The sequence below is a fragment of the Carex rostrata genome, chromosome 4 (assembly GCF_964058835.1).
Source record: "Carex rostrata chromosome 4, lpCarRost1.2, whole genome shotgun sequence".
Classification (NCBI taxonomy): domain Eukaryota; kingdom Viridiplantae; phylum Streptophyta; class Magnoliopsida; order Poales; family Cyperaceae; genus Carex; species Carex rostrata.
Genome location: NC_135921.1, coordinates 11,699,697 through 11,771,785, shown reverse-complemented (window position 1 = coordinate 11,771,785; position 72,089 = coordinate 11,699,697). Strand labels below are relative to the sequence as shown.

At 35.8% G+C, this 72,089-nt stretch overlaps 3 protein-coding genes and 1 pseudogene across 7 annotated transcripts; 3 read left to right on the top strand and 1 right to left on the bottom strand.

Annotated features, from left to right (window-relative positions):
• Positions 1-22,450: 22,450 nt before the first annotated feature.
• On the bottom strand, positions 22,451-28,907 carry LOC144553371 (uncharacterized; annotated as a pseudogene). Its single transcript, XR_013511361.1, has 12 exons — positions 28,765-28,907; positions 28,501-28,624; positions 27,494-28,142; positions 27,356-27,423; positions 26,882-26,964; positions 26,489-26,608; positions 26,024-26,089; positions 24,725-24,808; positions 24,190-24,326; positions 24,006-24,107; positions 23,391-23,684; positions 22,451-23,056 (listed from the first exon to the last, which is right to left on the bottom strand). The product of XR_013511361.1 is annotated as an uncharacterized LOC144553371 (transcript).
• Positions 28,908-33,857: 4,950 nt separating this feature from the next.
• Positions 33,858-37,454, top strand: FAP2 (Chalcone-flavanone isomerase family protein). 4 transcript variants are annotated; one of them, XM_078301513.1, is made up of 11 exons: positions 33,858-34,063; positions 34,456-34,959; positions 35,087-35,258; positions 35,343-35,418; positions 35,506-35,608; positions 35,773-35,841; positions 36,005-36,041; positions 36,120-36,194; positions 36,282-36,333; positions 36,506-36,550; positions 37,022-37,454. In XM_078301513.1, the coding sequence occupies exons 2-11, from the start codon at positions 34,502-34,504 to the stop codon at positions 37,117-37,119; spliced, it is 1,185 nt and encodes a 394-aa protein (XP_078157639.1). In that variant the 5' UTR covers positions 33,858-34,063; positions 34,456-34,501; the 3' UTR covers positions 37,120-37,454. The 4 variants fall into 4 exon arrangements, with proteins under 4 accessions (XP_078157639.1, XP_078157640.1, XP_078157637.1 ...); XM_078301514.1 differs by having other exon boundaries at positions 33,861-34,057; XM_078301511.1 differs by having other exon boundaries at positions 33,863-34,063; positions 35,087-35,261.
• A 14,920-nt stretch (positions 37,455-52,374) lies between these two features.
• On the top strand, positions 52,375-57,332 carry GH9A4 (glycosyl hydrolase 9A4). Its single transcript, XM_078301509.1, has 8 exons — positions 52,375-52,622; positions 53,802-54,014; positions 54,570-54,770; positions 55,404-55,481; positions 55,606-55,755; positions 55,881-55,989; positions 56,172-56,335; positions 56,764-57,332. The coding sequence occupies exons 1-8, from the start codon at positions 52,419-52,421 to the stop codon at positions 57,088-57,090; spliced, it is 1,446 nt and encodes a 481-aa protein (XP_078157635.1). The 5' UTR covers positions 52,375-52,418; the 3' UTR covers positions 57,091-57,332.
• A 9,902-nt stretch (positions 57,333-67,234) lies between these two features.
• LOC144553375 (protein OXIDATIVE STRESS 3 LIKE 1-like) lies at positions 67,235-69,632 on the top strand. Its single transcript, XM_078301507.1, has 2 exons — positions 67,235-67,613; positions 68,926-69,632. Exons 1-2 carry the CDS (start codon positions 67,396-67,398, stop codon positions 69,389-69,391), a joined length of 684 nt encoding a protein of 227 aa, XP_078157633.1. The 5' UTR covers positions 67,235-67,395; the 3' UTR covers positions 69,392-69,632.
• The last annotated feature ends 2,457 nt before the right edge of the window (positions 69,633-72,089 follow it).

Genomic DNA, 72,089 nt, shown 5'->3' with positions numbered 1-72,089 from the left:
TCCAATTGAAGGTGTTTGGAGCACTCTAGTAGTGTCTCTATATGGCATGATAATAAGGCATTATAACCCTAATACAACACTCCTATTGAAATTGTTTGGATCTCTCTAGTAGTGTCTCCAGATGCAAGATAATAGGGCATTTACAACCCAAATACAGCACTCTAATTGAAAGTAATTGGAGCTCTCTAATAGTCTCCAGATGGGAAGATACTAGGCCATTTACAATCCAGAAACAACACCCCAATTGAAGGAGTTTTGAGCACCCTAGTAGTGTCTCTAAATGGCAATATAATAGGGCATTTACAACCGTAATACGACACTCCAATTGAAGGTGTTTGGAGCAATCTAGGAGTGTCTCTATATGGCATGATAATAGGGCATTTACAACCCTAATACAACACTCTAATTGAAGGAGTTTGGAGCACTCTAGTAATGTCTCTAAATGGCAAGATAATAGGGCATTTACAACCGTAATGCTACACTCCAAATGAAGTTGTTTGGATCTCTCTAGTAGTGTCTCCAGATGGCAAGATAAAAGGGCATTTACAATCGTAATACAACAGTCCAATTCAAAGTGTTTGCAGCATTCTAGTAGTGTCTCTATATGGCATGCTAATAGGGCATTTACAACCCTAATATAATACTCCAATTGAAGTTGTTTGGATCTCTCTAGTAGTGTCTCCATAGAGCCAGATAATAAGGCATTTACAGCCATAATACAGTACTTTATTTGAAGGTGTTTGGAACACTGATAATAGGGCATTTACAACCCTAACACAACACTCTAATTGAAGTTGTTTGGATCTTTCTAGTAGTCTCACCAGATGGCAAGTAATAGGGCATTTACAACCACATACAACACTCCAATGGAAGGTGATTGGAGCACTCAAGTTGTGTCTATATATGGCAAGATTATAGGGCATTTACAGCCCTAATAGCAATTGAAATTGTTTGGAGCACTACAGTAGTGTCTCTAAATGGCAAGATAATAGGACATTTACAACCGAAATACAATACTCCAATTGAAGGTGTTTGGAGCACTCTAGTAGTGTCTCTATATGGCATGATAATAAGGCATTATAACCCTAATACAACACTCCTATTGAAATTGTTTGGATCTCTCTAGTAGTGTCTCCAGATGCAAGATAATAGGGCATTTACAACCCAAATACAGCACTCTAATTGAAAGTAATTGGAGCTCTCTAATAGTCTCCAGATGGGAAGATACTAGGCCATTTACAATCCAGAAACAACACCCCAATTGAAGGAGTTTTGAGCACCCTAGTAGTGTCTCTAAATGGCAATATAATAGGGCATTTACAACCGTAATACGACACTCCAATTGAAGGTGTTTGGAGCAATCTAGGAGTGTCTCTATATGGCATGATAATAGGGCATTTACAACCCTAATACAACACTCTAATTGAAGGAGTTTGGAGCACTCTAGTAATGTCTCTAAATGGCAAGATAATAGGGCATTTACAACCGTAATGCTACACTCCAAATGAAGTTGTTTGGATCTCTCTAGTAGTGTCTCCAGATGGCAAGATAAAAGGGCATTTACAATCGTAATACAACAGTCCAATTCAAAGTGTTTGCAGCATTCTAGTAGTGTCTCTATATGGCATGCTAATAGGGCATTTACAACCCTAATATAATACTCCAATTGAAGTTGTTTGGATCTCTCTAGTAGTGTCTCCATAGAGCCAGATAATAAGGCATTTACAGCCATAATACAGTACTTTATTTGAAGGTGTTTGGAACACTGATAATAGGGCATTTACAACCCTAACACAACACTCTAATTGAAGTTGTTTGGATCTTTCTAGTAGTCTCACCAGATGGCAAGTAATAGGGCATTTACAACCACATACAACACTCCAATGGAAGGTGATTGGAGCACTCAAGTTGTGTCTATATATGGCAAGATTATAGGGCATTTACAGCCCTAATAGCAATTGAAATTGTTTGGAGCACTACAGTAGTGTCTCTAAATGGCAAGATAATAGGACATTTACAACCGAAATACAATACTCCAATTGAAGGTGTTTGGAGCACTCTAGTAGTATCTCTATATGGCATGATAATAAGGCATTATAACCCTAATACAACACTCCTATTGAAATTGTTTGGATCTCTCTAGTAGTGTCTCCAGATGCAAGATAATAGGGCATTTACAACCCAAATACAGCACTCTAATTGAAAGTAATTGGAGCTCTCTAATAGTCTCCAGATGGGAAGATACTAGGCCATTTACAATCCAGAAACAACACCCCAATTGAAGGAGTTTTGAGCACCCTAGTAGTGTCTCTAAATGGCAATATAATAGGGCATTTACAACCGTAATACGACACTCCAATTGAAGGTGTTTGGAGCACTCTAGTAGTGTCTCTATATGGCATGATAATAGGGCATTTACAACCCTAATACAACACTCTAATTGAAGGAGTTTGGAGCACTCTAGTAGTGTCTCTAAATGGCAAGATAATAGGGCATTTACAACCGTAATGCAACACTCCAATGGAAGGTGTTTCGAGCACTAAAGTTGTGTCTATATATGTAAAGATAGTAAAGCATTTACAACCGTAATACTACATTCTAATTGAAGGTGTTTCAAGCACTCAGTAGTGTCTCTATATGGCATGATAATAGACCCTTTACAACCCTAATACAACACTATAATTGAAGGTGTTTGGAGCTCTCTAGTAGTGTCACCAGATGATAAGATAATATGACATTTACAATCCTAATAGAGTACTCCAATTGAAAATGTTTGGAGCACTCTAGTAGTGTCTCTATATGGCATGATAATGAGGCATTTACAACCCTAATACAACACTCATTTGAAGTTGTTTGGATCTCTCTAGCAGTGTCTCCAGATGGCAAGATAATAGGACATTTACAAACCAAATACAACACTCTAATTGAAAGTGTTTGGAGCTCTCTAATAGTCTCAACATGGGAAGATAACATGGTATTTACCATCCAGATACAACACCGCAATTGAAGGAGTTTGGAGCACTCTAGTAGTGTCTTTAAATTGCAAGATAATAGGGCATTTAAAACTGTAATACAACACTCCAATTGAAGGTAATTGGAGCAGTTTAGTAGCCTTTATATGGCATGATAATAGGACATTTACAATCCTATTACAACACTCCAATTGAAGTTGTTTGGATCTCTTCTCAGTAGTGTCTCCAGATGGGAAGATAATAGAGCATTTACAACCCTAATACCACACTCCAATTGATGGTGTTTGGAGCACCCTAGTAGCGCCTCTATATGGCAAGATAATAGGGCATTTACAACCCTAATACAATACTCCAATTGATGGTTTTTGCCGCACTCTTGTAGTTTCTCTATATGTAAAGATAATAAGGCATTTACAACCGAAATACTTACATTCTAATTGAAGGTCTTTGGAGCACTATAGTAGTGTCTCTATATGGCATGATAATAGGGCATTTACAACACTAATAGAGCACACCAATTGAAAGTGTTTGGAGCATTCTAGTAGTGTCTCTAAATGGCAAGATAATAGGGCATTTACAACCATTATACAACACTCCAATTTAAGATGTTTGGAGCACTCTAGTAGTGTCTCTATACGGCATGATAATTAGGCATTTACAATCATAATACAACACTCCTATTGAAGTTGTTTGGATCTCTCTAGTAGTGTCTCCAGATGGCAAGATAATAGGGCATTTGCAACCCAAATACAGCACTCTAATTGAAAGTGTATGGAGCTCTCTAATAGTCTCCAGGTGGGAAGATAATAGGGCATTTACAGTAAAGATACAACACCTCAAATGAAGGAGTTTGGAACACTCTAGTAGTGTCTGTAAATGGCAAGATAATAGGGCAGTTACAACCGTAATACAACACTCCAATTGATGGTGTTTGGAGCACTCTAGTAGTGTCTCTATATGGCATGATAATAGGGCATTTACAACCCTAATACAAGTTGTGTTTATATATGGCAAGATAATAGAGCATTTACTACCCTAATACAACACTTCAATTAAAGGTGTTCGGAGCACTCTAGTAGTGTCTCTATATGACAAGATAATAGGGCATTTACAACCCTAATACAACACTCCAATTGATGGTGTTTGCAGCTCTCTTGTAGTGTCTCAATATGTAAAGATAATATGGCATTTACAACCGTAATACTGCATTCTAACTGAATGTGTATGAAGCTCTCTAATAGTGTCTCTATATGGCAATAAATAGGGCATTTACAACCCTAATACAACAATATAATTGAAGGTGTTTGGTGCTCTCTAATTTTGTCACCAGATGACAAGATAATAGGGCATTTACAACCCTAATAGAGCACTCCAATTGAAGGTGTTTGGAGCACTCTAGTAGTGTCTCTATATGGCATGATAATAAGGCATTTACAACCCTAATAAAACACACCTATTGAAGTTGTTTGGATCTCTCTAGTAGTGTCTCTAGATGGGAAGATAATAAGGATCTACAACCCAGATACAACACCGTAATTGAATGTGTTTGGAGCACTCTAGCAGTGTCTCTATATGGCAAGATAATAGAGCATATACAATCCTAATACAACACTCCAATTAATGGTGTTTGGAGAACCCTAGTAGTGTCTCTATATGGCAAGATAATAGGGCATTTACAACCCTAATACAACACTTCAATTGAAGGTGTTTGGAGCACGCTAGTAGTGTCTCTATATGGCATGATAATATGGCATATACAACCCCAATACAACACCGCAATTGAAGGAGTTTCGAGCACTCTAGTAGTCTCTATATGGCATGATAATAGAGCACATACAACCCTAATACAACACTCGAATTGAAGTTGTTTGGAGATCTCTAGTAGTGTCTTCAGAAGGCAAGATAATAGGACATTTACAACCGTAATACAACACTGCAATTGAAGGTATTTGGAACACACTAGTAGTGTCTCTATATGGCAAGATAATAGGGCATTTACAACCCTAATACAGCACTCTAATTGATAGTGTTTGGAGCTCTCTAATAGTGTCTCCAGATGGCAAGAAAATAGGGCATTTACAATCCAAATACAACACCCCAACTGAAGATGTTCGGATCACTCTAGTAGTGTCTATATATGGCAAGATAATGAAGCATTTACAACCCTAATACAACACTATAATTGAAGGTGTTTGGAGCTGTCTAGTAGTGTCACCAGATGACAAGATAATAGGGCATTTACAACCCTAATACAACACTCTAATTGAAGGAGTTTGGAGCATTCTAGTAGTGTCTCTATATGGCCTGATAATAGTGCATTTACAACCCTAATATAATACTCCAATTGAAGTTGTTTGGATCTCTCTAGTAGTGTCTCCAGAGAGCCAGATAATAAGGCATTTACAATTATTTGAAGGTGTTTGGAACACTGATAATAGGGCATTTACAACCCTAATACAACACTCCAATTGATGGTGTTTGCGGCACTCTTGTAGTGTCTCTATTTCTAAAGGTTATAAGGCATTTACAACCGTAATACTACAGTCTAATTGAAGTAGATTGGAGCTCTCTAGTAGTGTCTCCATATGGCAAGATAAAATGGCATTTACAAAATACAACACTCCAATTGAAGGTGTTCGGATCTCTCTTTTAGTGTGTCCAGATGGCAAGATAATAGGGCATTTACAAACCAAATACAGCACTCTAATTGAAACTGTTTGGAGCTCTCTAATAGTCTCCAGAAGGGAAGATAATAAGGTATTTACAATCCAGATAAAACACCGCAATTGATGGTGATCGGAGCACTCTTGTAGTGTCTCTATATGTAAAGATCATAAGGCATTTACAACCGTAATACTACATTCTAATTGAAGGTGTTTCGAGCTCCGTAGTAGTGTCTCTATATGGCATGATAATAGGGCATTTACAACCATAATACAACACTCCAATTGAAGGTGTTTGAAGAACTCTAGTAGTATCTATTATATGGCATGATAATAAGGAATTTACAACCCTAATAAAACACACCTATTGAAGTTGTTTGGATCTCTCTAGTAGTGTCTCCAGATGGGAAGATAATAGGGATTTACAATCCAGATACAACACCGTAATTGAATGCGTTCGGAGCACTATAGCAGTGTCTCTATATGGCAAAATAATAGAGCATATAGAACCCTAATACAACACTCCAATTGATGGTGTTTGGAGCAACCTAGTAGTGTCTCTATATGGCAATATAATAGGGCATTTACAACCCTAATACAACACTCCAATTGAAGGTGTTTGGAGCACTCTTGTAGTGTCTCTATATGGCATGATAATAGGACATTTACAATCCCAATACAACACCGGAATTGAAGGAGTTTCGAGCACTCTAGTAGTGTCTCTATATTGCAATATAATAGAGCATATACAACCCTAATACAACACTCCAATTGATGGTGTTGGGAGCACCCTAGTAGTCTCTCTATATGGCAAGATAATAGGGCATTTTCAACCCTAATACAGCACTCTAATTGATAGTGTTTGGAGTTCTCTAATAGTGTCTCCAGATGGCAAGAAAATAGGGCATTTACAATCCAAATACAACACCCCAACTGAAGGTGTTCAGAGCACTCTAGTAGTGTCTATATATGGCAAGATAATAGAGCATTTACAACCCTAATACAACACTCCAATTGAAGGTGTTTGAAGCACTCTTGTAGTGTCTCTATATGGCATGATAATAGGGCATTTACAACCCCAATACAACACCGGAATTGAAGGAGTTTCGAGCACTCTAGTAGTGTCTCTATTTTGCAATATAATAGAGCATATACAACCCTAATACAACACTCCAATTGATGGTGTTGGGAGCACCCTAGTAGTCTCTCTATATGGCAAGATAATAGGGCATTTTCAACCCTAATACAGCACTCTAATTGATAGTGTTTGGAGTTCTCTAATAGTGTCTCCAGATGGCAAGAAAATAGGGCATTTACAATCCAAATACAACACCCCAACTGAAGATGTTCGGATCACTCTAGTAGTGTCTATATATGGCAAGATAATGAAACATTTACAACCCTAATACAACACTATAATTGAAGGTGTTTGGAGCTGTCTAGTAGTGTCACCAGATGACAAGATAATAGGGCATTTACAACCCTAATACAACACTCTAATTGAAGGAGTTTGGAGCATTCTAGTAGTGTCTCTATATGGCCTGATAATAGTGCATTTACAACCCTAATATAATACTCCAATTGAAGTTGTTTGGATCTCTCTAGTAGTGTCTCCAGAGAGCCAGATAATAAGGCATTTACAATTATTTGAAGGTGTTTGGAACACTGATAATAGGGCATTTACAACCCTAATACAACACTCCAATTGATGGTGTTTGCGGCACTCTTGTAGTGTCTCTATTTCTAAAGGTTATAAGGCATTTACAACCGTAATACTACAGTCTAATTGAAGTAGATTGGAGCTCTCTAGTAGTGTCTCCATATGGCAAGATAAAATGGCATTTACAAAATACAACACTCCAATTGAAGGTGTTCGGATCTCTCTTTTAGTGTGTCCAGATGGCAAGATAATAGGGCATTTACAAACCAAATACAGCACTCTAATTGAAACTGTTTGGAGCTCTCTAATAGTCTCCAGAAGGGAAGATAATAAGGTATTTACAATCCAGATAAAACACCGCAATTGAAGGTGATCGGAGCACTCTTGTAGTGTCTCTATATGGCAAGATAATAAGGCATTTACAACTTTAATACAACACTCCAATTGATGGTGTTTGCGGCACTCTTGTAGTGTCTCTATATGTAAAGATCATAAGGCATTTACAACCGTAATACTACATTCTAATTGAAGGTGTTTCGAGCTCCGTAGTAGTGTCTCTATATGGCATGATAATAGGGCATTTACAACCATAATACAACACTCCAATTGAAGGTGTTTGAAGAACTCTAGTAGTATCTATTATATGGCATGATAATAAGGAATTTACAACCCTAATAAAACACACCTATTGAAGTTGTTTGGATCTCTCTAGTAGTGTCTCCAGATGGGAAGATAATAGGGATTTACAATCCAGATACAACACCGTAATTGAATGCGTTCGGAGCACTATAGCAGTGTCTCTATATGGCAAAATAATAGAGCATATAGAACCCTAATACAACACTCCAATTGATGGTGTTTGGAGCAACCTAGTAGTGTCTCTATATGGCAATATAATAGGGCATTTACAACCCTAATACAACACTCCAATTGAAGGTGTTTGGAGCACTCTTGTAGTGTCTCTATATGGCATGATAATAGGACATTTACAATCCCAATACAACACCGGAATTGAAGGAGTTTCGAGCACTCTAGTAGTGTCTCTATATTGCAATATAATAGAGCATATACAACCCTAATACAACACTCCAATTGATGGTGTTGGGAGCACCCTAGTAGTCTCTCTATATGGCAAGATAATAGGGCATTTTCAACCCTAATACAGCACTCTAATTGATAGTGTTTGGAGTTCTCTAATAGTGTCTCCAGATGGCAAGAAAATAGGGCATTTACAATCCAAATACAACACCCCAACTGAAGGTGTTCAGAGCACTCTAGTAGTGTCTATATATGGCAAGATAATAGAGCATTTACAACCCTAATACAACACTCCAATTGAAGGTGTTTGAAGCACTCTTGTAGTGTCTCTATATGGCATGATAATAGGGCATTTACAACCCCAATACAACACCGGAATTGAAGGAGTTTCGAGCACTCTAGTAGTGTCTCTATTTTGCAATATAATAGAGCATATACAACCCTAATACAACACTCCAATTGATGGTGTTGGGAGCACCCTAGTAGTCTCTCTATATGGCAAGATAATAGGGCATTTTCAACCCTAATACAGCACTCTAATTGATAGTGTTTGGAGTTCTCTAATAGTGTCTCCAGATGGCAAGAAAATAGGGCATTTACAATCCAAATACAACACCCCAACTGAAGGTGTTCAGAGCACTCTAGTAGTGTCTATATATGGCAAGATAATAGAGCATTTACAACCCTAATACAACACTCCAATTGAAGGTGTTTGAAGCACTCTTGTAGTGTCTCTATATGGCATGATAATAGGGCATTTACAACCCCAATACAACACCGGAATTGAAGGAGTTTCGAGCACTCTAGTAGTGTCTCTATTTTGCAATATAATAGAGCATATACAACCCTAATACAACACTCCAATTGATGGTGTTGGGAGCACCCTAGTAGTCTCTCTATATGGCAAGATAATAGGGCATTTTCAACCCTAATACAGCACTCTAATTGATAGTGTTTGGAGTTCTCTAATAGTGTCTCCAGATGGCAAGAAAATAGGGCATTTACAATCCAAATACAACACCCCAACTGAAGATGTTCGGATCACTCTAGTAGTGTCTATATATGGCAAGATAATGAAACATTTACAACCCTAATACAACACTATAATTGAAGGTGTTTGGAGCTGTCTAGTAGTGTCACCAGATGACAAGATAATAGGGCATTTACAACCCTAATACAACACTCTAATTGAAGGAGTTTGGAGCATTCTAGTAGTGTCTCTATATGGCCTGATAATAGTGCATTTACAACCCTAATATAATACTCCAATTGAAGTTGTTTGGATCTCTCTAGTAGTGTCTCCAGAGAGCCAGATAATAAGGCATTTACAATTATTTGAAGGTGTTTGGAACACTGATAATAGGGCATTTACAACCCTAATACAACACTCCAATTGATGGTGTTTGCGGCACTCTTGTAGTGTCTCTATTTCTAAAGGTTATAAGGCATTTACAACCGTAATACTACAGTCTAATTGAAGTAGATTGGAGCTCTCTAGTAGTGTCTCCATATGGCAAGATAAAATGGCATTTACAAAATACAACACTCCAATTGAAGGTGTTCGGATCTCTCTTTTAGTGTGTCCAGATGGCAAGATAATAGGGCATTTACAAACCAAATACAGCACTCTAATTGAAACTGTTTGGAGCTCTCTAATAGTCTCCAGAAGGGAAGATAATAAGGTATTTACAATCCAGATAAAACACCGCAATTGAAGGTGATCGGAGCACTCTTGTAGTGTCTCTATATGGCAAGATAATAAGGCATTTACAACTTTAATACAACACTCCAATTGATGGTGTTTGCGGCACTCTTGTAGTGTCTCTATATGTAAAGATCATAAGGCATTTACAACCGTAATACTACATTCTAATTGAAGGTGTTTCGAGCTCCGTAGTAGTGTCTCTATATGGCATGATAATAGGGCATTTACAACCATAATACAACACTCCAATTGAAGGTGTTTGAAGAACTCTAGTAGTATCTATTATATGGCATGATAATAAGGAATTTACAACCCTAATAAAACACACCTATTGAAGTTGTTTGGATCTCTCTAGTAGTGTCTCCAGATGGGAAGATAATAGGGATTTACAATCCAGATACAACACCGTAATTGAATGCGTTCGGAGCACTATAGCAGTGTCTCTATATGGCAAAATAATAGAGCATATAGAACCCTAATACAACACTCCAATTGATGGTGTTTGGAGCAACCTAGTAGTGTCTCTATATGGCAATATAATAGGGCATTTACAACCCTAATACAACACTCCAATTGAAGGTGTTTGGAGCACTCTTGTAGTGTCTCTATATGGCATGATAATAGGACATTTACAATCCCAATACAACACCGGAATTGAAGGAGTTTCGAGCACTCTAGTAGTGTCTCTATATTGCAATATAATAGAGCATATACAACCCTAATACAACACTCCAATTGATGGTGTTGGGAGCACCCTAGTAGTCTCTCTATATGGCAAGATAATAGGGCATTTTCAACCCTAATACAGCACTCTAATTGATAGTGTTTGGAGTTCTCTAATAGTGTCTCCAGATGGCAAGAAAATAGGGCATTTACAATCCAAATACAACACCCCAACTGAAGGTGTTCAGAGCACTCTAGTAGTGTCTATATATGGCAAGATAATAGAGCATTTACAACCCTAATACAACACTCCAATTGAAGGTGTTTGAAGCACTCTTGTAGTGTCTCTATATGGCATGATAATAGGGCATTTACAACCCCAATACAACACCGGAATTGAAGGAGTTTCGAGCACTCTAGTAGTGTCTCTATTTTGCAATATAATAGAGCATATACAACCCTAATACAACACTCCAATTGATGGTGTTGGGAGCACCCTAGTAGTCTCTCTATATGGCAAGATAATAGGGCATTTTCAACCCTAATACAGCACTCTAATTGATAGTGTTTGGAGTTCTCTAATAGTGTCTCCAGATGGCAAGAAAATAGGGCATTTACAATCCAAATACAACACCCCAACTGAAGGTGCTCAGAGCACTCTAGTAGTGTCTATATATGGCAAGATAATAGAGCATTTACAACCCTAATACAACACTCCAATTGAAGGTGTTTGAAGCACTCTTGTAGTGTCTCTATATGGCATGATAATAGGGCATTTACAACCCCAATACAACACCGGAATTGAAGGAGTTTCGAGCACTCTAGTAGTGTCTCTATATTGCAATATAATAGAGCATATACAACCCTAATACAACACTCCAATTGATGGTGTTTGGAGGACCCTAGTAGTCTCTCTATATGGCAAAATAATAGGGTATTTTCAACCCTAATACAGCACTCTAATTGATAGTGTTTGGAGCTCTCTAATAGTGTCTCCAGATGGCTAGAAAATAGGGCATTTACAATCCAAATACAACACCCCAACTGAAGGTGTTCGGAGCATTCTAGTAGTGTCTATAAATGGCAAGATAATAGAGCATTTACAACCATAATACAACACTATAATTGAAGGTATTTGGAGCTGTCTAGTAGTGTCACCAGATGACAAGATGATAGGGCATTTACAACCCTAATACAACACTCTAATTGAAGGAGTTTGGAGCACTCTAGTAGTGTCTCTAAATGACAAGATAATTGGGCATTTACAATCATAATACAACAAACCAAATGAAGGTGTTTGGATCTCTCTAGTAGTGTTTTTGTATGGCATGATAATAGGGCATTTACAACCCTAATACAACACTCCAATTGAAGTTGTTTGGATCTCTCTAGTAGTGTCTCAAGATGGCAAGATAAAAGGGCATTTACAACCGTAATACAACAGTCCAATTGAAAGTGTTTGTTGCTCTGTACTAGTGTCTCCAGATGGAATGATAATAAAGCATTTACAATGCTAATACAACACTCCTATTGAAGTTGTTTGGATCTCTCTTGTAGTCTTTTCAGATGGTGAAATAATAGGGCATTTACAACCTAAATACAACACTTTAAATGAAAGTGTTTTGAGCTCTCTAATAGTGTCTCTATATGGCATGATAATAGGGTATTTACAACCCTAATTCAAAACTCGAATTTTAGTTGTTTGGACCTATCTAGTAGTCTCTCTATGGCAAGATAATAGGGCATTTATAACACAAATACAACACTCCAATAGAAGCTGTTTGGAGCTCTCTAGTAGTGTCTCTAGATGGCAAGATAATAGGGTATTTACAACCCTAATTCAAAACTCGAATTTTAGTTGTTTGGACCTATCTAGTAGTCTCTCTATGGCAATATAATAGGGCATTTATAACACAAATACAACACTCCAATAGAAGCTGTTTGGAGCTCTCTAGTAGTGTCTCTAAATGGCAAGATAATAGGGCATTTACAACCGTAATACAACACTCCAATTGAAGGTGTTTGGAGCACTCTTGTAGTGTCTCTATATGGCATGATAATAGGGCATTTACAATCCAAATACAACATCGCAATTGAATGTGTTTGGAGCACTCTATTGGTGTGTCTCTATGGCAAGATAATACGGCATTTACAACACAAATACAACACTCCAATAGAAGTTGTTTGGAGCTCTCTAGTAGTGTCTCCAGATGGCAAGATAATAGGGCATTTACAACCGTAATACAACACTCCAATTGAAAGGTGTTTGGAGCACTCTTGTAGTGTCTCTATATGGCATGATAATAGGGCATTTACAGCCCTTATACAACACTCCAATTGAAGTTGTTTGGATCTCTTTAGTAGTGTCTCTAGATGGGAAGATAATAGGGATATACAATCCAGATACAACACCGTAATTGAATGCGTTTGGAGCACTATAGCAGTGTCTCTATATGGCAAGATAATAGAGCATATACAACCCTAATACAACACTCCAATTGATAGTGTTTGGAGCACCCTAGTAATCTCTCTATATGGCAAAATAATAGGGTATTTTCAACCCTAATACAGCACTCTAATTGATAGTGTTTGGAGCTCTCTAATAGTGTCTCCAGATGGCTAGAAAATAGGGCATTTACAATCCAAATACAACACCCCAACTGAAGGTGCTCGGAGCACTCTAGTAGTGTCTATATATGGCAAGATAATAGAGCATTTACAACCATAATACAACACAATAATTGAAGGTGTTTGGAGCTGTCTAGTAGTGTCACCAGATGACAAGATGATAGGTCATTTACAACCCTAATACAACACTCTAATTGAAGGAGTTTGGAGCACTCTAGTATTGTCTCTAAATGACAAGATAATTGGGCATTTACAATCATAATACAACAAACCAAATGAAGGTGTTTGGATCTCTCTAGTAGTGTTTTTGTATGGCATGATAATAGGGCATTTACAACCCTAATACAACACTGCAATTGAAGTTGTTTGGATCTCTCTAGTAGTGTCTCCAGATGGCAAGATAAAAGGGCATTTACAACCGTAATACAACAGTCCAATTAAAAGTGTTTGTTGTTCTGTACTAGTGTCTCCAGATGGCATGATAATAAGGCATTTACAATGCTAATACAACACTCCTATTGAAGTTGTTTGGATCTCTCTTGTAGTGTTTTCAGATGGCAAAATAATAGGGCATTTACTACCTAAATACAGCACTTTAATTGAAAGTGTTTTGAGCTCTCTAATAGTGTCTCTATACGGCATGATAATAGGGTATTTACAACCCTAATTCAAAACTCGAATTTTAGTTGTTTGGACCTATCTAGTAGTGTCTCTGTATGGCAAGATAATAGGGAATTTACAACACAAATACAACACTCCAATAGAAGCTGTTTGGAGCTCTCTAGTAGTGTCTCCAGATGGCAAGATAATAGGACATTTATAACCGTAATACAACACTCCAATTGAAGGTGTTTGGAGCACTCTTGTAGTGTCTCTATATGGCATGATAATAGGGCATTTACAACCCTTATACAACACTCCAATTGAAGTTGTTTGGATCTCTCTAGTAGTGTGTACAGGTGGCAAGATAATAGGGCATTTACATCCGTAATACAACACTCCAATTGAAGGTATTTGGAGCTCTCTAGTAGTGTCTCTAAATAGCAAGATAATAGGGCATTTTCAACCGTAATATAACACTACAATTGAACGTGTTTGGATCTCTCTAGTAGTGTCTCCAGATGACAAGATAATAGGGCATTTACAACCGTAATACAACACTCCAATTGAAGGTGTTTGAAGCACTCTAGTAGTGTCTCTATAAGGCATGATAATAGGGCATTTACAACCCTAATACAACACTCTAATTGAAAGTGTTTGGAACTCTCTAATAGTGTGTCCATATGGGAAGATAATAGGGCATTTACAATCCAAATACAACATCGTAATTGAATGTGTTTGGAGCACTCTATTAGTGTCTCTGTATGGCAAGATAATAGAGCCTAGACAACCCTAATACAACACTCCAATTGATAGTATTTGGAGCACCCTAGTAGTGTCTCTATATGGAAAGATAATAGGACATTTACAACCGTAATACAACACTCCAATTGAAGGTGTTTGGAGCTCTCTAGTAGTGTCTCCAGATGGCAAGATAGTAGGGCATTTACAATGCAAATAAAACACTCCAATTGAAGGTGTTTGGAGCACTCTGGTAGTTTCTCTATATGGCATGATAATAGGGCATTAACAACCTTAATATATTACTCCAATTGAAGTTGTTTAGATCTCTCTGTAGTGTCTCCAGATAGCAAGATAATCGGGCATTTACAACCGTAATACAACACTCCAATTGAAGGTGTTTGGAGCACTCTAGTAATGTCTCTATATGGCATGATAATAGAGCATTTACAACCCTAATGAAACACTATAATTGAAGGTATTTGGAGCTTTCTAGTAGTGTCTCTATATGGCAAGAGAAGAGGGTAGTTGCAACCCTAATACCACACTCCAATTGAAAGTCTTTGCAGCACTCTAGTAGTGTCTCCAAATGGAAACATACGTGGGTAGTTGTAACCCTAATAAAACATTCCTATTGAAGGTGTTTTGAGCACTCTTGTATTATTTCCAGATGACAACATAATAGGGCATTTACAACCCTAATACAGCACTCCAATTGAATGTGTTTGGAGTTCCCTATTAGTGTCTCCAGATGGCAAGATAATGCAAAATTTGAAAATGCAAAATTTGATCAACTTTGCTCTAAAAGAGGATATAAACATGAGTATTCGGCTCCTCGCACACCTCAACAAAACGGGGTTGTTGAGAAAAAGAACTGAACCTTAGTTGAGCTAGCCCATACCATGCTCAATGAATACTCTTTGCCCAAACATCTTTGGGCCGATGCGGTCAATACACCATGCTACGTGGTAAATCGCGTTAGCATAAGGTCGGTATTGAATAAAACACCATATGAGCTATGGAAGGGGTATAAGCCAAAAATATATCATTTTAGGGTATTTGGTTCTAAATGCTTTGTTCTTAATGAATCACCTAAAGTAACCAAACTCGATTCTAAATCACTTGAGGGAGTGTTTGTAGGGTATTCAATGTCAAATAAAGCCTATAGAATTTACATTGCATCACAAGGGGTTGTTATTGAATCCGTGCATGTTAAATTTGATGAAAGTGCTAATCAAAAGGTCAAGCAAGGTATTCAAATTGTAGGTATTGATGTGCCAATTCTTGACAAAAAAAAGAAGTAGAAGCAAGAACCGATGCAATTGAGATTCAACCCGAGCAAACACAACCCGACTTAGATACAACAAATGTTGATGAGATGCAAACCGAAGAAGTATAACCTCCACAAACAGAGTACCAAATTTTCGAAGACCTAAGGGAAGTATCATCTCATCCTCTTTCTAATGTAATTAGGGATCCTCGGGAAAGGGTTAAGACTAGGTCGAAATTGAATCAAATGATTGGCCATTATGCACTTGTATCCAATATTGAACCTAAAAATTTTAAGGATGTAAATATAGATCCTAATTGGATTTGTGCCATGCAAGAAAAACTTGCTCAATTTGAAAGGAACAAAGTTTGAGAACTTGTACATAAACCAAATTATAGAATGATTATTAGTACCAAATGGGTCTTTAGAAACAAAAAAGGATGAAGATAGAAATGTCGTTCGGAACAAAGCTAGGTTAGTAGCCCAAGGGTATAAACAACAAGAGGGTATTGATTTTGAGAAAACCTTCGCACCCGTGGCACGTCTAGAATCCATTCGAAAGCTTTTAGCATATGCCTCAAACAAAAATTTCAAACTATTTCAAATGGATGTTAAAAGTACATTTTTGAATAGATTCATAGATGATGAGGTATATGTTAACCAACCTCAAGGTTTTGTTGATCCGACATTTCTTACTCATGTCTATAGACTCACCAAAGTACTATATGGACTCAAACAAGCCCCTAGGGCATGGTACGATAGACTAAGTTCCTTTCTAATTGACAATGAATTCATTAGAAGTGAAAATGATACAACTTTTTTCACCAAGAAAAGAAATGGATCACTTTTAGTGGTACAAATTTATGTAGATGACATAATTTTTGGTTCACCTAATGTGGCACTTGCCGAGGAATTTTCTTCTCTTATGAGTAGTGAATCCGAGATGAGCATGATGGGTGAATTGAACTTCTTCTTGGGACTCCAAATCAAGCAACTCATGGATGGCACATTTGTGAGCCAAAACCAAGTATGCGAAGGAGTTGATCAAGAAGTTTGGAATGACCAAGAGCAATACGAGCAAGACGCCTATGGCAACCAATGCAAATCTTGACTCAGATTCAAATGGCACATCGGTCGACATCACTCAATACCGAGCTATTATAGGTAGCCTACTCTATTTAACCGCTAGTAGACCCGATATAATGTTTGCGGTATGTCTATGTGCTAGGTATCAAGCAAATCCCAAAAAATTGTACTTGAAAGCCGTTAAAATAATTCTTAAATATGTCAAGGATAGTTTAAATATGGGATTATGGTATGGCAACAGATCGGCTTTAGACTTAGTAGGATATGCCGATACCGATTTTGCTAGAAACCGAATGGATAGAAATAGTACAAGTGGTACATGCCAATTTTTTGGTGGATCACTTGTCTCATGGTCAAGTCACAAACAAACCTCGGTTACCCTTTCCACTACGAAAGCCGAGTATGTTGCAACTAGTAGTTGTTGTACACAAATTCTTTGGATGATCCAAATTCTGAATGATTATGAAATTCGCTTCCGCAACTTACCAATTATGTATGACAATACTAGTGCCATAATGATATCCAAAAATCCGGTTCTCCATTCTAGAACCAAGCACATATAAATAAGGCATCATTTTATTAGGGATCACATTGAAAAATATGAAATATAACTCATACATATCGACACCAAAAACTAAATTGCCGATATCTTCACGAAACCCTTGAATACTCAACAACACAATGAATTAAGGTTTCAATTAGGCATGCTTAAACTTAGAGAATAAGGCATACTCAACTTCATTTCAAAACAATTCATAACAATCAAAATATTTCATTTTAAGGCAACTCCACAGGTACAAAACGTTATAACGTTTCTTAGTCGATTTACTCATTAAAGCGAGCAAACAGCTAAAACGTTGGTAACATTTTCAAACCATTTGTAATGTTTTAAATAAAATTCCAACAATCTGAGAATTTGATTTTTGCACATTTGAGACAGTACAAAACGTTACATAACGTTTTGCAATCGTTATAACATTTTATGCCAATTCGTATGAAAATTCTAAATTTCTGTCCAAAACGTTATAACATTTCTAAAACGTTGTAACGATTCAAAGCATTAATACATCTGAAACTTAGCCAATTCTGAGATCATTCTTCTTTACTAAAACGTTTTAACGTTTCTGAAAACGTTGGAACATTTTATAAACCTCAGAAGTCTAAAATGCTAAATTTTTTATGTGAAACGTTATAAGCCCTACCGGTCCACGAACCACAACCTCAAGCGGTTCCTCAAGAGGATCAATTTCCACAAGGGTTAAATGAACAAATGATTTGGTTATGCCGACAAATGCAATCTCACCGTGTGGAAACGCAAAAAGGAATTCAAGACCTTCAAAAGGGACAAAGGCGACTTCAAGCACAATTCCTCCGAACCACCAAAGACATTAACTTACTCCGTGAGGTTCAATCAAGCCTCACGTCTCGATTTGTGAAGGTATATGGCGCTTCAAGTAGCTCGATACCTCAATCTCAACAAGGTGCAAATGAAGACGAAGAAGATGATCTCGAAGAAGAAGAGCTTGATGATGAAGAAGAAAATGCCAATGAAGAAGAGGTAGATGAAGAAGAAGCAATCAATGAAGACGAAGAGGAGTCCGATCACAACGAGGACAATTAGCATTTTTCTTATCTAATCACAACTTTAATTACAAGTTACTACTTTGGTTGGTATGAACTTAAATTTGCATGTTTAATTTGGACTTGTTTCACTTGAATTGTTTAAATTGCTTATGTTTGTTGATTTTATGAATTGTGGATTATTTGGGGGGGTTTATTTGCAAAATGTTGGATGCTTAAATTGTTCACAATTTATTTGGTTATTATGGTTGAATTGGATGAAATGAAGCATGACTTAAATTGCTATGGTCGAAATGTATGAAATGTTGCATGAATTGAATTGTTATATATGTGTAAATTGTGGCATGCAAAGGTGAGAATATAAATTGACAATACTTGTTTAAAAATTTGCAATTGTTTTTTAATTTGTCAATATATCATGAAAAGTTAGAGTAATTCCTCATTCCTCAATTTTTCTTGTTATCGTTCTTATATTACTAAATTGAGTGGGAGTGCATATTTTGAGGGGGAGCACTTTAAATCCGTGCCAATTTTTCTCCTTTTTGTCGATTTTCAAAAGGGGGAGAAATTGCTAGACATGCAAAATAACAATTAGGTAAACCAAATTGGGAAAAAATTCAATTTATGCACTTACTCGCATTGTATGTTTTTGCAAATCGAAAAAAAGGGGAGATTATTGTTCTAGCAATAATCTTTTTCGTCTATTTGACCAATTTGCAAAAATATACAATTATTGAATTTTACGATTTCTTCTATTTTAGAGTTATGCAGGTTCAAGACAATTGGAATTGCAATGTAGAGTGCTTGAACTGAAGAAATCATAAAGATTATCAAGGATTTAAACTGTAAAATTATAAACTTGGTAAAGTTAGTTTGATGTTGTTTAAACAGGGAACAAACGTTAGTAACGTTTGTAAAACATTATAAAGATTTCAGCCTGTAAGAAACGCTGACGAACAGCTTAATCAAACTCAGAAGGAATCACAAACGTTGTAACGTTTGTCAATCGTTACAACAATTTAATTAAATCAGCGTTGTAACGTTTGATAAATGTTGTAACGATTTAATTAAATTCAACCTTTAGAAATTCCTGTTTTTTATCAAGATTTTACAGTGCAAAACGTAACATAACGTTTTACAATCGTTGGTAACGATTTGATCAATCTCGCAAAAAAAGAATTTGAATTCTGAACTAAAACGTTGGTAACGTTTTAAGTCAAATTGCTCTTTCTGGAGCTGTCTCTATAAATAGAGTAGTGGGGTCTCTTCTCCACTCATCTCAGCCGACCCTAAATTTTAAAAACATTATTTTTCTATGAGCTTGGTTATTTCATTGTTGTGAGAACTTAAAACTTCAAAATCCCTCAAACAACCTCAAACTCACTTCACTAATCTTAAGTTAGATTAGGTTGTAGTGAACTTTTGAGTGTTTCTCTTGAGTAGCTTAAACTTAGAGACTTTATTATCTTCTCTCTTTGAGTTGGCCGTGTGACTTCCCGAAGGTTTTGTAAGGGCTCACCGGTTCACAAGTTGTAATTATTTCTCGTTGGGTATAGAAAGCCGCACCTAAAAGAGGTTGCGACACCCTGGAAACGTAGGCCTTTGATTTACCAAACTCCGTTATCACCCCGCGTGTCAAATTTCTCTAAACTCATCTATTTACTTTTAATTGCGATTATTTTCAGTTTTTAGAGCAATTAGTGGTGCACTTAGTATAACATTCATATGGCATGAGAATAGGGTAGTTGCAACTCTAATACAACTCTCCAATTGAAGATCTTAGTAGCACTTTAGTAGTGTATTTGGCAAGAGAAGAAGGTAATTGCAACTCCAATACAACACTCTATTTGAAGGTTTTTGTACCACTCGATACAAGTATGCATTGTGTTTACCTTTCTTTTCTTTTTCTTTTTTTTCTTTTTTTTTTCTTTTTTGTTGTTGTTAACTTGAAGTATAAACTCAAATATTTATACAGATATATCCATATATACATAATATGTAGAAGTATATAATCTGATTGTATGTAATGTATCAAAGCTTATGTATAACTATAATATGATTAGTTATATATTAACATATTAAAATGCACTATAAAATATGAGTTAGGCTGGGGTGTTATGGATAGCATAGTGGCCTCTATGCTACGGCTCAATATTCGAGTTTCCAAAATCCAAACGGTCGATCCGAACCGTTCATCTTATTCTCCATATTAATATCTGCTTGGAGACCAAATTTTATAATTTTCTGAATTTTTTTACTATTTATTAAGCCACTTTGAAAATCGCTAATCCAACGGTTTTACTGTTTTGTGCAGCCACCGTTGGATCAACAATTTTGTAAAATACTTAATAAATAGTAAAAAAATTCAGAAAAATGTAAAATTTGGTCTCCAAGCAGATATTAATATGGAGAATAAGATGAACGGTTCAGATCGACCGTTTGGATTTTGAAAACTCAAATATTGAGCCGTAGCATAGAGGCCACTATGCTATCCATAGCACCCCAGCCTAACTCATAAAATATACTTTATAATCCTTACATATTATATAATTATGTAGTATAACTTTCTGATATCAGAATATAATTTTTAAATATAAGTTTACCTTTATCGTGTATAATTATGTATGTAATTTATATAAATAATTTGTTATATTTATATAAATTTTCACATAGTTCTTCAATCCGCTGCATTGGACCTATCTTAGATGGACACAGGACACGGTTTAGGCAAAGCGTACCGGTAGGGGGCATGTACCACAAGGGATTGGCATTGCAATACAAGATGAATAATTTGTAAATTTAAACCTCGATACACTTGATTTGTAGCTTCTATTATATGGTCTCTAGTTGCTTCAGCTTTGTTTATGCAATCGGATTCTTTGTTTGAATTTTTTTCAAAGTGACTTTTGTATATCTTATAATTGTTGCTTTTTCACCGGTACAGCTGTGTTTAACACAGTATCAATTTCTAATTGTTACAATTTGTGCGATTTTTGGTTTCTAATATATGGAAACAGCCGAAAATATTTCAAAAATAGAAAAAGGAATTTTATGTATGTCATCAATCAATCCATATAAATAATATACACTGTGATCGGAATAAAACTTAATGAGAATAGAATTCAATTCACTAGAAAATAATGGAAAAGACTTCATTTCAAATTGAATTTTACTGATCGAAAAGTGCAAACGAAATAAAAGAATTCAATGTAGGAGAGTAAAAAAAGAACCTAAGAATACGCTGAATTTACAATTAATGCCATTTAGGTCGGCCAAAGCAGAGAGACAGAATAGGGAGATAAAATGGTGGTTCACAGCAAAATTGAAGAAAAAAATTGCGCCATTTGTATCTATCAAAATCGAAGAGAGCTGAATCAGTGTAATTTTGCTAGACTTCTGATGCTGTGGAGAGATAAAATCGATTTCAGGTATAGTGATCTCAAATTCGCTACTCACAGTTGATCAAGGGCTTGCCTGATAAGAAATCTTCAAGAACGAACTTGGTGGATGATGAAGAAGGGAAGGAAGTCAGGAGAGAGAAAGAGTGGATAGAAACGTATTTTCACCGTTACGAAATCATTTCTCACCAAATCTCTACACTTTGAGCGCGATTTCTTCTCGCGATTTTGGCCTCCAAATCACGCCAACTGAAATCGTTTCTTTTACTTTCGCTGCTTCCGATCATAAACCTGACACGAATTCCATTTCTATTTCTTGTTTGAGAGATTGTTGCGTCGTTCCGATCACAGTGATAATATTTCATCAAATGTAATCAAACGTATATCAATTTAAATGATGTTTGATGAATGATTAAACTTGCATCGTAGTTTATCAGCTTTAAGTGTGCTAGCACATACAATATGGACTAGGTTTGGAATGTCAGATTTTTCAAATTTAAAAGTAATTTGTGACAATTGTCAAGACAATCTTATCAATTGTCAACGAAAATAATTACTTCAAAACACCAGCTGCATTATCCAGCGCCTTCTTCATAATCTTAAACTTCCCAATGAAGCCCTTATTTGGGGCAACAACATACTGCTTCACAAAAAACAGAATGCCACTCAAAATCTCAAGCGAACCTGCTGTCCTTGTAAAAACATTCCACACCAATGATTCCTCCATGTTAAACGCAAACTCAAACAGCATCCTGAAATGCATAACCCGCTTTGGGGTTAGCTGCACAGGATCAGCAAAATCGACTGATTTTAAAACAGCAAAGGAGAGGGAGAAATTAGCAAGCATCTCAGCCGTGAATCTTGCCAAATTCATTGACCGGTTCAGTTCCATAGACTCGAGCTCTTTAAAGTGGTCCCACAAACAGTACTGGAGGCTGAACTTGTGGTTTTTGTCATGGCTGCATAGCTTGGAGGCCAGGACGGTGCAGTACTTGTTGAACATTTTCTCTTGTAAACAGCAGTGGACCAGAACCCGCATGATTTCCCTATCCTATGGTCGATAAACAAAAAGAGTTGTCAGATAATTTAAAAACGAGGAAGCACTCGTGCCCTTCCATCCCTTGACCTAAACATTTTTGTATGAATTGAGTGCTGAACTACTATCACATAAAAAGGAAATCTCCTGAACAAATGGTTCAGATCAAAATGCCAGCATAAAAACAAAAGGGATTCCTAAAAGCCAAGTTGCCAACATAGACGAAACTGAACAAAAGATTAATCAAAACCAAAGACAAAAGTACCAAGTCATACTGCCACAGGCACAAAAATCCAGAAGCACAATAGCAAGCAAAGAAAGCAAAGAAAAGAAATTAAATATATTAAACCTGCTTGCCAGAAATGTCAAGTCTGAGAAGCTTCTCAAAGGCATCTAAATAATCCTCCCCACTCATTATAATACAAAATATAGCCCTTCTCAAGTCAGTGTTCATCCTCTGAGAAGATGCCAGCTGGACAAGCTTTTGTGTCTCCAAAGCCTCTGTGCTGAATGTAGTGGCTACAAATTCTGTATTCTGTGACGTGTTGGCCAGGTCACCTGACAACCACCACTGCCCCTTCTTGTCAGGATCAAGTAGTTTCCGCCACTTGAGCCCACGCAAGAGTATCTCATCTGCTCTTAGCTGTTATTGAACATTATAATACAGTGATTAGATTCTATTAATCCAAATTTCCATGTTTGCTCCTGCAAAACCTTAGAGATAATGCACACTCCGTCATTACATAAATCAGGGAGAAAGGGACTTTTGGCAATACTTCCCTTGCTTTATAGGTTACATGTCACATTTTCAATTTCACAGAGGCAAACAATATATTTAACACATTACATGGACAAACATCAGAACTGTTCATCACATTGAACATAAAATATGCACCCTCAATGCAAGCCACCTTCAATAATAGAAAAATCAGGGTTCTCAGAAAACCAAAAGATTATAGTTTACCTTTTGCAGCCACTTCTTTAGACGAACGTGATGTGCAGGGTCCTCTTTGGTCCTTTTTTTGTTGTTTTTTATATCACATATCGTATCAAGCATAAACTCCATCTACATAAACAGTGGGAAAGAAGTATGAAATATCCAATTTAACCCTGTCAGCGGGAAAGAGACAAAAGCATAGTCAACTCACTCTTTTACTATTTATATTTGAATTCTCATCTCGTGTCCCACTAGGGCTAGTTTTTATCTCATTAACTCTGTGCTGGATACCAAGCACAACATCTTTCATGGAAGTTGGGTCATCACTTCTTAGCTTCATTCCGCAGCCTAGACAATTTTGAAAATAATTTCCATTACATATAAACAAAACTACATTATTGCCAACAATTTACCATCATAGCTGGTATGTAGATACAGATTAGGACACTCCTTTTAACCCTTGTTCTCTACTTTGTCTTATCAGAATTTTTAGCGTTTAGATGAATGGTCAAGGAGGTGAAGTTGGGTTAAATTGGGTCTTAATTATGCAATTCCAAGGAGTAATACACTAGAACAAAAAAGCAATCTGACAGTACCCCATAACTACGAACAAAAGTTGATGCCATATTTAAACGCAAAACAAAGTAAAAAAAAAAAAAAAAACTAAGGTACTAAAAATGTAAAAGGGTGTTAAAAATGAATCCCTAAACTCATTATACACTAAAACAGTCAGAATAGGTACGTACACTGTAGGGTAGTCAAGATAGTGGCAACATCCAAATTCTGTCAACCGCTTGCTCAATTCAGTCAGAAGATCATACATCAACTCACTGCACATAAAAAGAAGCAATGTGCAATAAGTAATATCAACCGAAACAGCTTGGATTTAAAATTGTTTAATTTTTTTTTCGTAAAATAGTAATAACATAAATTCTTAAGATGTACTGGTTGAAACTATTTCTACTGGAATTTTTTAGTTTAATATCTACTTTACTGTAATATAATAGCCAACATTTGCCATGCTTGTAATTCCCAGACAACAATTTAAATAGGGGGAATTTCACGTATACCCCTCAAAAACTTCAAAATTACGTATTTCCCCCTCTAAAGTTTAAAATTACATATTTCCCCCTCTAAACTTCAAAAAATCACAAATTTACCCATTTTGTTGTATTTTATATTAAAACTCATTCTAAAATCTTAAAATACCCATTTTACCCTTTATTAAAAGCATATAAAGCCCATCAAACTCAAAATTGAATCTGGACAATTTTTCTACCGTCCAAACTGCTTTTAAATATGCGTGCGCAAGATCAGCACGAATCTTGATGCGAACATGCACGTATATTGATGTGACCTGCACAGATCTTAATGCGATGCACACCAATCAATATTGCTTTAAGATCCGTGCATGCTAGATCAACACGAAATTGAAGCACTATGCACAGATCTTAATGCGATGCACACGGATCAAACAGTAGATGAACCCTTTAGATTTAAATTTGAGTTTGATGGGCTTTATATGCTTTTAATAAAGGGTAAAATGGGTATTTTAAGATTTTAGAATGAGTTTTAATATAAAATACAATAAAATGGGTAAATTTGTGAGTTTTTGAAGTTTAGAGGGGGAAATACGTAATTTCAAACTTTAGAGGGGGAAATACGTAATTTTGAAGTTTTTGAGGGGTATACGTGAAATTCCCCCATTTAAATAACTAAAGACCAATTTTAAGTCCAGAAATGACCAAACTAACCCTCAGATATTTTACACAACCAAGTTACTTTAAATTCATACAAAATTGAAAACCAATCTCTAAACCTGCTTAAATTGAGTTTATTTTAATTTGGGCACAGCGACAAAAGCTCACTGGAGGAAGAGCAAATTAGTCAACACATAACAAAACATAAATCATTATTCTTTGCAAATACTTCCAGGTATATTGACTGTCAGTTTGCAAATGAGATAAATGTAGGGTGTTGATTGCATATGATGTGATTTATATGCTGCAGTTGGCAAGAAACCCAAAATGCATGAGATAATGCACCTGGAAAAGACCCCAAAAATGCACAAGTAGCACAGCAATAAGGTCAGATTCCTAAGAGAAAGGGAAAAGAAATACCATGATTTACAGAAAAATTAAAGGCTTTCACAGATATGGAAAAGTATGTTGCCCAGATAGTAATAGCCTACAGGTGCAATTAAGGTAGAACAGGAAACACAATAGACTATAAGTCATATTAAAATGTCATTCTGATCTTATATACCTCAAGGAATTAATAAAATTGATCTGATTTCAATTTAATCTAGGATATGCTTTCAAAGGACCTCGCTAATATAATAGATTTCTTCAGGTCTCCTCTAGACAATTTTATATAACTTGCCCCCCATATTTTGAACTTTGCAGCTAGAGGTCTCAATTAAGCGTAAACAAAATGCCAGTAGGTACATATAGGTGTGGGTCTGGACAAAATGGAACCAAAATCACTGACTTGAATAATTTGATCCTAAATCCAAGCAATTAAGTGGTACCTGAAATATTTTAGCAAGAGAAGCAAGAAGCTTTGCACTGAAGTCTACTCCAACTAGACAAGCCATACCAGCCACAAAAGCTCCAAACACAGCAGCATACCTAAACAGATAATTAAATTATGAGCTGTACCTATGCATATTATTAATTTCTCAAAAGTAATTGGATGCGATAATGCAAGTGCCCCGTTAAATTATTGGATCACTTAGAAAAACCATGATGTGTTGTCAATGGAACTATGACACCACAAGAAGCATATCTATACTTCTATACCAACTGATATGACACTGCAAAGAGCATATTTATACCAACTTCAATGCCATTAGAATGACTATTAAGAAAACAATGTCAAGAGAAAAGAGAAAGTGAGCTCACTGTTCATTGCCACGGGGCCCTCTCAAACATGATGCCATCACTTCCTCACCAATTACCTGGCAGCCAATACTCCTCGGCACTGACTGTGGAATATAATTATAAGAAAATGTGAAGAACGTTTATAAGAAAATTAGACACAAGTATTGTAGCAATGTTGACCCAGATCCACAGGTCAACCAGATTAGAATCGGCCATCGGTTTAGCAGTTCAGTTCCAGACCATAATTTTATGGCAGGTTGGGTCAAGTTGTACTGATTTTTTTTATACAAATGTTGTCGAGTACATATGACCTGTCAATACCCCTATGCCTAATAAACCACAAATGAGCTGTCGGACAAAGTTCAGATGAACCCAAGAGATAAGTTGGATACGATTCTACATAATCAGGTCCAGCACTATACAACAGCAGGTACCGGAATCCGTTGCTTCTACAGTTATAAAGAAACTACATAATTGCAGATATAAATATAATACCCGAAATATGGCACCAATTTCCCCTGTAATAGACTCTACATTAAACTCAGACAGTCGATTTAAAAGACCTGGAATAAATCCAAGTTTTATCAAATAAACTCATTATATGATAGGAAAAAAAAAAAACTAAAAACGTACCTCTCACTCTGCGGCACGTTTGAGCAATCTCTTCGGATTCAGCATTTGCGGTTGCACGCAAATGAGGTGCCACATACTTTGCCTTAACACTTGAGCTCACAACAGGCTTATCTTCTGACATCTCATTCCCTTGTTTTGTTTCTTCGCCTTCTTTAGTCTCCTTCTCAACCACCTTCTTCTTTCTCTTTTGTTTTTTCATCTTGGCCTCAGAAGTACTTGCTTCATTAGCTGTATTTCCCTCCTCATTTTCGAGTTTACTGTGCTTTCTTTTCTTATCTGCCTCAGAACTACCTTCATCGGCTGTGTTTTTGTCTTCACTTGGGAGTTTGCTTTCTCGTTTGTTTTTTCTTCTTATATGGCATAGGATTTTCTGCTCTCACCGGTAAATCTTCACCTGATTCATAATTCATTCCATTATCAGGGTCTATATCAGAAAATAGTCCCTCAAATAGAGTATTTATCCCATCATCAGGCCCGGTCAGCTTTCCTTTCTTCACCTTGAGTTTTTTTGCAAGCCTCCTCTCCAATTTGAGATCCTCCTCTGCGGTGGTAGTTCCACCGCCCATCTCCAATTCAAGAAACTCTTGGAACTTGCTCCTGGACTTCGTCTTCAGACCATTGTGGTGCCTTAACCGAGATTTCTTCTTATCTGAAACCATAAAAAACACTTGAATTGAAATCATATGATGCAAAAGGTGCAATCTTTTGTTGAGAAAGGCATCAGCCCAATTGCATTATCAACATAATCCTTACATATTAACAGCTAATGAACTAGAATTAATTCCCAACTAAGAAAGCCACTGGGGCACTATTTAGCATACCTGAGCTACACACACAGAGTTAGACACCGGTACACAACTGCCACTGTGTACCGGTGTCTAACTCTGTGTGTGTAGCTCAGGTATGCTAAATAGTGCCCCAGTGGGTTTCTTAGTTGGGAATTAATTCTAGTTCATTAGCTGTTAATATGTAAGGATTATGTTGGTAATGGATAAAAATGCCCTTGCCTGTTTTGGTGATTCCACTCTTGATATCATTCATGTCTCGCATTGTGGCTTCTTTTAGAGCCTCTAGATCATCACAGGTTATAACTACGTAAAGAGCGGTACCAACTACTGCATGCTCTAATCCCTGCAAACAATTTGGCAAGAAAAGTTAGCTTAAGTGTGTTTCTTTACTGGTACTGCTGCTGAACCCATCAGTAGTGTAGATATGTAATGGTTCGTGATAAAACATCAACATAAACAGGAAAAGGGAAAACTAACTTTGACCTGAACAGATATTTTGATTCCCTGTGCAGCTTTGATCTTCTTATGGTGCTGAGCGGATATTCTTCACTTAGCACCTAACTGGAAAAGTGAAAATGTGATTGTAAATTGAATGGATACCAAAAATTGATAAAAAGGCATATCATGTTTGCCTACTGTGGACGTATAGTATGACTCTAAAGTCTAATCAATCTTAAAATTTGAAAACTAAAATTCAACTAAGCTAGCTCATTGAACCAGGCATGTCACCCAAAAGAACTGCAAGCTCAAATTGAGATTTAATTTATTGGAATGATCCCGAAATGACCTAAAGAATAATAACCAACTATATATGAATGCTAGACTGACACAACCCAAAACACAAACTATGTGAAAATTTGAACAATCAGAATGCTATAAACTATGTTTAAATCTCTGTATGTCCTCTGTTGGCCTAGACAATTATTGCCCAAAAAATATTAGTTTTATGACTGGATGTCCTGCAAATATGTAAATATTAGTTTTTTGCTTTCCTCTTTTCAGCTGTTGTTGCAGTGTTTAGTCCTTGCTTGGGGCTGCGCAGATAAATTAATTTTAGACTAAATTAGATTAGGAAAGATGTTGACAAAGAAATTTGAAGAAGTTAAGTTGTATATGGTATTGGAAAGGGAGGAATTTTCTTTCTTATTTGAACAACATCCAGTATAAAGAATAGTTTCATAGTTAATGTTGAGCTTGCCTGTGATCTAAGAAAATGAAAACAATAGATGCGGAAAATCCACCAATCAAACTGAACCAAGAGGTAGCTCTTTTACGCACGTTTTGATATATCAGGGCTTCGCAATATTTGATTTATCAGTCTTGAATATTTTATTTATTGGAAAGGCTAATCAAGTCATGACTAATTAGCAAATAAGATCAGTGAAAGAGTTGGATTATGTTTTTTCTCATCCATTCTACATCATGTTATTATCCATCAATTAGACTTAGTTTTAGCATTCAAATGACCCAATGAATGCCATCTTAGTTGAATTGAATAAATAAGAACAACAAGGCATGGATTTTGTACATTGTACAATTCGTAAATTAATGCCATAATTTTCAAAGGGCAGGAGCCTAATACCAAGACGTACAACACTCCTTTAAAAAAATTATGTAAGAAAGGTTAAATTGAAAAGGCAACGGATACAAAAAAAAAAAAAAAAGATTGAACTTGGGAATATTGTACCAGAAAAAGGTTTACTTGGGCAATACCACAAACAGCTGATGCACAGCAGAAAATCAGTTCCGTACCAGTACTGGTACAGACAGGAAAACAGCACCAATTTTCAGCAAGAAAATAAATTAAAAACAATGATAAGCAAGCACACAAATTTTTCTGAAACCAGAGGCACTTTTTCATTGATGAATATAAGGTCGTTAAACTTACAAAACTATACACACATCTTTAATTTTGTACACATTGCAAGAGAGATCAAAACAAATGAAATGAACAAAGAGAGATGACTCCAAAAGGTGTACCAGCCTTCAATAACGTACTCTCTCTCTCTCTCTTTCTTTCTGTTTGTACTCTCTTTTTTCAAAAAATGCATAGAACTATGTATTCCATGGTAATTATTGAGAAGCCAGTAAATTATGTTCATGTTACAAATTGAATCAAAAATTTGAATTTGAGCAAGCAGCCAACTAAGAATACATCAATGTTTCAACTCACTACAGAGAGTAATATAAATCAACGGAAAACTTCAAGCAACTGGAACAAATGTCATACTAAGAAGGGATCAGATTTTCTAGATATCATGATTTCGAATGAGCATATGTCTAATGTTGTCAGCTGCAGCATTCTTTTAGGTGGTCTATGCAAGAAAGGTCAATTGAGCAGGCATTGGAATTTGTACGTTATATGATTCGTAACAGGTGCAGCATTCTTTTAGGTGAGCTATGCAAGAAGGGTCAATTGAGCAGGCATTGGAATTTTTACATTATATGATCCATAAAGGATGCCAATCTGATACATGGGTTGTGCAAGAAAGATGAAGGTGAAAAGGTATTTGATTTAAAGGATGTATGAGAAAAATGTAACACACGAAAAGTTATAACAAAGAATCAGTCAATCGCATTAGATTGGAGAATTGCAATTTCTAAACCAAATGCAAATATTCACTCCTTGTATCAATAATTGTTTCAATTCCATTTTAACAACCTACAGGCCCAACTCTCATTAGCTGATTTTACAAAACGAACTCAATAATAGGTTTTAGAAACCATACCAAGAGAGGAGGAGCAAGTAGAGACCAACTACAAGGTCAATTTCCGGTGTAAAACCTGCTTTTCTGCAAAAATGACTGGTAAGAATGCATGCATGTCACAATAGGGTAGAAAACCTGAGAATTTGGTTAGTTTAGTTACCTCGAAAAGCAAGGATTTTGTGTCACTGTCGTGGAGTCCGGATCATCTGAGAAAAAAGAAAGAAATTAGTATAAAATTGCGCCAAAAGAATTACCATTACAAACCTATAAATGACAAATTTCAATCCTAAATTGGCAAAAACCGAAAGGATCCAGCGCCTACAGTTATCAGAGTCGAGCCCGTTAGCGAAAACAGTGAGAGTGCGAGGAGAGAAGAAATCGACTAAGAGGTTGGACGGAGACGGAGGGTGAGAGCAGAGAGGCAGAGAGGTTTAGAAGGGTTTCGGAGAGAAACGGGCAGGGTTTACTTCTAGTATCGGAGTATCGGACAGAGGAGAGAAACGGAGAGATTTAGATTGAGAAGATCTAACGGACGAAAATTGAATTTGTCTACAGTCCCCATCTCAAAGTCTCCATAATCCAATGATTCATTCTTTCGAGGCTTCGGCCCGCACTTGAATTGTATTTCGATGAACGGGCCGATTTTGGACGAGTTTTGATAGGCCCGTAGCCTGCTGAACAACTTAAATTTGAGTCCAGACCGATCCGATCCCATCCCCTCTCTCTCGCACGAATTCGTATCCTTGAGATATCTCAAACTTTGCGTGACTTTATGGAAAATCCTAACCGTTTAAAGATGTTCTGCACGAATCTCAAAGCCCACATGACACTGAACCCCTACATCACCCCGAATAGGCACCAGACACATCGGTCACACAAAAGTTGAGATATCTCAGAGGATACGCACTCCTCTCACACCCCCTTGTTCGATATCGAACAACGATCCTTTTATAGGGTTGTTAACGATCGGATATGGATCGGATATCAGACGGATACGGATATTTTCATAATTAGTTTGCTGGTTACAAAATATTTATTATATTATTAAAAGAGTGAGTCTATGGTACTATGCATATCACGGGTTGTTACTGTGCTACGGCTCTATATTCGAGTTTTCAAATTCTAACGGTCGATCCGAACCGTTCATCTTCTTCTCCATATTAATATGTGTTTGGAGACCAAATTTTACATTTTTTGAAAAAAATTTACTATTTTTTTAGATATTTAGAAAATCACTTGATCTGAAAATTCTGGACCATCCAAAAACAGTGATTTTCAATAAATCTAAAAAAATAGTAAAAAAATTTCAAAAAATGTAAAATTTGGTCTCCAAACACATATTAATATGGAGAACAAGATGAACGGTTCGGATCGACCGTTAGGATTTCAAAACTTGAATATAGAGCCGTAACACGGTAACAAATCGTAATATGCATAGTATCATAGATTCACTCTTATTAAAATATTAGTCACTAATTATGTCACAGTGTATATTGTTCATCAAAATATATATACATCTATACGCAATTTAATAAATTATTGGTACAATATGCAATTTAATAAATCAATTTAATAACATATAACACATTTGTTGTGGTTTAAAAATATAAACGGTCGGATACAGTTAGTTAAAAATCTTACCTATTCTTATATGTTATAATTTTTTGAATATAGATGCGGATACGAATCAGATAATTTAGGTAATTTTCTGAATTCAGATTCGAACAAAATTGAATAATATTCGATCCTTTTACACCTTCCTTCACCTCTCGCCTACCTGCTACCCGTGCTCATGGGCAGAGAAGAGTAGAGAAATGAAAAGAGCAAAAGAGAGCAACTTTGAATTATCATGGACGGATAAGATGGAGATAGAAGAGAAACGCTTCACTATAAAAATAAAAATAATAATTCTACTAATTTGTTACTAACAATTACATGTAACAACCTAATTAGTATAGTATCTGAATTACGTGCAAGAAAAGTCATATGTCACCATAGTTCCAATATTATGTGCAATTTAAAAAATCTCTATTCATAAGATTAGACTGAAATTAGAATAAAAAAAATAACTAAATTTAATTTGAAGTTAATTTCAATTTTGATTCTTTCAGCGTTCAGAAATCGATTTTTTTTTCATGCATTCTAAATATTAATTTCTAAAATGAATGATTAAATATAAATTAATATTTTTGTCAACATGAAATTTCGAAAGCACTTTTATTTAAAAGAAAATTTTCTATTTAATAATATCATACCTAAAATTGCAAACTGAATTATAACATGAGATTTAAAATTAGAATGAAATTAGAGCCTGCCTCCAAATTAATACAACCCCAGACGCCACCTGTCACCTGTGACTACACGTTTTTTTTTTCTTCAAAGAGGGGGCGGGCTAGCCACCAGCCTTGATTAATTCTCACCGAGGTGTCCTGCCGATTTCTCACCGAGTTGATTTGTCGCAATTAATGACCTCTACCTGTCAATCTGTCATGATACGCGGTATCTTTTCAAAGCTCCCCAACAAATTCTTTTATGCCCAAATAAGAATCAAAGGCAGATGTCATAATCATACAGAACAGCTTGTGTAGTTGTGTTAGTTTTTACGTAAGAAAATAATTGTTGTTTTGATGTAAATGACAAAATAGAGGGGTTTCTTTGACAAGTGGCTATACCATTTTCTCTGAGGTAACAAAATATTACTGTTTAGATATAAATCGTCCGATCAGAATCCGGGTAATTCCGGGTACCTTTAATATTCGCGTGGATTCTGATCGAATGGTCAGGATATAAACATAAATATTCCGTTACCGTAGGTGATATGAATTCTTCGGGCTGCTCAAGCGCGAATATTCTTCCTCTATAATATTCGTGCCTTTTTAAGTTTGGTCGGTTATTTGCTCTTGCGCGATTATCTTTCTAAATCTCGAGAAAAAGGAAGGAAAGAAAAGAAGGGAGGAAGGAAGAAACCCTAGCTTTTCCCTTCCGACTTTCCCGCCAGCTTTTTTCTCTGTTGATCCCATATACTGGGCGAATTATACGGCTTGGTTTTCCTGAAATCTACGAAAACTGTACGGGTTGGTGCTATTTTTCAGATTTCGTGTTATTTTTGTCGTTTTGGATGAATGATTGAATTAAATAATTCTCATTGGTCCTGACAAAATTGTTGTTTTTCTTTATACAATTTGATGGTGTCGGTTTGTATGCTTAAATTGACGATTGATTTGTGGGGAGATCAAAAATTGAAGAAGCGCTTTGGTTTTCTTTCGTTAATCTTTCTTTGGTAAATCTGAATTGTTGCATTTTAAGTAGGGACCTGCCTGGTCCAATGCATTGTATCATTGGAATTCCCCATTCCAGAGAACCTCTTTGATTCTTGCTTGCTTTGTTTATTAAAGCAAATACTTTGTGTTTTTATAATTACATTGAGAAGTACATTAATAATTTGTCCCCATTTCTAACTCAACAGGCAAATTTATATTCGTGTTATATCGAATCTAGCAGGAAAGCTCACCATGAGACGAGATTGGCTGTTGCTGCCAAATTTAGACCAAATCAATGCACCAATTGTGATATTGTCGGATTCGCAGTCAATTTATGGTTTAAGCCAGAATCTAATTTCCCAATTCAGTTCTCTGGTAGATTCTTCGATCAAACGGCCAAAAAACCTCTATGCATCAGGAACCCTTGCTTTGCATGAATCATTCAACCGGCTGAATAAAGTCACAGGAGCACTTTTCTTTTGGCTTTCAAGAGAAACAAGTTCAAATCTTTCTCATGCTAAATCAAGGGTTCACCCATCACAAATCAAGCATTGTATAGAGAAATTGAAATGGGACGGAAGGTCAATGCAAGTTGTGCTGGGTAGGTTTTTGAATATGACAATTGGAAAAGTTTTGAGAGATGTTCAGCTAAATCCCGCTTACGGGGTTCTCTCTCTTGCTGGTTCCGGCGTACCTCCTTTTGACAATATGTAATCTCTCTATCTCTCTCTTTCTGGTGTGTGTGTGTGTGTGTGTGTGTTTGTTTGCGTGTGAACAATTTGCAAAACACTGTCCTGTTAGTAATTTTCTTTGTGTAATTTTTGCATGGCATAATAGGTCATCTAAGGTGCTTGCTGAGTCACTTCCTTTTGCTTCGTACGGGAAGAATTGCAAAGCATGTGCAAACATTCCCATTTCAGATGTAGCATGGATTAGAGATACGACTGAGAAGCTAACTGGAATCAAATTCCCCACTTTTATAGAAGATAATTTCAATTATACCACTGAGGTAGTGCAAATTCCTTTTTTCCTGCTTCTCTCCTGGCTAATTTTTGTATAGTATGTTTATAAGTGATTTTTATATAATGTGCAGTTGCTTGTCGGAACTGGTTCTAAGACCATGACAATTATGAGGTTCAAGACTCTCTCAGTCTATGCATTTGGCCTATGTGAGTGCATTATTTCCTCTCATTTCTTTCTGTGTATATATTACCGTGTGCAACAGGATTGATGCCTGTTTTTTTTTTTTTTTATAGATATACATCCTGATTCTCTGTGTGAGAAGCTAGGTTGGAAATATGCCTCTGTGCCAACTGCTGAGCTGAAGAATAATCCCGGTTTCTTTAGAGATCTGCTGAGGTAGCTTGCTGTATATGTTTCACTTGACCAAACTAAATTTAGCAAAAAATTTGGGTGATAACCATATATTGTTTTTTTAATGTTTACTATTTTTTAGTGTTTATATTCTTTATTGATAATGTACTTCAGTTTTAAAGTAATTGAAATGTGTGTTAATGTCACAGGGAGGATATACATATGACAGTTCGACTGGTAGTTAATTGCAATGGACTCAGTATTAATAATGTGAGGAAGTAAGTGATTATTTTTACTCTGCAGATTGTTTTCAAATATAACTTTGGAATTCTGGTTTTTTAACTACTTGCTTAACTTTTTATTTTGTTTTCAATCATTAATATCTCAAATAAAAGTGCGACATTATTTCTTACAATTACTTTTCTCTCGTCTTTTTTTCAGAACATTTGAGAAGTGCCTTCGTTCTCGACTAGAAAAGGTAATTTGAAGATTTAGAACTTTCCTTCTATTTGATGTACTTAATACAATCTTTTCTCAAATTTCATTTTTATAACAGATGAATCCAGGGACAGATTATCATTGCCTCCAAAAGTTTGGTTCTTATTTCAGCCAAGACATCAGAATACCTGTGGTATGAACCATGAAATGTTGTCAGTTAATACTTCAATGCTACTCTGTTCAACAAAATGTTAGTATATAATGGTTTTAATCTGTGCAGGGCACTACAATTGATTTCAGACGAACAGCAGAGGGTCAATTGATAACTGAAAGTAAGCTTTTTTACTCCCTTCTACGGCCATATTGCTATTGTTTTCTTTGCAAAGAAATAATAGTGGATCCAACGTTTTTCAAGTTTGCATAACAGCAGTTTGCTAACTGGAAATGGAAATGACTATAATTCTATATATTGACCTGATTATCAATATTGTTTCTTTTGTGCAGTCAATGGCAAACATATTGGTGCTGTGCATAGCAAAGATCTCTGCAGTAAGTTTATTTAACTAAATTCTTAAGAGGGACCAAATGTCTCAATTTTTTGTGCCTCCATTTTATTTTATTTTCTAATAGCAATAATTATAAATTTTATATGGTGTGATCTGTGTTATTTTCTCCATATGCACTTAAAAAATTATCACTTTTCAGTTTTGTTTTTATGTGAATCAATAAGTTGAAAATTGACGTTCAGAAATTATCCACATCATGTATTTTTGCAAGTTCTTGATAACAATCAAAACAAAGTTAAAAATCATAATCTTCTACGTTTGCATAGAGAAAATGATGTAGATCACATCTAACGGTTATACTTCGACATTTAAGTTTTAAATATTGAGTTCTAAAATTTAAAAAATGGAGGCATGATGGATGCATTTGAACCTTCAGTTTTTAATATGTTCCCTCAAAACTTCTTATGTGCTCCTTTTAATCATATTTTTTTCTTACTGATTATTGTTATTATAGAGGCCTTTTTCGACATGTATGTTGGTGACTTGCCTGTGTCAGTTCAAGCCAAGCAAGAGATAGCAAGTAATGTGGGCGGTTTAATTAAGAGATGCTGAGAAATTGAAGTTGTGCATTTGATTGATGGTCAAAATTATTTCATTCTTCTATAGTAATAGTAAATCATGACTAGAAGTTTGCAAGGGATGAAATCATGTATAGCGAGAGGTGTAATGACATATCTAAAAGGAAACAATTGAGAAGAGAAATTGAGCATTTTGAATTGTACATGCAAATAGCCTATACGATATTTTTTTGTGGTTAGGCTTTTGCATAAAAGCTTTTGTTTTCATGTCTTAAACCTTAACAGGTTTAAGCTATTGTTAACGTGTGTATATATATATTCTTAATAGGTAATTAAATATCTCTGTTTAAACAAGTTATTATGTTTCTGTAGCATGTGAGTACTTTAATTTTGCTTAAGAGTACTCTTTATGTTGCTTATTTTATTATGTACGTATACTATTGGTTTATCAGTTGCAATTTTATCGGAAGCCGTTTTCCTGCTCGTAAAATCAATAATACACTTGATGATAATTATAGATCGTGATCAATCTTGCCTCGTGCTTAATTAATCATTAAGCATACAAGGCTAATTATAAACATAATAAACAAAAACAGCGGAAGCATAATAATATAAGTATCAAGCATTAGTCACATAACAAATAAATAAACATACATCTACACATCATAAAGTTTGATCCATCTCGGATCCAAAATAATATCAACTACATAAGGGGATATATGATCTATCGAGCCCGTATATATAACACAGGAAATACGGGACTTGTAAACCTAATCAAAAGCCTAACCCTAGCTACTCAAGCGATGTGGTCATCAGGGACAGCTCCTGACAACTCCTGCTGTGGATCGCCAAACTCTGTACCTAAAAACCCATGAAACAACTTGTGGGTGAACGACTAATCGTCCAGTATGTGACCCAGAATTATCCCCTCAGGGATCCTCTACGGTCAAAATACTTTTAATTAATGCCATGATGCGATTATTCTAATATGACAACATGCGAAATAAACCCAATGTCAAAATACAATATCGGATAGTAATCAATTCGGAGTCCAGTACTAAAGCACTGTGTGAACAAATATAATAATAATAATAATAATAATAATAATAATAATAATAATAATAATAATACTAATACGGATTTAGTAAATCACCCCGTGTCGTGCCAATAAGATCAAAAGATCCGAATAATATAATACGCTTTTATCTGCTTTAGGTGAGCTGGTCTATGTTAATGGAGACAATCTGTTTGGCAGAGATAAGTCCTGTATATCAGCTGTCATCCAAAGCCCAGACCCCCAAGAAGTGCCGAGATATGTGCTTGTGCATTTTCTAAGGTATTGGGCTAACTACCGAGTTCACGTGCGAGAATGGGATGATTACCCTCATATACCATTACGACTTAGGCCCTACCTCGACTTTACTGACCCCAACAATCCATATGGCGATGACCCGACTGAGGCAGATATTCAATCTCCGATAAGAGCCCATCTAGTGAGCTGTCATGATAGCATGCGAGCCTTGTTCATTCCAGACGAGGCACCGACAAACGAGCCGATTCAACAACTAGTAAGAACAACCCATGAAGCTCACTCACTCATATTTCTTAAGGCAAGTCTCAAAGTTGATCAGTTCTATCTATTTCTAAAATACATGTCAGTGGCCATGTTGTTATGCGTAGCTGCAATGCTCTCAGCTGCCTACTGCTGGCAAGGTCAAAAACAGGAGAAACAGGCTAAAAACCAACCCTCCACGGCCAAACCGATTTACCGGTCTCAAGCAACACGTGTCGTCTCATCAGTAAGTCCACCTGTTACTCTTAACTCTAAACTCTCCAAGTGTAAATTGCTTCCTCTTTCTCTCTTCCCAATTGCTCTACTGAAGCCTTGCATGTTGCACACGTGGATGAATATTGCAAGCATGCAAGCTCTCAAAGATCTACAAATCTTGGAATAAGATTGAAAGAATCCGAATTGGACCTGTCTAATGCAAAAATTCTCTCTTTTTGTCTTAACCTTTTTTTTGTCAAAAGGACTCCAATATCTCTTTATATCCAAAACAAAAAACATTATTTCCCAAATTCCAACTCAGAAGGAGACTCCTGTAACGGATGTGTACCAACCTCAATCCATATATACAAATGTCAGAAACCAAGCACCTAGCTATCCGAAAAAACACATATACCTGCACATATCATTTTTGTCCCCAGCAAAGCACCTTTCAATGAAAAGCTAAATTGTGACTTGGATCCACCAAAGCCTTTCTAACCTTTAACATATAAATGGTGCGGATCATGAATACTCACAGCTTCCGACTGCTACACGCAGTGCCATAGCTTGGAGTCACAACATATCTGAGGAGACAAAAATTTTAATTAAAAAGCAAGGTTTCTTTTCAACCCACCCTCTTATCCATAAAACCCTCGCAGACACCTCTCTACTCACAACTTCATCTTCAATTCTTGGACCTTACCCCCAATTCCAAAACAGAGGAGAGTTATCTTCCAAAATGGATAACTGTGATGAAATTGCGGCCTTGTTCTCCTCAATTGCCCCAACCTCTGCTTTCTCAAGTCGTCGTTTTCCTCTGCCTCAACATATTACAGCTGCCTGAGATTGGTCTTTATCTTGTCTCGCGCGAGTAATTACCGATCGAACGGTTTTTGATGATAATTTCACACGAATGATGATGCGAGACTGGCAAGCTGATCCGAGAACTTGTATATCCCCAATTGCTAAAAATACCTATCTTGTTGATTTTGCAACCATGAAAGAAATGTATGAGGTTTTGGAGAAGGAGCCTTGGTTTTACTATACGGGTGTCGTTTCTATGAGGAAAGTGTATGAAACCCACTTAGCTGAGGCCTGATTTTGTTGATCACTTATCATTATGGACCCAATTTCATAACGTCCCGCTGGAGATGTTATCGGCAGAAGGAATTGTGTACCTTGCTAAGATGATAGGTACTCCAATCTCTGAGGTAAGGCAAGCTTATCATGGAGGTCGTTTATTTATGAGAGTACATATTGCTTTCTCTACTTTGAAAGGGCTGGAGGACACTTTGCCACTTAACCACCCCACACTCGGCCCCATCACAATCCATCTTGTCTATGAGCGAGTTGCGCGCCTTCGCTCTTTCTGTGCATTCATGGGACATGTCATTTCAGGATGTGCTAAACACAACAGGGTGTTGCAGTTATCTGCAAATCCGGCTTACGCTAACAAACCCAAACTCCCTCTTCTTCACAAGCACCGGAAGGGTGCATGGATAAATTGCATTGCACTAGTGCCAAAAGAAATACCTGCTGAACCCGAGCCAGAATGGGCATCTCCACCTGCCTCCCCACTGGTGGCAACTTACCAAAACTAGAACCTGCCCCTCCCCATACCTAACCCAAGCCAATCTGTCCCAACAGGGGGTTAACCATGATGATGCCTACCATCCCGCCCCCACTGTTGGGCCGACTATGCTAGGGTAGAGACACCACCACTTCACCTCTGACCGCCGCACATCCCTCTCTGACCAAGCTTCTCCCATTTCCTGTCCTGCAACAGTGCATACCGAAACCACCAATCTCTCCAACCAAACTCGTCAACTGACTATCCATGAGTATAAAGGTCATCGCAGCAGTGACTCACCACCACCGGGATACCACAAGCGGCTTAGGGCGGCGAGCCCTGAATCACCGTCGGGTCAGCAATGAATGTCTTTAGTTGGAATTACCGCAAAAGTGGAGGACCTGTGACATTACTTACCATGCAACGGTACCTCCAAGCTACTAAAGCCCACATAGCTTTCATATCTGACACCAAGTGTAATGTCACTCAAGCCTCACGACGCATTCCGCAACTTCCCCTTCCGCACTTCGAAACCATCTCATCTTTTGGCAAAAGCGGTGGACTTTGGCTTCTGTGGTAGGATGATGTTAAGCTATCTATATTAGAATCTTCTTTTTATTCTATGTTTGCTAAAATTGAAAATATATTTGGGTCATGCATTTTGGGTTTTATTTACGGTGACCCTCACCATACTGTATCCGATTATATATGGGATCGTGTTTTGTGCTATTCTTCTTTGTCTTCTTTACCACTGTGCTTTCTTGGTGATTTTAATTCAATCTTAATGTCTAATGAAAAAATGGGTGGCAGCAAAAAGCAAAAAACACATATGCAAAATCTTCAAAATATAGTACAGAGAGCTGCTTTGTTAGACCTCGGGTACAGAGGCCCGACATTCACTTGGTCTAACAATCAGCAGAAGGGCACTTTAATCAGACAACGACTAGATCAGGTCTTAGCTTCCACATCTTGGACAACTCTTTACCCGTCGGCCGCCGTATACCATCTACCACGATTTAACAATGACCACCATCCGATTTTACTTCGCACTTCCCCACCACCGCTGCGAGGCAAGAGACAATTTTGAGTTGAGAACTGGTGGTTCTCTCATCCGAAATTCGAGGGGGTTTGTAAATAGGCACTCAACTAGCCTTCTCAAAGTTGGAAGAGAGCAATCACAAAAATTCGCTCGTCAATTCAGACGTGGGTCAAGAAACAACCGCAGCCTGACAAACTTTTAGTCTCTTGAAGAAAAAATGCTAGCAAAGCAATCAATGCAACCAACTGATAATCAAGTTCTGAAAGAACACGAGCTACAAGCGGAGTATAACAATTGTTTACACAGAATTGATGAATATTGGCAACAGAGATCAAGATTGAAATGGGAGAGTGACGGTGACCTCAACACCACATTTTTTCATGCAACAGTAAGCTCGCGAAGGAGACGCAACACGATACATATGCTACAGCTTCAAGATCACTCTTGGACTATTGACCAGAAAAGAATTAAGACAGCTCTCATCCAACATTTCAAGAGTATTTATTGCAAGCCCGACTACTTCCCTTAGGACTAGACAACTGAGACCTTACAAGGCGTGCAAAACAACATTCCAGCCCTACAACAAGAACTCTTGTCAAGTATGGACGAATTTCTGAGTCAACAAGAAATAGCCACGACCATTTTCAGCTTAGGCCCGGATCGTGCGGTAGACCCTAATGGTGTTAACGCCAGGTTTGTTCAGACTTTCTGGAACTCATTCAAGCCGACCGTTGAGCATGAAGTACAACAATTCTTTTCTACAACTCATATGCCGGCTGAGATGGCAAAATCAAATATGGTTCTCATCCCCAAAACAAATAGCATGACTCGAGAAAGTGACTACAGACCGATTAGTGTTTGCAATGCTACTTACAATATCATCTCTAAAATACTTGCAAATTGACTAAAACCTATTATTCACCTCCTGGTTCACCAGAATCAGGTTGCTTTCACACCGGGCAGGAAAATTGTTGATCAAGTCATACTTATGAGGGGGATATTGCACTCCTTCTCGCAGAGCAGCTATCAACAACCTGTTTTTTGTTTAAAATCTGATCTTTCAAAGGCCTTTGACGGATTTGTCAAAAAAACTCTGACTTTGCACTCACTTCCTCCAAGTTTTATCACTTGGATCATGGCTTGTGTTAAATCAGCTTGTTTCACTATTCTGTTTTAAGGGTCAGGAGACGGTTTCATAACACCAGTTAAAGGCCTGCATCAAGGTTGTGCTTTATCACCTTATCTCTTTATCTTATGCATGAACATCCTCACGTCCATGTTGCAAAATGAGCTACAGCAAGGCAGGTTGAAAGGCCTCCGTTTGGCTAGGACAGCTCTTGTCATGACAAATCTCATGTACGCTGACGACCTGCTCCTACTGGGGTCGGCTGACAGAAGGGAAGCACGATGCATAAAAAACATCCTGCAAACTTTCTGTAATTTGTCGAGTCAGCGAATTTCACCCGAAAAATCCAAATTATGGTTCTCCAAAAACACAACTCTGGCATAAGTAAAAGGCACGATGCGTATCTTTGAAGCAAAGTTTGCTGATGAAAAAGAGACGTATTTGGGAAGTCTAGTTCATGACTCTCAACCTGCTGCTTTTCAACCTCTTCTCCAAAAAATGGATAACAAGTGAATGCTCCTCAAAGCAATTTTAGAATCTCTACCTATATATCTAATGGGCAGCACCTTATTTCACAAGTCAATAATGGATAAAATTCAATCCAAATGTACTCAATTTTTCTGGGGAAAAAATGGCAAAATGGCAATGTGCTTGCTCAGATGGGACAAGCTTACACTGCCAAAAGAAGAAGGGGGGCTCGACTTAAGGGAGATTAGCACTATTAACAATGCAATGATACTGAAGAATGTTTGGAGAATGGTTTCTGGAGATGGGGCAATTTGGGTTGATGTCATGAGAGCAAAGTATTTTCCTAATTCGTCATTCTGGCACACAAAAAGGAAAACGGCATGTACAAGAATTTGGATGCAATGATGCAGAATCGGGCAATCATTGCCCATCTTGTTAGATGGTCACTCGGAGATGGCCAGACATGTTCGGCCTTTGCACAACCCTGGTGTCAAGATTGGGCACAACTGTCATGTCCAACAAGGCGGCAGCTTTCAATCAAAGTGGCATCTTTTTTTTATAACAATAGGTTAACATGGGATCTACAAAAACTGACAACCCTGGTAGGCAATGACTTGGTAAAAAAGATAATAGCAGAGCTCCAAGGGCATATTTTATACCTGAGTATCCCGGATAAATTGATGTTCACTTGGGCTTCGAGTGGGGAATTTTCAATTAAGAGTGCTTACCGCATGCTGGACTCTTTGGTGGCAACTGAAAGATTGATGACAGACAATCACAAAAAAAAAAGTTATGGCGTGCCGTTTGGAAAACACCGGGAGTCCTTCCACGTGTCAGGATATTCTTCTGGAAGCTTCTTAGATGCGTGCTGCCAACTGCAGCGACGCTAAATAAAAGGATCTCTGCCATTTCACCACATTGCAAACTCTGCCTAGCACCAACTAAGGACGCAGCGCATGCGATTTTTCATTGCCCTCATGCACGATCAACATGGTTCATTTCGAAACTTGGACTCAAGACTGGCAAAATAGCTCACATACAACCCGATTTATTCTCATTACACATTTGGCAGGACCTTGATAAAGAGCAGCTACTGTTTTTTATGATGCTGACATGGCAAGTGTGGAAGGCAAGATGCAAAGCAGTTTTTGAGGACAAGAGATGCTTACTAGAAGACACAGTAAAACTCACACTCATAGGAAGCGTAGGGAGGCCCCCTCTATGTCAATGTGCCAAAAGCACAAGCATACATTCAGAAGAACAAAGTGGAGATTCAAAAAAGGGATACTTAGTCTGGACAGATGGTTCTTTTGATTCAACAGATATGGGAGTGGCAGCCTACATTTTGTTTTTCAATAATCAATTGATCAGATACGAGGCAAGGACAAGCCAAAAGGCAGTGTCACCATTCCATATGGAGGTTACAGCACTCTTGATGGCAGTGAAACAGGCTGCAAGCATGCACATAGACAGGTGTCGTTTCCTAACTGATTGCAAGCTGCTGGTGGATAGCTTGGATCCGATAAGGAGGTTTCAGCCGTTACTGGCATCTGACTAGAGGTCATATGCTGAGCTCTCACAAATTGCTACCATTTTCAGAGCCAATCCACTCTACTGCTGTGAATACATTTCAAGAGAGGAGAATGAAAAAGCCCACCTGATAGCTTACTTGGCACGAAAAGAGTAGTCCAATTATGTTGGTTTTACCTTCCCTCTCTTCCGAAATTTGGTGCAGTGATGAATCATAGCTACAGCTTAGAAATAGGGGTTCTTTCATACTTTGTATTACATATGTAATTTTCCCTCTGTTTTGAATGTTGTACACATGATCTTGCAATGAATATATGCCTAACGGTTTCAAACCAAAAAAATAAAAATTATACATCGTGGTACAAAAACCGCATAATTGAATTGAAACACAAGCTGATTCTCTTATACACCGTGGTCCAAAAACCGCAGAATTAAATTGAAACACGAGCTCATTCTCTTATACATTGTATTGTTTCAATCTTTTTATTTATCAAAGGTAACATTGTCAAAATGTGTGATGCCTGGCGTACAAACGGGCGCATTTTCGGTGGAGGGCGCTTTACTAATTGATGCGACACGAATTTTGAAGCAATCAGATGGTTTGGAGCCTCGCAGCATGGGTGTTGTGCGGTATAGATAATTGCTGTGGAACAAACGGTGGAATGCCAAGATCTAGCAAAGAAAAAAAATATTCCATCGTGGAAAGAGTACGTGGAGAAAAAAAATCAGATGCCACCAAAATTTCCTCTTTTTTCTTTGAGTTAGATAAGAAATTTGATAGCATTTCCTGCTGCGGTATTTTTTTTTTTAAATATAGTGCTGCAGTATTTGAACTAAGATGAGTAGATGAATGTGCAAACTACTAGTCAAATTAATATTAGGCAATTAACACAGGTATTTTATAATTTGTGCAAAAATACTTGTCATTTTTTTCACAAACATCTGTCTAGGCTCTCAAGCATAATATTAATTTTGTCTTAATTGAAACGATTTATATTTGGGCTCTAGAATTAAAAAAAAAAAATTCAGTTTCGAAATATAATTTTATCGAATTAAGCTATCTTGAGTGAACTGTAGTTCTTTCTTTTTGATAAAATTGGTAGCAGCTAGAGTGAACTGTAATTCAAACTTATAAGTTGGATTGAGTTTGATCGGTTAAGGATTTGAACTTGCTCGTTCAAATCGAGCTAGCTTGAATTTAAATAAAGAACAAGCATTCAGGGCCAAACTAAAAAATTTAAATAGAGGACTTAATATTTAAAATGCATAATGGATAGTCAGGACTTAAACTTAAATCTCCACAATAACAGATTGAAATTCTAACTTCAAGAACAGATAATTTATGAGGAGAGTTGACCAATATAAAAACTTTAAAAAAAAAATTAAATTTTAATATATATAATTAAAACTTTTAAAATTATAAAAGCGACTAATCACTCCCTACACAGATACATAATTCAAAATTGCTGTAGTAGCTGAGTACTTGAGTTTACCATGGATGATATTGAAGTAAAAAAAAAAATCACAAACTGAATATATGCTTTTATTTTTTATTAAAAAAAAAAGATCTATATTATATTGATTAAGTTCATATTGTATCTTAAAATTCAGAAAATACAAATGTATTGAGCCGGCTCAGTCCGCGAACTGCTTTCCAGTAAGGTGGGTTCAATTTAAATTTGAATTTGAGCCTGTTAATGGCTTGATTTTGATTCGAACGAGCTAATTGCGAACAATGACTGAATCAAACTCGAGTGAATCGCGAGCCGCGCATTTCTTTTGCCATCCCTTTATACAATCAATATGAATTAACAAAATGTATGTTTCTTCATTTTACACCATGCAAATCTGCAGATTTTACATTGTTCGAAACTCATATAACTTATTTATTTATAGTCTATAGATTTTACATTATAGCTCCATCATCAGGGCGTAACCATAATATTAATATTATTATTTTTTATAGAAATTAGAAATTTTGAAGGATAAAATGAAAAATTTCAATTTATAGTGAGTATTTGCACCCCTTGGTCTCTACCACTTTTTAAGTTTTACGTACCAATTAGTTAAAAACTTCAATTAATCTGTTTTTTATTATTTATTTTTCACACGGCCAAAACTCAACATTAAGAAATAATTTATTTTGATTTTAAAAAATCTGCCGAAGGAAAATTAATAAAAAAAAGTTAGAAATATTTTATTTCTTAGGTTTTCCTATACTGAACACACAATTTAGATGCGCATCTAAAAATCAAGAAGCCATGTAAAGATTCATTATGTTTTATCAGCCCATCAATCTAAAGGAGCTGAACTCACCATTTTTTGTGGTGTCATATATTACCGATACCTGACATTTGCAACAGAAAAGGATTGATTTCTAATCTGTACAGAAATATTTGCAATTTCACAAAAAAAAAAAAAAAAAATAGCGAGTCGGCTAACTAACGAATTCGTATCCTCTGAGATATCCTAAACTTTGCGTGACTTTATGGAAAATCCCAACCGTTTACATACGTTCTGCACGAATCCCAAAACACACATAATACTGACCCCTACATCACCCCCGAATAGGCACCGGACACGTCGATCACGCAAAAGTTGAGATATCTCAGAGGAAATGCACTCCTAACTAACTATCAAATACACCAAACCGGAATTTTCTTCATATGCGCTGTCTAGGTTCGATCCAGTGTTGCGGGTTTCCATGAACATATACAGGTCACCGATATTCTAGCCGCACAGAATTCTGTACAGAAAAAATCATCCGACAGCTGCACTATCAGCTACATCTCATTCTTCATAAATCTTGTGCTGCGGATGGACATCACACTAAATAAGCACTTCTATGCTTTGTCTTAGATAATCCCGCCACATAAGATTCATGGTCCCCTCTGCGTAGCTGAATTCGTATCGTCTGAGATATCTCAAACTTTGAGTGACTTTATGGAAAATCCCAACCGTTTAAATACGTTATGCACGAATCTCAAAGCACACATAATACTTGACCCCTACATCACCCCGAATAGGCACCGGACACGTCGGTCACGCAAAAATTGAGATATCTCAGAGGATACGCACTCCTGCGTAGCTGACCTGGGACGCCCATGTGACTTGAGCGTCTTTTTAGGCGTGTCTGCCAGCATCATTTTCTGTGGATTTTGCACACTGCAACTTTGTTCGACCTCATCTGATAGCCACTATCAGAGTTTCAAAAAAAAAAAAAAAAACTTTGTTCGACCCGACTCCTGAGTATAGGGGGGCTATGGGCCGAAATCAACCCAACAGATAGAATATCTCATTTTTTGTGTGAGCTTTTGTAAATTTTCTCAATCGTTCAAATACGTTCTAGACCAATCGCAAAGCTCAAATTAATACTGCCCTGCACAGCTGCACTATCTCCGAATAGGTACCGGACACATCGGTCTAGGGGTGCAAATGGATCGGATAGTGCTAAAATCATATCCTTTTTATTTTCCGAATATATATACGGATACGGATATCTGTTTTTTATAATAGTAAATAATATAATTTTTTTTATAATACATATTAAATTATATAATATATATCTACTATTCCGATACAAATAATTAAAATTCAAAACTATATCCGTATCCGTATTCGCACAGATATTCGGATATCCGTATTAAATTTTCGAATACATAGTCGGATACAGAATCAGATACGGTCAGATAATATCCAATCCGTTTGCACCCCTACGTCGGTCACGCAAAATAGGAGACATCTCATAGGATACAAACAGAAGATATCGACCCGATATACTAAATGTAGGAATTGGGTGTTGTTTTAAAAAATTCTAGTAACGTAACAAACAAGGCAAACAAAATCTAATATCTTTCATTATTTGTCTTGAAAGATCCATTCGTAACTTCCAATTAAGGTCAGGATCCTAGCGACAAATATTTTTTTTCTTTTTAAAATAGGCGTTATCAACTTATAAATATATATCTCCATTTTATTATTAAGCACGTTGGGTGTCCGATCCGCCAACGACTACGATTGAAAGATGAAATTTCGGATTTAATCTCAACCCTCCAATTACATAATTGTCTTCTTTTGATTAAATACATCTGAATAATGTGTAGAAGTCTAAATTTAACTAAAAACATACTTGCCACACGTACCGTCACACGATGCATTACAATTAAAGTTAAATGAACTCTGAAATTTAGCGATATAATATGTTTCCTTATTTCCTTCATTCTTTATTTCTCCCTCTTCAATTTAGCAATATAATTATGTTTCCTTATTTCTCTTCTATGTTTTCATAGTTATTGTCATGAGAAATTTGGAAATATTATTAAAAAAAAATTCTATAGTGCTCTATACATATTATGATGAAAATCAATTGAAAATCTTAGAAGCACAAAACAATGCGACATAAAGAGGACAGAGAAAATAAAATTAGAAAGGTCATGTCGAGTACAATATCTATACAGATCTAGGTATTGACCGATTTTCTTTTTCATTTTTAGCATTAAAAAAAATCTTACTTTCTTAGTACGGTTTAGATTTAATCTCAGATACAATGTTTTAGCCTGTTGACATCAATGCTTGAGGTGAAAATGCATTTCACTTCAAGTGAAAAGCTTTTCCGGTCAACGTTGTACTTCATTTGTAAAAAAAATATTGTTTATTTTTTTGACATTTTTTTTATTTAAGCATAATAACTTTTTTTGCAGACAATTTATGTTTTATTTCTTTGACATTGATGTTTATTTCTTTTATTTAACCATAATACTTGTTTGCAGAAAAGATTTCTTTTTTTGACATCAATATTGTTGAATTCTACTCCAGTCATTCATTCGAAACAATATCCCAATCGAATGAACTTTCGCCCGACCCTAGATTAGCTTCTTCATTTTGAATTCTCTTTTACTTTTATTTTCTTCTTTTCTTACGATTTTCAAAATCTTTGACTGTCCTTCTCTCGATAGTTCATCCGGAATCACTGACTGTCCTTCTCTGGACCATCAATCAATTTATCTAGGGTCGATTTAGATAGCGTTAGTCCTGATTATGTTATAGAATGCATTCAATCTGGTACAAAACCCTTCTCATTTCTCAAAATTCTCCATTTCAAAGCTATATTTTGCATAATATTTTTATTTTATTTTTCTATACTTGTGTATTTGTTTTGTGCCAGGCAATGAGTTTGATCTCTCCGATCTGTTCTTGATATCGTACCCATCAACGATTATTGGCAATCGATTTATCTGCTGTTGATATCCTAGGTTAGCTTCTTATTTTTTTTTGTTTTTGGATCACATGCATTTCATGTGAGAGAAATTTATAATTTGGATTCGTCTCTTTTGAAGGACAAAGAAAAATTGTTATGTGCCAGTTGAAGGAAACTTCAAAAGAAAAAATTGTTATGTATCAGTTAAAAGAAAAGTCAATATGAATGTAATTAAAGAATGTGTTTTACATTTGTATGTGAATATGCTAATCTATTATTCTTTTTTTCTTTTTTCATTTGTTGCTGTTTCTTTTAGTGTTATTTATTATTAATCTCTTCGTTTTTTATTTGTGCTTTTTTATTTTTATTTATATTTTTTTTCTTAATTATGGATGAAATGTCAATAAAAAAAAGTTTTTTTATATTTTATTTAATCTCATAATGTCTCTGTTGCAACGCACGGGCACGATACTAGTGTGTGTGTGTGTGTGTGTATGGAATTTGTTCTAGTTGGATTCTTTTATTGAGGAAAGGTTATTTTAGTTAGTAAATAAAAAAATGTTATTTTACATATGAAATTTGTTCAAATGTCTTTATTTATTTTTTGTCTCCATAATGTCTTCGTATTTAAAAACTTTAATAACTCAAAATTTAAATCATAAACTTCAAAATAAAAATATTAGATGTGATCTATATTACTTTCTCTATATGCTCATAAAAAGCTATCATATTTCAATTTTATTTTTATGTGAATTAATAAGTTGAAATCAACGTCTAAAAATTATCCAGATTATTACATTTTTTACAAGTTCTTGATAACAACCAAGAGTTCAAGATAAAATTGAAATGTCATAATTTTTTACACATGCATAAATAAAATGATGTAAATTATATCTAATAGTTTTATTTTGACTTTTAAGTTACAAATTTTTAGTTATTAAGGTTTTTAAAAATGAAGGCACAAAAAATAAAGAGTTTTTTAAGTCTCCTCTTTAATTTTTCTTGTAATAGGTAATTATAAAATGAAAAATTAAGGTGAGGTTTTTGTCCAAAGAATTTTGCACAAATACTTATCCAAAATCATGTCTAAACCATTTGATTAGTGTCAAAATTCATTCGAACAATTTAGATTCACGTCACCACTTAAAGTAATTAAGTTTTGAATATATTCATAGGAATCTCAACATAAATCAGACAGTTTAAACATGATTTTGGATCAGATTTGTCCAAAGTCCTTAAGACAAAACTCAATTCCAAAATTAATAGTACAAATTGATAGCGGAGAATATGCAAATAAAAAGACAAAAATGAATTAACTCTAATATGACCCTCTTCTTTAATTTATAAGCTTATTGGTTGAATATGGAAGATGTAGGGCCTTAAAAGCAAATTTTTACTTTTATAGCTGCTTTTAACATTTGTTTTCTGTACTTTTCTGGATTGTTTAGTTGTAGGTTGTGTTTTGATATTGCTGGTCTTTATGTGGTTGTTGGATATTGGTAGTTCTTTTTTGTAGGTATTTTGTGGTACTTGTGTAACTGGTACACACTTAGTGGTACTGGCAATACGGTGTAATATTTGATTTTTATTTTATAATGAAAATCGGTGGCAATGCCACTTCTTAAAATATATATATATATATATATATATAATAAAAAAACTAACTAATAATATAGAATTATATTAAATATGGTAAAATATCTAATAAGATTATTTATTTGAATTTCTATCAAATACTAATGATATTTTTCCTTCTAATTAGCTTTTTTTTAAAATAAATATTCTTGCCAAAGTTGACAATGTTTTCCTTATTTAATATTGTCTAGAATCTAAATTAGGTTCACCTCGCTAATAGACTTGTGACTTGTCAAGTTGTCGTAAAATAAGATCATGTAATTAATTTTCTTTTCTTTTCATTTTTGGACAAAATAGATAATCATATATCTACTCTGATGACTTCTATGATTCAAGGAAAAGACTACTGAAATAGGATTCCACAATACTGCTTGATATATATGACGTACATGACAATTTATCTCATCTCACAAATTCATATACTATAACACCGAAATAACTATCTGACTTCGAGTATATGAAAATTCAAAATTTTTCTTATTTGTGGACCGACGGGATAAATTGTCCCGTCCTACCTATATATCAAATTTTCACCAAACCATCTCCATCTGCGATATTTTATTTATTTGTTTTAAATTAATAAAAATTCGGCTGGAATTTGGGTTGCGTAGCTCAATAGGTTTCACTAGAAGGTTATTTCCTTCAACACCTTCTTAAATTAGAGCAAGTAATAGTGCATAGGTAATCCACTAGGCAAATCTCCTCCAGCCCTACAAAACCTCATGGCCTCAACCGAAAATTTCTAAAAATAAAACTTAAATGCAAATTCATATGTACACTGAACCACATACGTAAAACCATGCAACTTCTCTTCAAAATCCATCAGCAAATAGAAATAACAAAATAAGCAGTGTATTTTAATTGCTTATTACCTCCCCAATATATAGATCTCTTGTAGATTTGAGATCCCTAAAAAGAAGAAAAAAAAAAAAAAACCAAGCCTTCTGCTTCCTTTTTATCTCATTCCTTCCTCATCTCTGCCCAATTAGATTTTAGAGAAATGAAATACTTGAATTTTTTTTTTCTGACAATTTTGGTTCTATCTAATGGCATTTTCATTGTTGATGGTGGCAAGTTTGATTACAAGGATGCATTGACAAAATCAATTATGTTTCTTGAGGCACAAAGGTCAGGAAAACTTCCGAACAATAACCGGATTAAGTGGAGAGGCGATTCTGCACTCAACGATGGAAAGCTTGCCGGTGTATGTACAACACTTTTTATCTCGTAATTTTGTTCATTTCACTTGTTTGGTGAACAAAATTTTCAAACATGTAATCTTACAATTGTAATTATTTTCGGCCTTGGTTTTTATTTGAAACAATATTTTTGTCTTGTAATTTTGATCTTTTTCTCTTGTTTGAACTAAATTTTCAAACAACGTATCTTGCAATTGTAATTACTTTCAACCTTACTTTTTGTTTGAAACAATATTTTTTTTCAATCTCGTAATTTCGTTCTTTCCACTCGTTTGAACCTAATTTTCAAACACGTATCTTACAAATGTAATTATGTTTGAAACAATTTTTTTTTTCTTGTAATTTCATTCTTTCCTCTTGTCTGAACCAATTTTTCAAACATGTATTTTACAATTGTAATTATTTTCGGCCTTGCTTTTCGATTGAAACAATGTCTTTTTTAGTAACTTCACTCTTTTCTCTGATCTGAACCAAATATTCAAACCCGTTTCTTACAATTTTATTATTGTTAGCCACTCTTTTTATTTGAAACAATATTTTCATCTCGTAATTTTGTTCTTTTCTCTCGTTTGAACTAAATTTTTAAATATGTATCTTAAAATTGTAATTATTTTCGGCCCTGTTTTTTGTTTGAAACAATATTTTTATCTTGTAATTTTGTTCTTTTCTCTCGTCTCTGAACCAATTTTCAAATAAATATCTTACAATTATAATTATTATAGACCTGGCTTTTGTTTGAAACAATATTTTATCTCGTCATTTCGTTTTTTTCTCTCGTCTGAACCAAATTTTCAAACACGTAAACAAATATTGTTAGTGGCGTAATTAAGCCATCTAACCTTAAAAAAAATGTTTTTGGGAATAATTTTTCTCTCCTTCAATTCAACGCAGGTTATCTCTTGGTAATATATAGCACAAAAGAAATTTAAAAATCATAATGGCATACACAAGTTTTCATGGTAAAATATGTTTGTTGCAATTTATAACATCCTATTGTGCCATCATATATATATATATATATATATATACAACTAAAATAGAAGTTCTATCGAACACATGACCTAAGAAAAATAACACTGGACATGCATTGAAATCAAATGAAAGGACAAATAAAAGTCGTTCCAACAAAATATTTGTAGCAAACATACATGCTGTCTCTGATTTCCATATGAATGAATATATAGGTGGATCTCACAGGAGGCTATTATGATGCGGGTGACAACGTCAAGTACGGGTTACCGATGGCCTTCACCGTCACCACCCTTGCATGGACAGCAATCTACTACAAGTCTGAGTTGAAAACCACTGGAGAGTTGGAAAATGTGCATGCCGCGATTCGCTGGGGAACCGATTACTTCCTCAAGGCGGCGACCAAGAAGAATCAACTCTGGGTTCAGGTACTGTTAATTCCAAACAAGAACTATAATAGAATTGCTTCTAGCAAGAATTAATTGTCAGCTTTCAATTAGTATATATATCAGTACTATATATGGATCAGTATCTGCGTTTTCAAGAATTCAAACAATTGATCCGTTCAATATAATATTCATATTAAAATGTACTTGCAGACTAAATTTTATATATTTTAGAAACCTATTACTATTTCTTTAGATATAATAGGTAGTGATTTTCTACCTATTTAAAAAAATAGTAAACAAATTTTGAAAAATGTAATTTTGATATAGAGATCATATATATTGAATGGTTCACAGTGACTATTTAAACTTTAAAAATGAAGATGTTGATCCATAGCACTGACCAATATGTGTTATGCATAGTACAGTACTGTAGCCTCACTCAATATATATCATGCTGCTTTTGTAGTTTGCAATATAAAATTGGGATCTAGAGAAATTAGGTATATATAATCTTAAAATAAATAGAGGACACATATATCTAATTAAACCAAAGTTGAATGTGAGTAATATATTTTGGTGCATGATATAATGAAGGTTGGAGACCCGGTGAAGGACCACGAGTGCTGGATGCGGCCAGAAAACATGCAGACCCCACGAACTTTGTATAAGATCAACCAGGTCGAGCCTGGTACGGAGATTGCAGCGGAGACAGCTGCAGCCATGGCAGCTTCTTCCATTGTTTTCAGAGAAACGGATTTCAAGTACTCTCGCAGACTCCTCAACAAAGCCAAGTTGGTAAGTGCATCGATCGATCATCGTCCTTTGTTATATGTAAACAACATCTTTTTCTTTTCTATTTGTAAGATGACTTGAGAAGATCATGGGCTAGGCTACTATGACATTGGTGTTATTTGAAATTAAATAACACCAACTTTTAAACCCTTAGATCTGCCTTGAGATTCGTACAAAATAAAGTGCTTGAACAGTAAAAGCGGATATTACGAATCTCAAGGCAGATCTAAGGGTTTAAAAGTTGGTGTTATTTAATTTCAAATAACACCAATGTCATAGTAGCCTAACTCGAAGATCATAAATATAATTTTCACCCGGTGAAGAAGAGTATCCCTATAAAAAATCCTGTATCAGAAAAAATAGAGCATTTGAGTTGCTATATGAAAATTTGCAGGGCGTGAACCCTATCTCTTAATTAATGTCTTTAAAGATTAATTTAAAAGTGTGAAGTTTCAGTTAATTTAGTATAGTATAAACAACATGTTGATACAAAAAATGGTCATAACATGGCCATGGCATCTTGCTAATATATATATGAATTAATTAGGGTACCAATAAACATCAAACTATTAATGATCATTGTCTTATTTCTAGAAAGTGTTGACCGATTCCTTTTTACATTTTTCTGTATGCCAGCTATTTGAGTTTGCTAAAAACAAAAAGGGTACATATGATGGAGAATGCCCCTTCTACTGCTCCTACTCTGGTTATAATGTAAATACTCTTTCTATCTCTAACTTTATATGTATATAATTGTTGTTGTTGTTGCTATTGCTGCTGCTAGCCGTTGTTAAAATGGCATGCATATATATAATAAAAATGTTCTTTTCTGGAACAGGATGAGTTGCTTTGGGGTGCCACATGGTTATATATTGCTACAAAGAAACCTCAGTATTACAAATTTGTAACCCAAGAAGCAGTAACGGCTAGTGTTGCCGAGTTCAGCTGGGATCTCAAGTACGCCGGTGCTCAAGTTCTTCTTGCCGAGGTTTATTTCATCTTTAATTAATATACTTTACAATAATGCTGTTGAGTACCAGCTCCATTTCTACAACTCAAACCTTACATTTATTTAGCATGCTTTACATGTGTTTTTATATGTGATGCATGTAGATGCACTTGACAGGAGAAAGTGGTGTGCTGAATTACAAGCAACAGATAGATAACTACGTTTGTTCAATCCTACCTGACACCTCATACAAACAAGTCTATATTACGCCAGGTCAGAGAAAGTTCCCAATTTTCGTCAATTGTCATATGAAAATTATCATGTTCATAAGATTCAAAAAGGTGTTTCATACCTCAGATGTCCCGTATTATACTCGCAATTTTCAACTGAAATTAAGTTATATATCATGCAATTCTTGTGAAGTAATAAACATGATGAAAATATTAAATATGCAGGTGGAATGATACATCTAAGAGATGGCGCAAACACACAATATGTGACAGGCACAGCATTCCTCTTCTTCATATACAGCAACATTCTCAGGAAACACCATGAAAGCGTCTCTTGCGGAAACCAAAAAATCTCACCGGATCGCCTCAGAGAGTTCGCCAAACAACAGGTGATTAGTTATATATCCAAATAAGCCCTTAGAAGCTACTTATTTTTTCAAATATCTATAAACTGAAATGCATCTATTCTGGGTTGTGATCAGTTCTAGAAACGAACGGTAGGAAGAAGGTTATCTGAGGAAAATTTTATGAACTAAATTTAATTCCATATTTATTTGACCAATGCTAATTAGCAACTAATGTTACATTCCAGCTATCTCATTTTTTTTCTCTTATGTATATTTTCTTTCAAGTTGCATTGCCGAACTAATAAATGGTTGCATACCTCATTAGAGAAAGTACAAGGGTGTAACATATAAAATTCAGTTCCCTAAAATACAACCGCAAAAGAAAAATAAAGGGAAATTTTTTTTTAAGAAGTAGAGAGCAACAAATGATTTTTTTTTATTTCACCTTTTTCTTTTTTATGGTTTTCCAGATGGACTACCTATTGGGAAGCAACCCAAACAAGCGGTCCTACATGGCCGGCTTCGGCGTGAACCCACCTCTGCAACCGCACCATCGTGGCGCATCAGTACCAGTTCTCCAAATCAACCAAGTTGTCGAATGTTCAATGAGTTTCTCCAAATGGTTTCAAAGAGATGCTCCGAACTATAATGTGCTGACAGGTGCCATTGTTGGTGGCCCCGACAAAAACGACTACTTTGAAGACAAGCGCTCGGAGTCGTCTATGCTTGAACCATGCACTTATATCAACTCTATGGCAATCGGACCCCTTGTGGAACTTGCGGTGCATGGCAAGTAAATATGAGTTTGCATGCTTTGCATTTTTATGAGCTGACGATATTTCGGGCAGAGATTTTGCGTTGCGAGTGAGAAAATTATACCTTTTTTTAATGTCTATAATTTGTCAGAGAGTGAGAAAGTCAATTCTTTAATGTTCTTTACAACAATAGAAAGGCTTGTATTGTTTAAAAATTGAAAATGTAGAGAGAAAACTCGTGTCTATTTCTTTCATTTCAGCAACAAATGTACATGATCATTTTTTTTTCAAGGTTTTTTTTTTGCTTAATTTAGCAATAAGACCAAACATATCCAAAAATGTGTACTTTATGCAGTTCTACTATGCTAATAAATATGCTGCCATAAATTCTAGCAAACAGGCACACAGGCAATTGCATATAGATTGTTAGGCATGCACCATGGAAATAAAATCGCCAAAATTTAATCGAGGATGGTCAGATGGACATGAATTTTGATGCAGATTTGATGACTTCGGCCAGGCATTGGACCGCTCCCACTTCCACCAAAATAAGGAGCTCCTGCGAATTTCTTCGATTAAAGACTTTTAGCAAAAAAAAAAACATATTTTGTTTGCAAAGTTAGTGAGAAAAAAAACGAATCTGAACCTTTCTTATACTTTAAAGTTTTAAGAGGGTATTTATAACATTTTCTAATATTATTATAATTGGGCTTTCAATACGAAATGGGCCTGCCATGAGCCCATGAGTCCAAAGGCGAGCTGGTACAGTCAGTGATGGTGTTTATTTAAGCGTCTTTGTCGTTTATATAGGCGTCAAGGTAGTTGGTTAATCAACATGCTGTCATCCATGCAATGATGCAAATTTGTTTTTTTGCGGGATGTTGTTGAATGGGATTTGTTCTTTCATAAACAGGTGCTACGAATTGCATCGTTTTCTCGAGAAAAATTCAAATTCATATAATTCTATTATAGTTGGAGTGAGACTAATGATATATGGATTAACATTCTTATTTTCAAAGTCCAAACAATATATTTAAAACGTTTGACATAAATCTCTATACGAAAATATATTTGCATACTAGATTTTATACATTTTTGTTAGATAAAAAACACACTACTTTTAAATAGTCTAAAAAAATAAAATTTAATACTTAAGTATATTTTCATATGAAAAATCATGTTGAACAGTTTATGTTAAACTATTTGTATGAAAATTAATATATGGACCAGTATGCATTATACGTAATACCATAACCTCACTCTTATATATATTTATATTATGATGAAATCGCGAACACACTATAGCAGACAAAAGATATTTTTAATTAACAATGTTTGGATTTTGCCGTTGAGATAATTATTTGTTTGTTTGCTTGTTTATTTGCTTTGTTTTTCTTCATCCTTTCATCCTCTGCGTGGTGAACGTGAGAGCCATCAATCAAGGTAGCTATCAATTCGTATGTACGAATTTAGGGCCTGTTCGGCCGACGAATGAGAATGAGCGCGGGCACGGGATTTGAACTGAAAAACACTGTTTTTTTTCCCACGTAAATAGTGATTCGGCCGAACAGGCCCTAATAGATGGTATCACTGTACAAGGTTTGATTGTATCGAATTATTCAAGCATGAAGGGCCCCCAGGTAACCTAACACGATCCGTATAGACATGTTGGTGTCGCAAGGGATAACGTGAGCTCACAGATACAAATAAATTTTAATAATGGGGATGTCGACGTGGTTCAAATGTGTGGCTGCCACCTGTCTGGCTGGAAATGCAGTGCAACTGCACGAGTTCGGTCATCATCTGGGAAAGAACTTTTTGGTGGAGAGAGACATGAGGTTTTGATTGATAGAGAAATTAATCAAGAAACTTGTTAATATTAGGGTGTGTTTGGTTCGTCAAGAATAGTATGAAATTGGCACTTTTAAAAAAAAAAAAAAAAAAAAGCAAAAATCCCATTTCATATATTTGAAACCGGTAACTTATAAAGCCTCCCTATAAATTAGCACTGTTTTTGAATTAGTGACTATTTTTCTTCGCTATTCTACGTTTGGATCACTCTAAGAATAGAGTTATTCTTCGAGTTAGCGTTGTTCTTGTTAACTCATTTAAACGATGAAATAGCGCTAACTCTTAGTTAAATATCCGAACAAGCTTGACCAATTTTGTTGTAAGTAAAAGATTTATGAAAAGGGAGTAGATTTATTCCGGATAGTGATAAAATTTATATCAAGATCTACTTTTTATGTTATCAATAGATATATATAGGAATTTGAATTCAAATAAAATGAGGTAGCACTTGTAATTTAATTACAAGTAAAATAATCAAGTGAAAACAAATTTGAATTCAAATATTAGGGATATTTATAATAATAAAAAAGATGTTGATATAGTACATCAACTTTTATTAGATGGTTTATATATATTTGATCGGATGATTATGTTGTGTTATTAATGTTTTTCAAATTAAATGACAAGAATACCAAAATAATTTAATATAATCCATATTAAGTAACGAATATTTTTTTATTAAAAGTTAACTAGTTTTAAAAGCAAATAAAGCATTTCATATTTATCCTTATTTAATTGCATGGTCAAAAATTAATTGCTAAATTTTCTCTCTAATGTCGTGTACCGAAACCGTGCTTATTTTTTAAATTAAGTATGCGTAGAGATTAATAACAAGGGATCAACTAACAGTCTCCCTACTTCAATCCCCTAAACGTCCCCCTAACTATCTAATATATAAAGTACAATGAGGACCACTAATTACTTGGGGAACCACTTACATTTGTGAAAAATTATAAATGGCGCGTGCATGTATGTATACTTATACACGCAAATATTACCATATAATATATTAAGTATTCATACTTATGACATTAAGTATTAAAAAAAAAACTAGACATTAATTTTCTTTTCTCTCCAATCACACACCCATCTTTTACACGTTTTTAGAAGTAGGTTCTTTTTGTCCGTTTAATCTCGTCAATATTTCTAACAATCTGTGAGGAATTTTGTGAATCTAAAACCACAAACATCTTCTACGTAATTTTCTCTTTCAAATGAGATCCATGATGAAGTATTTTTGGATTCTTCGTCGTTCAAGTATCATACCTCGGTGTTCAAGTATTCATACATTGTCAAGTATTTATTACTAATATGTCAAGTATTCTGCTTTAAATGCCGAGTATTCATATCTACTTCATGTGGCTTTTACTTGTTTATATTATTATTTTTTTATACATATTTTATTTGAATTATTGATATCTAAAAAACTTAGTATTAACACTTATGTGTGATATATATCATATGTAGTATTCATTTCTAACTATTGAAGTATGAATTTTTAAATGGACAATATTCAAACTGTTAATATATGAAACGGTAAGTAACAATAGTTAAGACATTAAATATTCATATCTACTTCATGTGACTTTTACTTGTTTATGTTATTATTTTTTCATACATAATGATATCTAAAAAACTTAGTATTATTACTTATGTGTAATATCTATCATATGAAGTATTAATATCTAACTACTGAAGTATGAATTTTTAAATTGACAATATTCAAATCATTAAAATATGAAACGGTAAGTAACAATAGTTAAGACAACAAGTATTCATATCTACTTGATCAAATTTTGTTGTTACTGTGATGCATATGTTATAATAATTTTTAAGACAGAAAGTATTCATATCTACTTGGTCAAATTTTGATGTTACTATAATGCTATGTTTTACTAATAGTTAAGACAAAAAATATTCATATCTACTTATTTATGTTATTATTCTTTTCATACATACTTTATCTGAATTATTGATACCTAAAACACTTAGTATTCATACTTCTATGTGAAAGTGTGTATTGTTATGAAATAATATTTTACTTTAATATTTTTTTATATTTGTAAATAATAGTAACCATATTAACATTTGTATTCATACTTATGAATTTATGTATGAATATTAATTTTAAAAAGAAAATTTTAAACAATGTAACAATAAAATATCATATTCCACCAAGTATATAACAATTTCTCAAATATTATGAAAAAAAAATTTTCTCAATCACAACTAATCCAGCAAATGACAGTTTCCTCAATCATCACAGTAATAACTAGCAAAAAAGATAGTTTACAAATCATGTAGTAAACAACTATGTGTTGGGTTTTCGGATACCACTTTTGGGGTTTCGCGGTAACCAAAACCCTTTTAGGCTTAAGCTGCGGAAAGAACGTAAAACAAAATTTTTACTTCTAACTCAAGCCGTGAATTAAAAGGGATATGCCAGAAAGACCAAAGCAGAGTTCCTTCTGAAGTCTTTCATTGCAAGGACCCTTTTAATCCTTTTTACATATCTACTCCATGATTGATTTCTAAAACTTTAATCTACTTACAAATTAAATAGATTAATATAACATATTTATACCTTGTTTCCAAATCACAGTTGGAATGCAGACCGAGCGAGTAGAGCCTCACCAGGGAAGGAGTCGACTCGGAGTATCACACGTGTGATACCTCTATCGGTTATCCACCAGGACTAACCGGAGAGCGGTTTATTTCTTCTGCCAGAAATACCGTAAACCGCGGAATTATGCAAAAACACTATTCACGGGAATAAGACGAAAACCCGTAAACACGAATTTTCGGTTGCTCAGTTTCATCAATATGCAAAACTGACATACCGCAAAATTCGGTAAAACACTATTCATCGATCCCGTAAATATTCTCCACAACAACCCGCAAGATTATACGTCAACTACGTATAACTTTCTTTTCTCAACCGAAACACTATTTGGGAGAGAAACCGAGAAAGAGAGAAAATACCGATTCGTTTCTGCACGAAAAGATACATGTGAATGTGCATATGTATATATGTGAATATATTTTTCTCTCTCTACCCCTCCACCCCTATTTATAGTGTTTAGATTCGGTTGCAAAAGACCAAAATGCCCTCCAAGTTCGGCCTATTTACAAGATATGCCATTGACACCTCATCCTTTTATATGTGAAATGACCAAAATACCCCTTCCACACCCTTCCACATTCTTCTCCATGCTTCTACACATGCAAGGTGGCATAGGTGTGAAATGACCATTTTGCCCTTGTGGATAGGATTGATGACATGTCATCTGGATAGGATCAATGACGTGTCATGCGGATAAGCACGAATCTGAAAAGACCCGAATGCCCTCGGCCCGAACACAAATAATATTCGTATAATTATTCTGAACAATTATATATATATTTTTCTTTCGATTATTTGTTTCGGTATCGATGACATGTCATCTGGATAGGATCGATGACATGTCATGCGGATAAGGACGAATCTGAAAAGACTCGAATGCCCTCGGCCCGAATACAAATAATATTCGTATAATTATTCTGAATAATTATATATATTTTTCTTGCGGTTGTTGTTTCGGCAATTTATACAATGTGTCCTGCACATTTATAAATTAACCGGTTAACTTTTATACAACGTGTCAAACACGTTTATAAATTAACCAATGTTTTTGCTTGTTATTTTTACATAACATTTATAATTTAATTATAACACGTATAATTAATTATAACCATCTTATCATTGATCATAACCAATTTATAATCAATCAAAATAAGATTCTCCGATTAACTCCTATATGGTGTGACCCAATAGGATCTGTGTTATGTTGGTAAATAGAGTTAAAACTATTTTAACTTCTATAATCATGAGCGGCATCTGGCAACACATCATGACCATCCAATTACACAGATGATGCTGTACTGTACAATATCACGATCCAGTAAACAATTTACTTGTGTCTGTTCTTCTGTCTCATAGCTATCAGATCAGTTTCAAGGTAGATGTGTGTCATCCTTGCTAACTGAATCTTTTCTTGATCTTGAGCAGATTATCAAATATGATTACTCTTGTAATCATACCGCGCGCTGATAATCTTACTCTATCAAGGGGCCCAGTGATGCTATAGCTCGTATAGAGATACGAGGGACAAATAGTATTCTTGGTAAACCATCACTACCTCAGCTAAGCCATGTATACCGAAGAGCTACCGTTATAACTGCATTTTACCGACAGCGTTTGATAACAATCACACATATACATTTCTTAGTGGGAAAGATGAATACCTCATACTTTAGAACGTGACACTGAATGAAAACATAAATGACACAAACACAATTATATTTAATGTTTCATTCGGGGTCTGTCAAATACCATGTTTCTAGAACATGTATCTATGTGATTAAAATGACATCTCGTGTCAGGTGGTTTGTAAAACTTAACCATCTTTTAATCCACATACTAACCTTATAGCGGTAATTAGTGTTCCTGCTAATTACCTTAGTTAGTGACCTTTTAAGATTAAGAGTATATATCATCTATATTATGGAGTTTCACAATTTCAGTCATGAACTCCAAATGATCCATAAATTCAATAATACTCAAGGCAACAAAATGATATTAATCATCCAATTCATGAACAAAGTTTTATGATAAATTATCGTATTATTGACTTCTAGATTATTACAAACTAACACTATAAAGGTGGAAATGAGGCAATTAAGTAGAGGTGTAAATGTAGTAAAGATTCTCTTAGACATTTCATCAAACAGGTTGTGTGCATGAGTAAACAATAAGCAAAGAAAAAAAAAATCAGTTCAAACTCTAACTATCAAATGTGATCTTAGATTCATACGAAACAAAATGAAACAAAACAAATCAAATCAAATAATAATATTTAAAATTCATAAAATAGTGGGGATGATCTTGTTCTGTCTAAAGAAGAAGTGGAAGAGAGCAATGGAGTCATCGAGACGAGGAGGCCATTCCAGTGGAATGAGATCGACACAGCATTGCAACTGAAAACAGTGGGCAGGGGCGAAACTGGAAGGAGGTGGAGTTGAGATCGCCGGAGTGGAGGAGAGACTGGACACGGTTGTGGAGGGAGAGGCAGGGCAACAAGAATAGAGGGAGAGTCAGGGAGGCGAGGGTCACGAGGCTCTGGGGAATAGGAAGGAGATCGGAGAGCGAGGAGAGGTGGTTTGATGTGGAGGCGGCGCTTACAACGGCGGTGTTCAACGGCAACCTCCTCGCTAGAGCACGACGGAATATGATCTCGTCCAATAAAGACTCAAGGCGTACTACAACCACCGCTCGGCCGTTGAAGGGAAGGTGGACAAGCGAAGGCAGGAGAGGGCGGACGCCGCCTCAAAGGCAAAGTGATGAAGCGTGAGTTTATCAGACCAAAGACGATGATACATTTACCAGCCAATGAAAGGAGGAGCGAGTCGTCGGAGATCCATGTCACGGTAGAGGTGTGGGTTGATGAGAATGAAAGTGAAGGAAGCAAATCGGGAAAAAAAAGAGAGGCAGGTGAAAATGGAGAAGATAAAGACGAAATGAGAAAGAGGTTTTAATTTCTAATTGAGTAAGACTTTGACCGTTAATTGGTAAGATTGACTGGTCAGGGGGACATTTAGGGGACCAACTCACGGGAGACAATATAATTACCCTAATATCAAAACAAAGAATAATTAATGATCATGATGTGTATAATTACCCTAATAACAAAACAAAGAATAATTAATGATCATGATGTGGATACTCTTTTACTTGCATAATACATATTTGCCGTACAAATTAAATATTATAGTATTTAAAAAGAAGCAAAATTTGAGACTGTTATTGGTGATATTGACTTTTGGGTGATAGTTTGGATTACTCTCAAACATGTCATTGTAAGTTAACTTTATTTTGTTAATGAAACTGAGCATCGGCCTTTTTTACCAAAAAAACAAAAAGTAAAATTAATAAACGTTTTAGGTAGGGTTGAAACTGAAAAGAAAAAAAGAAAAAACATATGTACACACTCTCCTTCAAATTTTAATTTAATTTTTGTTGGAATTTGATTTTTGAGTGTTGGCAATAGGTGGATAGATTCAATGACTAAGCTTAGCAAACAACGGTTGTGTGAAGCAATTAGCAATATTTGACGTTAGAATTATTGGCGATGCTGACAGGTTGAAAAACCCTTCCACTTTTGCAAATTGCAATGTAGTATAGTCGGATAGATGGCATTCTCATTTTTCCAGCGTACAAGTACCCATGTAGCAAAAGGACTATGTCTTTAATCAGATCGAACAATATATTTATGTTATAGTACAAGTTCCCATGTAGCCTACCAATAGACCCCTTAAGCACCTTCAGCCTGAATTCGTGTCCTCTGAGATATCTCAAACTTTGCGTGACTTTATGGAAAATCCCAACCGTTTAAATATGTCCTGCACGAATCTCAAAGCACACAAAATACTGACCTCCTACATCATCCCGAATAGGCACCGGACACGTCGGTCGCACAAAAGTTGAGATGTCTTAGAGGATACGCACTCCCTTCAGCCTAGTAGGTTTGATTCTTCTTCTTTTTTTATAGAAAAATATATGTTGTCCAAATATTTATTTTCATATCCATTTAAAATTAATCTTATCTATATTTTATCCTTATTTGTTAAATATTAGTCTTATTTTTATTTTATCTTACCAGTTTAAATTTACAAACAATGAATGAATAATGGATAATTATTGAATAAATTGAGAGTTTGTATAATTTAACTCAAAAATATAACAAATAAATAATTATATTAAAAGTGGATAATATCACCAAATATAAAAATTATAATTATTTATTTCTTTATTTACAAAATATATAAATTATTAATTAAATAAAATAATACAAAAAATATAATATAAACCAATTTGTCATAACTTACTAATTAATAAATATAGTATCAAACTGTGTCAACATAAATTAGTGTACTTGAATCCCTACTCTTATTATTATTATTACTACTACTACTATTGAGGATTAAACTAGAATAACAGATCATTATAATAATGTCTATATTAAGATTCAGCAGCTTCTTTATTCCACTTAATTAGACGTTAAACTTATTAATGAGCATTCATTATTGAACATTTTTTAACGCTTGATTACAAGTATTATAAATCCTTTGTGCATGTCGTGTTGCAACACCATATGACAGTCCAGACTCAACACAGAAGATCCAGACTTTGCTTTAGTCCAAATGAATACAAATCACTGGTATATGTCAAAAAATTGATTGCTAATTTGATGCCTGATGGAGATAGTACTTGGGTGGTGTTGTTTTAATTGGCAAAAAAACATTTGTTGATCTTGTTTCCTACTTTAGAATCATCTTACTGTTACATCATTCTCTTTTTCTTTTTACTAAATGTGGTGCATTCTTTGTTACAAATTTTGTAGATACTTTATTCAAATCAATCACATCATGCATGCACTGCAAAAAGAAAACAAACATGAACTACTGTATATAACAACAACAACAATATTATAGAATAAATCCAATTAAACAGATGTAAAAAAACATACTTTAATATAAATATGGGCTATATAGCTTCTTTCAAAATAATAATAATAATAAGAAGAACAACAAAATCCAAATTGAACTATTATATTTTTTTTCAAAATAATAACAATGAAAATTTTAAGATTGTGATCAAGTTAACAAACTATTTTAATATCTACAAAATATTTCTCATCCAGATTTCGAACATACGAGCTCCAATACGAAAAGTATTATCTGTATTACAGTATTACTAAATCAAATACTGATTCTCAATAATAACAAAAAATTAAAGACCTAGATCTAGAAACCGAATCGTCTGCCCCCCGGGGGGCAGAAAATTCCTGCCTCCAGAGTCTCTGCGGGTGGGACCGGTTACTGTTTAGGGTTTAACTATTGTTACTATTTTTAAATGGGGTCCCTCCCGCAGAGACTCTGTTCCTGCCCCCCGGGGGCAGACGATTCGGTCTCCTAGATCTTACCCTATTTTTCCTCCCATCTGTTTCTTTTTTTCTTTCATTTATTTCTTTCTTTTTATTTTGCTGGGACAATGTTGGGTCTTGATTTTTATGCTAAGTATGTAATAACTTGTTTAAAATTTAATGAACCCAAAAGGCTTTGGATCGTTATCTCCATTGAAACCATTCGGAACACCAATAGCCAGAACCAGCCATTCGTATCAATTGTAGTCTGCAGAGGTTCAATAGAAACAACACGCAGGGTTGACTACTGGACGTATCCAGTTTTAATGACTGGAGATGATTACATATATCATCCCTTCCTAATCTATCTATTGTATTATTAAAGCGCCTCTTACCTAAAAAAGCTCTTATCCAACCTTTTATCCTCCTCTCTCTCTCTCTCTCTCTCTCTCTCTCTCTCTCTCAACACTATCCCACTGTAAACACTTGATCTGATCCTCACCGTTCGCTCTGAACGCGCCAATCGATCTTAGGAATGTCGGTCGCACTGGAACGAGGGTTCCTTCATCAGTGCCAGTACGAGGTGCCGGCGCCGGCGCCAGCTTCTTGCAGTTCTTCCTCGGTTGGGAGGAACAGTGATAGCGATGGCGATAATGGAGATGGGTCGGACGGCGGAGATGAGTCTGAGGTACAGAGCTCGTACAAGGGACCGTTGGATACCATGGATGCGCTGGAGGATTCGCTCCCTTTTAGGTACTCGTTTCGTTGTTGATTGGCCTTTTAGTGGCATGAAACTGTAAAGAGGAATTTTAGTGGCGATTCCATTGCTAAGTTGAGTAACTGCAAGTCGTAAAGATCGGTTCTTTATTATTTATTTATTTTCTAGGTAAAGAAAATGGAATTAGTCAGTGTTGACTTGAAGGACAATAAAAATCTCAACTTTAGTATTAGGTTTTCTTTCGACTGAAGTAATTTTATCTAGTTTTCTAAAAAAAAAGGGATCTACGAATGCTTGGAGATTCCATTTTCAATTGCCTAGGCGTTTTGTTGTTTCTTTCGATTCTTAGGGTAAAAATATTAACAGATGAGTTTTAGCTTCATGCAGCGCACGGACCATATGGAGCAACTTTAACCCAATTCTTACACAAACTGTCACCCCTTTTGGTAGGTTAGGGAAAACCAGGGTAATAGTAATCATTTGGAAAACTTAATAATTCATAGATTATGATTACTATTAAGGGAATATGTAACCAAGTATCGGGTATTTTCAGTTTTTGATCCTCAATTTTTTTAGAAGGATCAAGTTGGTCCTTGAACTTTCAAACGAACTTGGTACTTCACTTTCAGAAAAAGAACTAAGTCAGTCCCTTTACTTTTGAAAAAAAAGAAACAAAGTTCGTTTTTTCATCAATTTTTTTGCTGATGTTTATCTGATATTTGAACCTTGTATGTTGCTTGGATACACCAAGTTTGAAGTTATGTAGTAAGTTTTGATATTACTTATTATAGTTTCAGCTTTGTTTGTTTCCATATAGTATAAATTGATTGCATCAACAATGAATATTTTTTTTGGTGAGCAACCTTACAGAGTAAAATCACATGTCAAACTCTAATTATAGTTATTCGTATATGATAAAATAAAGCTCCATAAGCTTACTTGTAGTGCAAAACGCTTCACTCCTAATTAAATTTACCCTTTGCTTGCACTTGGTTACTGTCCAGATAGCAGATCAAAGTCCACATATCAAATAAACTAATCTAAATCAGCAAAAAAATTGGAAAGTAAAGAGACTAATTTGGTTCTTTTGGATAAGCTTTAAGGACTAGAACTTGAAGTTTCCCAAAAGAAATTATTCCCATATTTCTAAAATATTCAAAATATTCTGGGTAGATAGAGGTGTAGCTCAATATTAATAGTGCTCGAAATCTTATTTTGGTATTCTTGAACAAGTCAAGTTTTTAGATAAATATTTTGGTGTCACTTGGTAAGTTCTGTTTCATCAATTTTGTCAAGTCCTTGTTTTCATTTTTTCACAGAACCTTATTATTATTGTTTTAACTGCAGAAGGAGAGGAATTTCAAAATTTTACTGTGGTAAATCCAAATCCTTCACAACCCTAGCCGATGCCATTTCCAAGTCCCCATCAGCAAAGGATCTCGCAAAGCCAGAGAGCCCCTACAATAGAAAGCGCAAAAACCTCCTTTCATTGAATTTCATAAGCAAAAAATCACATTATAACCAAGGCGGCATCACCAAGAAGCCGAGCTTAAATTCAAGTAGAAAAGTGACGAATATGAACACGAGCAGCTCAGGCAGCAATAGCTCTAGCAGTGAAGAGGATCAGGGGCAAAAAGGTCTTTTGCCACCACTTCATCCTCATTCAAGACCTGCTACTGCAATGATTAATGATGATAGTAATGAGGCGATGTCTGCACCAATGAGGTCTTTCTCCATGGCCGATTTGCAAGGGATGGTTGGATCGAGCCCATTGATTGGTCGGAGCGACGGGCAAAAGAGAAGGTTCTATTGAGTCAAATAAATCATGTTTCTGGATTGTGTGTGGCGGCTACTGTATCCATATTTTTTTGTCATGGAATTGGGTTGCCATGTTGTCATTGCATGTAATAGAAATGTACTAAAATTAGTTGAGGGGTTTAAGTTGGTGGTTTATGGAAAACCGAGTTTATGTAAATCTTGTTTGTTGTTGTGTGTGGTACTAATGTACTAGAGTTGTGCACATGTTGTTGAATAAATAATGATATTTCTTGAAACCAAACATTCGAATTTCAAATTTCAAATGCTGTTTGTCCGTAACCGTAAGCGTAAAGTCTAACAGATAAATGGTTCTTGGCTGTAAACTTGTTTCATTCGTTTCCCCCGTGAATCTTCATTGTTCTCTTTATCAGATAAAGAAAAGACAAAAAAATCTTAAATAATATTGGTTATTAAAGACAGAGAGAGAAGAGAGAGAATAGAAATGAACTCTGATCTTTTTTATTTTTTGATTGAGTAACATTACAATGGAGGAATTACCTCTTCTTATATAGACAACAGGTTAGGCATCTAATCTTCTTCTAATTACATGTGTGCCACTAACTAACTTCCTAACTAACCTGTTGCCTCTCTTCCTTAATTACTATAGTGCCACTAACTAACTTGTAGTCTGACTAGCTTTATTACTCCTCCCGCAAGCTGAGCCGGAGGGACAAAGGGTCAGCTTGGTAGAAAGTAGACCAAAACGAGGTGAAGCCAACCGTTTTGTGAAGATATCAGCAAGTTGGTCTTTGGAAGAGAGAAATCGGATGAGAAGAGATTTGTTTGCAACCCTCTCTTGCACGAAGTGATAGTCTATCTCCACATGTTTCGTACGAGAGTTAATCATAGGGTTAGACGCCAAGAAGGTAGCGCCGATGTTATCGCACCAGAGAACCGGGGGAGAAGAAAGAGTCACATGATGTTCGACCAACAAGTACTGAAGCCAAACTAACTCGGAGCTTGTCATAGCAAGCGACTTGTATTCCGCCTCGGTGCTGGAATGAGCAACTATGGGCTGCTTTTTGGATCCCCAAGAGATAATGTTCGCACCTAGAAAGACGCAAAAGTCGGAGGTGGACTTGCGATCATCCGTGGAGCCTGCCCAATCGGCGTCTGTGAAAGCATGTAGGGAAAAAGAGGAACTTGGTTGGAGGGTAATGCCATGAGAAATAGTGCCCTTAAGGTAGAGTAAAATGCGCTTGACCGCAGCCCAATGGGTCGTGGAGGGGGCTTGCATGAATTGGGACACTTTGTTGACTGAAAAGGCAATGTCGGGTCGGGTAAGTGTGGCGTATTGGAGGGCGCCAACAATAGAGCGGTAAAGGTGCGGATCATTGAAGGGATCATCATCAAACTTGGAGAGGGTAGTTTTGGGACACATGGGAGAGGGAAGAGAGTTGGAGTCAAGCATGTTTGCTCGAGTCAAGACATCCTTGATGTACTTGGATTGTGAGAGATGAAGCCCTTTGGAAGCCGAGTTGACTTCAATGCCAAGAAAGTAGTGTAGTTGACCAAGATCCTTCACAGGGAAGAGCTTTTGAAGGGAGTGCATAAAGGAACGAATCACATCGGCACTAGAACCCGTCACAATGATGTCATCCACGTATACGAGTACTATGAGCATGATCCCTTTAGAAGAAAGGATGAAAAGCGAAGGATCGTAACGAGAAGCTTGAAAGCCTTAATCAAGAAGCGCTTTGCTTAACACGTGAAACCAAGCCCTTGGACTTTGCTTTAAACCATAGATGGCCTTGTTGAGTCGACATACGTGATGGGGCTTAAGTGGATCAATAAACCCCGGAGGTTGAGCCATATAGACCGTCTCTTGAAGGTCACCATGGAGGAATGCATTTTGGACATCTAATTGGTGAAGAGACCATCCTCGAGAGAGAGCAACGGTAAGTACAAGACGGATCGTAGTAGGTTGAACCACCGGGCTATAAGTTTCGAAATAATCAATTCCCTCTTCTTGGTGAAACCCTTTGGCAATGAGACGAGCTTTGTAGCGCTCAAGGGAGCCGTCCGCATGGCGTTTGATTTTGTAGACCCATTTACAACCAACGATGTTGTGAGTAGGAGAAGGTGAAACGAGGTCCCACGTGTTGTTGGCAAGAAGAGCATTGTGCTCTTTGGTCATTGCTTCGACCCAATGGTTGTGCGACTTGGCTTGATTGTAAGTCCTGGGCTCGGTATGAAGATAGGATTCGGTCAATAGAGCAACATGGTTGGTACGTTGATGAACTTTGCGACTTCTAGTGATCATAGGGTGCTGAGAACCAGTGTAGGGTAGAAGAGAAGAATTAAAGGTCTCAGATACAGGTGTTTCGGTAGAGATGGCAAGCTCTCGGTGTGTAGTCGGGTCTGGGTTTAAACCCAAGTTTTTGGCGCGCCTCTGATAAGTGTAGAGGGGAGGATCCGCTGCAGGGGTGGGAGGATGCGCAGATGGAGTTGCGCTGGAGATGGTCTTGGAAGGCGCTGGATCCGCTCCAACAAGAGGAGCACCCGAAGCAGCTGTGGAATTGGGAAGCGGCTATGTAGAGGGAGCAACCGGATCGGCTACAGAGAGGGGTGGACCCGAAAAGGGGGAAGGACCAGCAGAGGAGCAAGGATTAGAAAGGAGCGGTTCAGAAGTGAGTTGAGTGGGATGAGAGGTGAGGACCGGATCGGCTGTGGCAAGAGGTATGCAGCAAGGC

What these genes read in the sequence shown, in the direction of transcription:
- GH9A4 (XM_078301509.1), top strand. Translation starts at nt 52,419, where the DNA reads ATGAAATACTTGAATTTTTTTTTTCTGACAATTTTGGTTCTATCTAAT. An exon ending in GCTCCTACTCTGGTTATAAT is followed by an intron (nt 55,482 to 55,605) that starts GTAAATACTCTT and finishes TTTCTGGAACAG; the next exon opens with GATGAGTTGCTTTGGGGTGC. An exon ending in GAGAGTTCGCCAAACAACAG is followed by an intron (nt 56,336 to 56,763) that starts GTGATTAGTTAT and finishes ATGGTTTTCCAG; the next exon opens with ATGGACTACCTATTGGGAAG.
- LOC144553375 (XM_078301507.1), top strand. Translation starts at nt 67,396, where the DNA reads ATGTCGGTCGCACTGGAACGAGGGTTCCTTCATCAGTGCCAGTACGAG. An exon ending in GAGGATTCGCTCCCTTTTAG is followed by an intron (nt 67,614 to 68,925) that starts GTACTCGTTTCG and finishes TTTTAACTGCAG; the next exon opens with AAGGAGAGGAATTTCAAAAT.
- FAP2 (XM_078301511.1), top strand. Translation starts at nt 34,502, where the DNA reads ATGAGACGAGATTGGCTGTTGCTGCCAAATTTAGACCAAATCAATGCA. An exon ending in AGTCTATGCATTTGGCCTAT is followed by an intron (nt 35,419 to 35,505) that starts GTGAGTGCATTA and finishes TTTTTTTTATAG; the next exon opens with ATATACATCCTGATTCTCTG. An exon ending in GGGTCAATTGATAACTGAAA is followed by an intron (nt 36,334 to 36,505) that starts GTAAGCTTTTTT and finishes TCTTTTGTGCAG; the next exon opens with TCAATGGCAAACATATTGGT.